Source organism: Epinephelus moara, chromosome 6 (assembly GCF_006386435.1).
Source record: "Epinephelus moara isolate mb chromosome 6, YSFRI_EMoa_1.0, whole genome shotgun sequence".
Classification (NCBI taxonomy): domain Eukaryota; kingdom Metazoa; phylum Chordata; class Actinopteri; order Perciformes; family Serranidae; genus Epinephelus; species Epinephelus moara.
In genome coordinates, this window is record NC_065511.1 from 39,269,793 (window position 1) to 39,341,881 (window position 72,089).

Below are 72,089 nucleotides of genomic sequence, written 5' to 3' on the forward strand. Positions count from 1 at the left end.
TTATAGTGTAACAGCGCCCAGTGGCGTCAGGGGGAAATGCGACGGGACGAGGACGAAAGTTAAGGCGGAGAAAGGGGAGCGGGAGTGGTGGTGTACGTGTCCTGAAAGACTGTAAAGCCAAACCCTGTTCCTATTTCCTAAACCTAACCATGTTTTCTTGGTTGGTTAAATGTAATCACGTGCATTTGTCAATTTGCAGTGTTATACGGACACTGACTACCGACACACTGGCACTGATTGGCTAATCTAGTCTCCCTGCAGTGCTCATTGGTTGTTTTTTATTTCAACCGAGAAACTGCTGTTTCATATTCATTTCAAGATGCCAGATAAATCAAACTCAATGGAGTAGGTGGATTCAAAGATGTTGACCCAGACAAATCTTTAATCTAGACATGAAAAACATATGTTAAAGATATCTGTATGTATATGTAAAAAATGCCTTAAATTTCATTCTAGTTTTAAGGTAAAATCTAAGTTAAACCCCAAATCAGCCCCTAACAGAAGTCAGCACAGGCGGAATATATTTCCTCTTTACCACGCCGCTCTTAACTCACATATGCTGTGGTTGTGACAGCCACTCTCTCCTGACTGATATGGTGTTGTGGCCCCGGGGCCCCTGGAGAGCGCTAATTGAATTGACTTCCAGAGAATACTAATGGGCCGTAATGTTGAGATAACTGATACTCAAACAACGAGTGATCATTGACAGCATGTGTTTCTGCTCCGTGATAAACATGTCACAGCAACACAGGGAGCCAGTCGGCCCATAAATTAACCCCTCCACCCCCACCCTGTCCCGTCCCGTCCCCTGGCTCACACACACACACACACACACTCACACACATGCACACACATATTACAGACAACTTCTATAGGTCAGGCTTTCACAATACCATTCCCTGTGCACAGACATCTTCTTCTTCTTCTTCTTCTTTTGGCTGCTCCCTCAGACGGATGCCACGGCTGATCATCTGTTTCCATCTCTTCCTGTCCTTTGCATCTTCCTCTGTCTATTTAACCACCTGTCCCCCCTCACCACATCTATAAACCTCCTCTTTGGCCTTCCTCTTTTCCGCTTGCCTGGCAGCTCCATCCTTCTCCTCATATACACCCAGCGTCTCTCCTTTGCCATTGTCCAGTTTTTATGTTTTTGGCGTTGTGTATGAGGCTGCATGATTTTAGTTTAGTAAATACCAGAGATCATGATTCAAACCAGACTGTCACATGTTTTAATGTGCTTTAAAAGATTAAGACAACAATTTTAAAAGTTTTGGAATATTGTAAGAAGAAATGATCTCTCCAAAGGGCTGGAGGGCCACAAACATTTGTTGACAAAGTGTTGAAAAATTGTTCCTGTGGTGGAAAAGGTATATTTGACACAATGCATTCCCTCTAACCCGAACCATCACATCTCGATCCCTGGACTCAGGTTGTCTCAGGGCAGGGGCAAAAAAAGGGGGCACCAGCTGCATGTGGTGGGGCACCAGCCCAGAGGAAGTTGTAGAGCATGTTTTTTCCACTGGACAGGCATCCTATAGAGGGCACTTCATCACATTTTCTTGCACACTGAGCCACTGTAGAGCCCTAATCTTTAATCTTTACTATAGTCTTGAATTATCCCAACTTTAATCCTAAAAGCAACTCCTCACACACTTCAGAGAGCTAAAGACTGGACAAAATGTCCTCACGTTACAAAAATGTCCTCAGTCTTGAGATCTAAAACTCAATATGGTCCTCACAAAGACAGCAGAAATACAAAAGTGCACAAGCGGTTGCAGTGAAGGGCATCTAAACTTATGCCCATGCTAGTGTGCACAAACAAATATTTGCAGCCCCAACCAGGTCTCATTTTGAAGTCGTTGAATACAGGCGCTTGGGCAGCGACTTCCAGAGTCAGACACCAACGAGAAAAGCCGTCCTTTCATGTCGGCATTATACACGGCCAGTAACGGCACCCAGCAGCATCAAGACCAACAAATCACAAAACTTTTTTAAGTAGCATTATTTTATAGCAGCATTTTGCGCCAAAACATGATCTTTTCCTAACCATAACCAAATGGTTTTTGTGCTCAAACCCCACCACGCACTTAACACGGCGTTGTTGAAACATAAAGTAAGCACATCCATAGTTTGCAAAAAAGTACAATGCCAACATTGATTCTGGCGATTGGGTTGGTGACTTTACACAGGAAGAATAGAGACAATACGGTGGAGGGGATGGTGGATAAAGTGATACCAAGATGCCAGTCAGCTGACTACTGCAGAATAAAGTTTGAGACCAACAAACAACAAATCTGTTTGTTTTTTAGTGACCTGTTGCTGCATTTCCTGCAGGTTTTTCAACAACATAAGCGTTTGTTTTTTTACCAAGACATCCAACAGTGATTGTGCCCCCAAAACCGGGTATTTTAAGCCAAAACATGATCTTGACCGACCATAACCAAGTGGTTTTTGTGCCTAAATATATCCACACTTTAACCACAGTGTTGTTCAAATGAAACATACAGTAATACCGTATCTGCCACATAATATCATACAAATGAAACGTATCCCTGGAGAAACCTACAACATTTATTCTGGCGACTGGGTCGGCACATGAAAACAAATATGAATCTTGACAAAATATCAGTGGTATCTTGCTGAAGACAAGCAATCCACACACACACACACACACACACACACACACACACACACACACACACACACAGACGACTGTGCCCACTGCTCCACTATTACACTGAGGAGGTTAGTTCAACAAATAGTGATTCATACTTTCGCAATTTTGTAATTACTATCCATTGTATTTCATGATTAAATAAAACATACACACAGACACACACACACACAGCCGTCTTCCCACTGTCCCTTGGTTACTTTGGCATCGATGGTCTCCTCTCTGTCCGAGCCAGAATCCTCCTCCTCCTCCTCCTCTTCCATAGTTCTTGCAGCCATCTGGGAGATGTTTGTGTGGCAGAGATGACCTCGCTGCTCTGAGAGCTGCAGCTTATAAACACTGCTAACTGTTTCACACCTCAGCCCGACAGGACACACACACACACACACACACACACACACACATATATATTCTGAAGATAAATATATTATATTACTGCACAAAGAGGAACAGAGTTGCTTCATTGTGTATTTTTTCACCCCCAAAGAGTTTAAATCCACAAAAATGAATCATGTGAACAGGCTACACAACCAAACAATGCCATTTATACTGTAACCTGACAGGTAAGTACAGATCTGAATGCAATCCTGTAGTATGAGCTTGTTTATGAGGGAAATCTAAACATATGTGACTGTATTCCCCCTAAATCCAGTCATTCAATGTGTCTTCTCTTTAAGGTAGACATGGTTTAATTCAGACACAGCTGTCTTTAATTAGCAGGAGGTCCCTTACACAACACGCCCCATGAAGCATCTTGGATAGAGGGTGTTGTCAAGCCGCAGCCACAACACTGGCTCAGCCAAAAACCCCTGACCGTACCCACCCACACCCTCACCCAGCCAGTGCCTCTGCCACACTGTGTTTGGTGTAAAAACAAATTCCCTCAGTGTAATCGCAAGCTGAGCTAACAGTTTTCAATAGCTTGTCTTTCAGCGTCGTCCCATCCAGCGACACCTCTGGGTTTCTGACAGCCCTGACGACAACTCAGCGTCAGTTATTGTATTTCGTCCGTGGATCAGCCGGGAGTTTGAGAAAATACCACCATGAGAGTGAAGCGGGAGCGGGGGGCTTTCTGGTGGGTTGGAAACTGGGGGTGATGATGAGAGATGTGGCACACAGGGAAAGGGTTTTATCCCATGCGATGTCCACATGTGCTGGTGGTTTACAGGCGTGGCTTTGGACAGACAAAATGGGGATGGTACAAACGCATGGCGCTCCAACAACAACTGCTGTAGGGAGGTATAACAATAAGCATCCTGTCAGATGAGCGTGAGCAGTGAGCAAGGCAGTTACATTACGCATTTGCATGTGACTATGATAAGGGATGAGGAGACAGTTTGGCTTAGACTGAGGATTTTTATTAAAGGTCTAGTGTGTAGGATTTTGGGGGGTTTTATTGGCAGAGCCATTTGGAGATTATGGAGCTTACGAAGATCGCCATGTTGCACTGTCATGTTTCTACAGTAGCCCACAGTGGACAAACCAAACACTGGCTCTAGATTGGGCCATTCATGTTTTTGTGTCTGCCACCATAGTAAGCAGTAAGGTTGACATGATGTTCCAGAACATCAGCAACCGATGCTCCCAAGGTAACTTGCAGGTCATATGTAGATGTGGAATGCCCATGACGAGGTCGGAGTGAGACTGTGTGGGCAGCCCGGCAACCAAAGCTTGGGGTGGAGAAGCCACATGCCCTGCCCGTGCCAGCATGGAGCTCCAGCACCCCTGTGACCCCTAACAAGATAAGCAGCTATGGAAAATGAATGACTAAATGAAATGCACTGGGTTGGTTTTTCAGTTGATTTTGGTTTACGCAACAAGAGCATGTGGTTGGGTTTGGAACAAATTATCATGATTTGTCTTGAAATTCACACAGAAGCCAAACAGCGGGCTCCCAGGTAAAAGTCCGGGGTTTGTTTGACCAATCCACCTCCCCTTGCCCACGCTATGGGGACTTTCTCACTTTTTATATTAAGGTAGTTCCTGCTGCCTCTAAAAATGATGTGCCTGGTGCGTAACAAACTGAAAAAGGTGTCTCTGTGTGTTGGTGTCTGATGACGAAATCACTGAGCAAAATAAATGATGGATTTTACCTTGAATTAGTATAACAATACAAAAACTCAAAGGCTAGATTAAGTGCAAACAGATATTCCCAGTATGACATGCTCAGACTCCTGTCCTCAGACTTACAGTCCTGATGAAGCTCTGACCTCTGCTCTGACTCACAGCTCTGACTCCATGTTCATCTCCCTCCTCTCACGCTCTGTGGTGATTCTCACAGATTCTCTCACACGCAGCTTTTGGCTTCCAGTACCGCGCTGGCGGAGAAAACAAACACACTGTCTCCCAAAAACCTCTCATCCCTGCCTGCTCTTCTCACTGTACACCTCCCAGTCCTGCCACCACATCACCCTGAGCGGGAATCAGCGTGAGGATTCACTGGCCGGTGTTTGTTTGTGGAGTCTGAGGGAAGCCGTCATGATGTTACCAGCAGAAGGCGGGTAGTTTTTCCCCTCTTGCTCTGTCCCTGTCTTTATCCAAGCTAAACAGATGAGATCAACTTATCTTTCCTGATGTTTTGGTCTCTGTCGCCAGATAGAAACAGCACCCATGTCTCAGCCTGAAGGAGCAGCACCGCAGAGTCTGCTGGTCTGAATCCAGAATCATCAGTTCATATATTTTTATAAAAATAAAGTTCTCCTTGTATCAGCCTGTGGGTCTGCAGGATCTCCTCCATCCACAGATGATAACAGCTGTGGTGTTGTCAATAAAATGTGAATTCGTTGAAACACAACAAAAATATGAAGAAAAAGAACTATTTTAAGAAAATATCATGAAAGTTTGGTTGAATGAGGACGTCTTTAAATAATGCTATAAACCAGCATCACACAAGCAGAGCTACTGTTGTATGGAACAGTTGAAAATGCTGAACTGTGATTTTTAAGTGCAGATATGTTTTGTAATGCTTTAGTGACATCTACTGGTGTTTGAATGCTGGTGAAACTTCTGTGATACCAACAGAGATTATAAGGATAAATTCAAGTATATGGTCAAATTGAATACCCATACATGTAAATACTCTAATAATAAATCGTATTTATTTTCCTTCTCTGGTTAATAAATTATGTTTTTACTTCATTTTTACCCCTTTGATAAAATCTGTTCAGCTCTCCCACTGGTTTCACTTTATCTTTGTTGTTTGTTTGTACGCAAGTTACTGTGTATCTTTTATATTTTTCTTTATTGTGATGTCGTTTGGCTGAAACTTTTTGTGTGCTGCTGTCTTGGCCAGGTCTTCCTTGTAAAAGAGATTGTTGGTCTCAACGGGACCTGGTTAAGTATGGGTTAGAAATTAAATAAAAAGTTTGCTGGTAATTGACTGTCTATTTTATCTTTATTTAACCCATATCTAACCAGGTAAGTCCTGTTGAGATCACGCTGTTGAGGTTTAGCAAAATTCAGAGGAAAGGGCGCCAGGCTGTGGACGAATGCAGCACATTTTATTTGACAAAATGTTAAAACTTTTTGTTTTTAAATTCAGTGCATAGACTACACATTTTTGTAATTTGATATAATAATATGAGAATTTATTAAGGCCTACAACAATAATAAATAAAAATAAAAATGTGTAGAATTTTTTTAAGTCATGTGATATCTGCTGTGTGTTTAAATTCTTTTGACCTATCTTTTCTATCCATATGTGTATTTCTGTCTCTGTATGTGTTGTGTTGTGTAAAAAGCTACCAGGGACCTTACTATCTATCTACAGTATCTCACATAAGTGAGTACACCCCTCCCATTTTTGCAAATATTTCATTTTATCTTTTCATGGGACAACACTATCACCTCACCAAGACAACTGGCCCTTGCTCACATTCAAGTATAGTGGTGGCAGCATCATGGTTTGGGGCTGCATGAGTGCTGCCAGCTCTGGGGAGCTCGGTTCATTTAGGGAAACATGAATTCCAAGCAGAGCATGATCGTCCCTCTTCAGAAACTGGGCTGCAAGTTTTCATTATCAAGTTTTCCAACATGATAATGACCCAAAACACACCTAGAAGATGACAACTGCCTTGCTGAGGAAGCTGAAGGTGAAGGTGATGGACTGGTCAAGTGTGTATCCACCCCTAAACTCACCTGTGCACCTGTGGGCCATCCTCAAGCTGAAGGTGGAGGAGCGCAAGGTGTCTTCACATCCATCTGCTCCATGATGTCATCATGGAGGAGTGGGAGAGGATTCCTGAAGCAACCTGTGAGCTCTGGTGAATTCCATGCCCAAAAGGGTTAAGGCAGTGCTAGATAATAATGGTTGGTACACAAAATATTGACACTTTAGGCACAATTTGGACATGTTCACTGTGGGGTGTACTCACTTATGTTGCCAGCTGTTTAGATGTTGATGGCTGTGTTTTGAGTAATTTTCAGAGGAAGGTAAATCTATACTACTACACAAGCTGTACACTGACTACTTCAAGTTATATCAAAGTGTCATTTCTATAGTGTTGTCCCATGAAAAGATAAAATGAAATATTTGCAAAAATGGGAAGGGTGTACTCACTTATGTGAGATACTGTATCTGGTAACACATATTTTTGAATGCCCATTTAGACCTATTTTTAATGTCAGTGGGCTAATTTGGACTTAAAACACAGTCTTACCATAAGGTTTAAATATGTTTTGTGGCTCCAGGCAGATTTTCTTGATTATTATTATTATCTCTTGATTATTTTTGGTCCAAAATGGCTCCTTCGACAGTCCAGGTTGCTGACCCCTGGTTTAATTAGCTTGAAAAGTTGATGTTAAACTGCACTGGTGGTGTAAATGTGTATGAACAGTTGAATGTGACGAATAATGTGGAATGTTTTAAAGGTTAAGGAAAAGATTCTTGTTTTTCTCATCAAAGATACATAGATAGATCGTTTACCCCTCTACTAGGCTGCATGGCGTTGTCATGGTTACCAGCAGAAGCTCCCTGTAGTGGCGCCACACGGCCAGCAGGGGGCGGGGCCTCATTACATTTCTCCGGAGTGTGAGTGAGGAGCCAGTGAAAGCATCACTCAGGTAGTAAAGGGGCAGATCCGAGGACCAGATACGAGCAACTGAGGGGCTGCTTAGCTCACACCCCTCGGGTTTTTCTCCAACGGCGCCTCGCTGCCACAGCTCGGCTCTTCCTGGGTGAAAATCATGGTGGCTAAAAACAGAAAGCAGACCGGGAAGAGTCCAGCGACCCAGACTGACCGCGACAAGAGCCCGCTTGTTTCACCCCCTGGCAAAAGTAACGTTAGGCGAGCAGGCAGGGAAGGCAAAGCTTTCATCAGCTCCCATTCAAACGGGCTCTCCGGCATCAGACACAAGCTGGGGCTAACTCCCTCTGCGCTGGTGAAGCTGGGAATCACTCTTCTCCTCGGTAAGTTAGGAGCGTTAGCCTGCTAGCTTCACCTGCTAACGGCTGCTAACGCTGTGTATACTAGTAGCATTAGCGGATCCGCTAAATTAAGTTATCTCCGCCGCTGATTACTTGGCTAACGTTAGCTCACCTTAACGCTAGCTCACCAGCGTTAGCTACCTATTGTTGCTGTTCATTAAAATCCCATTAAAGTAGTCTGGGTTCCTCTCTGCTTATGTGACATATTAGTCCCACACGTGTTGACAGGTTTTCTGACAAAGTTGAAGCTAATGCTGTCATGGTTTATCTTCAGCATGCACCACCATAGCCATTATAGTCTTCACCACTGTGGTTGAACTGGTGTGGTGTTTGTGGCTTGTCTCTGGACCATGAAGCAGCATTATTTTATAGCAGCAGCTGAAGTAAATCCTCTCTGTGTCCACAGCTGCTCTGACAGGGTATCTCCACTGGTGAGTTGCTCCATCAGCATGTTATTACTCATACATTATGGCTGTGTTTACTTGTGGATGCAGCTCGTGGCTCACATGTTTCTCTTCCTATGATCAGGCATCATCTCTCACAGCTGTTTGAGAATGACAGACACTTCTCACACTTGTCAAACCTGGAGAAGGAAATGGCTTTCCGGACAGAAATGGTAAATAAATCACTGTTATCTTTATAAATGATCTAATAATAGCAGTGAAGCTGATGCCACTATTTCCTCATGTCAGCCGGTACTGTTTGAGTTTTAGTGCAAATGCAGATGCAAGCTTAAAGGAAGATCATGGTGCTGCAGGGCTGCAATTGTTTTCATTATCAGTAAGTCTAACAGTTATTTTATATTCACTGACTAATTGCTTTGTCTATAAAATTTCAGCAAAATGTAGCAAATTATACTTCCCAGGAGCTCTAGTTGACATCTTCAGATGTCTTGTTTTGTCCAACCAACAATCCAAAACACAAAGAGATTCAATTTACAATTATATGAAACAAAGAGAAGCAGTAAATAATCCCATTTGAGAAGCTGGAATCAGGGCACAGCGGCATTCTTGCCCGACAAATGACTCAAATGATTAATGGATAAGCAGAATAGTTGCAGATTAGTTTTATTTTATGTGGATAGACCAAACCATCTATCAGCTTATCATTTCCATTTAAAGGTCCAGTGTGTAGGATTTAGGGGGATATGTTGGCAGAAGTATGTTTTCTTTAGCGTATAATCGCCAGAAAAAGAGAATTGTCATGTGTTTGTTACCTTGGAATGAGCAGTTCAGTTCAGTTCAGTTCAGTTCGGTACGCTTTTTTTTCCATTTCCACTGTGAAAAGTTGTGGATGGTACCAATGAAACTGTTCTGTTCCGTCCCCGTGTTTGGTCCCCCCTCTGTTGGGGTACCTAGCACACAGATCTGGTACTAAAAGGTGGAGCTGTGAACACTGCTGTCTGATTGGTCAGTAGAGGACGGTCACTCTGCTCAGGGCTGAGTTGTGTCTGGTTTTGAGGCTCATGTAACCACTGTTCATACTGTGGAGAGTTTTATTAGTAAACTGTAACTATAAAATGAAAGGATGTTTTGCTGCCTCTCACAGCAGCTGGAGTCTGAGAAAAAATAACTTCATTCACTGGGCCGACTGCCGGCGACTTTTAAGGTGGAACGTTAACTTGTAATGTTACTCAATGCATGAGTTGATGACGTGAATCCATCAGCACACCTTAAATTTCACTGTGACAACTTTGACCATCACTTTAGTTTTATATGACAGACACTTTTGGTAACGAGTAGATTTTCAAGCGTTTAAAAATATATATTAATTTCAACTGGATTATGTGAACTGCATATATTCTAATCCTCACTTGGAGGAAAAAAAAAGCATTGTGGAGCGTTGTTCCTGTGGGCTACAGCAATACTAAACGCCTGAGCTTGCCTGAGAAGAATCAAATGCACCAACCCGCTATTTTTAAATATCCCATGGAGAGAGACTCTCACTGCAGCCTGTTTTATTTTGTTCTGAAAATGTCGACATGCAGCCTCGTTCTGTGGATGATAAACAAGGTGCAGACTGATGAAGGAAGAAATACAGTGAGTGCTGGACGGAGCAGTGAGTGACAACAACCCCGCCCACATTTAAGAGAGCAGTGAGTGACAACAACCCCGCCCACATTTAAGAGTTCTGTTTTTGGTGGAAACACTAGGGTCTAGGTACCATGTTTGAAGGGTTACTGTTGGTTCCTAAGGTACCATATGGAAAGTGTCTGGCGGAAATGGAGCTTTATATCTACATATATGAAGAGGGTCCTCGTCCACCAGTTTACAATGTTTCTACAGTAGCCCGGATTGGACAAATTAAAGGCTCTCTAAGTCTTCCTAAGCCTGAGAAATTTTTGTCACATACAGCAAATTTGCGGAGCCTGAGCTGCCAACAGAGACTGGACTTTTTCACAGCATATTCAGAGGACATGTAGCTAGTGGATCGTGAGGAGATGTTTGCTGTATGTGACAAAAACTTTTCAAGCTTAGGAAGACTTAGAGAGTCTTTAAACACTGGCTCTAGTTAGGGCCATTTGAGTGTTTGTGTTGGCCACCGTAGTGAGCAGCCCCTCAGCAACGAGCCATTCAGCATCCTCCCTTGCATTTATATATATTTCATGCCATTTCAACAATTATAGTGTGTGAAGAGCTGTGATGTGAGGTACATTATTCTAAAGGAACAGGATATGTACAGTAGATCACTGTGACAGAAAATTAATCTGCAAGAACTCTGATGATCATTTATTTGTTTATGTAATTTGCTTTCCTGTGCATAATGTGCTTGAAGATTTTATATTTGGGGCTTTTCGACTATTACAAAAGAAGCAATTTGGAGACAGCTCTTCAGGCTTAAGGAAATGATGACAGACATTTTTCACTATTTTTTGGCATCTTGTAGACCAAAGGATTAAGTGATCAATTAAGAAAATAATGGGCAGAAATTAATGGGTAAATAAACATGAGTTGCAGCCCTAGTCATCATGAAAGCTCTGTCACATAAGCCTTCTGTTCATCAGAATTGCTTCGTGCTCAGCCTTGAAAATGATGAGATGTCACGGTTCCAATGTGGGTTATAAATAAATATCCAGCAGAGCGATTGCAGCCGCTGAAGAGCCTTTGTGAGCGATGCTTTAGTTTGTTATCTGTTATTGTGTTATTGTCAAAACAAGGTGATGACACAGCACCAGAATAATGGCACTGACATTTCCAAACAATGTGTTTCTATTTGGCAACTAGATGATTTCGCAAGGCAGAGTTGGACAGAGGTGAACTCTGACCTGTGAGTCTGTCAGAGTGAGCCAGATGATAATAACAGGAAGCATGGGCTTGAATTTGTCAGCTGCTCAGGCTTCAGTTAAAATGGATGAGAGATGCAGTAGTGGATATTATTTGGAAGACAGTAGTGTAATGTGACTGCACCTTAACTCCCCCGACTCCATATCATCTCCACATTCAAAACTGACATTTGTGATTCTGACAATATACCAAATGTCAGTGCATCTCGGTGGTGTCGATTTTCTGGCACTATTTGTCCCCCTTCTGCAGCTCTTCCCTCTCTGTCCTAAGCCCCTCCCACCAGATGACCATGGGAATATGCTTGCACTTGCTAATCAGTTATGTTTACTATAACTGATTAGCAGGTGGCCTTGCCGGAGAGTGGGCACTAGCTTGGGAGATAGACCTTCAGTTGACAGCAGTAGTGGCTCGAATTCAGCCAGCGTAAACCCCTCAGTGCCAGGTGTCACAGTGGGCGAGTGGCCAGCAGCAGCAGTGGGTCTAACCTGTGTAACAGCAGCAACAGAAAGTTTGCTGATGCGGTGGGGAGTCGCTGGAGTTTGAGCTGGCTGGATTTGGGTTGCTGTGACTGCTAACTAGGGGTCCGTCTCCGTAGCTGCTGCCCAATCTGCTTCCTGCAAGGTGGTCTGCAGCGGCTGGGATTGAGGCAGAGGACGCACTGTGATTCAAGGCTCTTACTAACGTTAGTTACATAAACATGAGCCTGAAACCACACCTGTGAGCTTTTTGCTTTGGTTCGCAGAAGGCTAAACCGTGGCTGTGGCTCAGGAGGTAGAGTGGGCCCTCCACTAAACGCAGCACCTCCAGTCTGCGTGTTGAAGTATCCTTGGGCAAGATACTGAACCCCAAATTGCTGTTGGTGTGTGACTGTGAATAGATATGAATGTTCACTGTAACTGAGTAGCAGGGGGCCTCGCATGGTAGCCTCGGCCACCACTGTATGAGTGTATGTGTGAATGGGTAAATGTGGCATGAAGTGTTAAAGCGCTTTGAGTTGCCGGAAAGACTGCAGAGGTGCTATACAAGGGCAAGTCCGCATACCATCTACAGTTCTCTTTTTGTTAAGTCCTTCCTTTTTTGGGTTGCTTTGCAGTGTAGGCAGTTGATGCCAATATTAGAATTTATTTGCATGATTCTCTGCCATTAAATCAGGCTTTCGCCAAACAGACGTGCACATGCATCTGCATTTGTAGAAAGACCAATGAGAATGTCCTCTTTCTGAAATGACCTCTGATGGGCCAAAGTTTCCCATCACTAGATTTTCTAAAGCCCAAAAACGGAGCCAAGAGGAGGTGCAGAAGTCTAGTTTTCTCTCAGTCCACTTGAATTACAATATGCTTAAATTTTATTATGGGATTTTTGCCCATTGACACCAACATAAAACTACCTACCCCAGCTTTAATGTTGCCCATGTTTATGCATCACCATCACTATAACTGTGTAAAAGTCTTAGATATTTAACATGCAGCAGAGGCTCCATGCCCTTTTCAGAGATGACATTGAAGGTGACGTTTATCATATGCAAACAGAATATTTTTCTTCTCTCACCCCTGCTGTGTGCCGCCACATGGGCTGTGAACTGTTGCCATCTGCTGAGCCTGACCAACTTGCTCTTGTTTCTTCAGTCTGGGGGTTGTATGTTGTGGAGTTATATTTAGTGTCTGTCTGCCGTCTCTTTCTCTCTGTATCACTGTGTTCTCGCCCTCTCCAAGTGTCTAGGTTTTTCCTTTGTTTGTCTTTTTGTTCTTCCTCTCTCTGCCCGTCTGCCTTGATATTTCTCTTTCTAACTTGTCTCTCATTTTGAGTCTCCCTGTGCGAGTTTAATCAAGTGTTTGTATCTTCTTCCAGGGTCTGTATTATTCCTACTACAAGACCATTATCGAGGCTCCCTCTTTTCTGGACGGCCTCCACATGGTCATGAACGATCGGCTGACAGAGTACCCCCTGGTTATTAACACGCTGAAGAGATTTAATCTCTATCCAGAGGTATTGTTGATTTCGTCACACTATTCATATAATTTGTATTATGTCGTAAACACATTTTATTTCCTCTTATCAGACTTTAAAATGGACAAAAACTTGACAGTATTCTGCTATGAAAGTTCAAATCTCACAGCACTCCAAATCTCTAGGAATGACTCTTTGTTCCTGTGTTAGATACGAGAGTTCTTAAAGAAAAGCTGGATGTAGAATGAATCCTTTGCTCCAGACAAAACTCAGTTATCTCCTGCAGAAATGAAAGAGAGATCTCTTGTGTGCTGACATTTTATCAGGAAGAATGTCTTCAGCTTTGCATGCATAAAACTGAATTTATTGAAGGGATGGCCCTTTGGGATGTCGCATCTCATTTTGGAGGGGCTCCTATAGACACAAGTACAAAATTATACCAACAAAAATAGCATTACATAACAAACATACAAACTACAGATACAGACAGCCTGCTCACCCGCTCTCATCCACACCCCCAGCCCTCAGCTGTTCAAGACAAATCAGATACAGTAATAAAATAATAAATCAATGACATCAGCTTGAAAAGCAACTGAAGCACTTTGTATTTTATTTGTGCTACAAATAAACAGAAGATTGTAATTACACCCAAATAAAAAGCATAAACAAGTAAAGATGAAACAATATCAGTTTTCCCTAACCGGTCACTGGAGACTTGTGTCTGCCTGAGTTTAATGGCATCTGAAGTCGACACAGATGCGTAGCCATGGCAACATACTGGTTTTGGCAGTGTTTTAAGAGCAGAGCAGAGCAAAGTGAAAACAAACTATGATGTTGGGCGATACAAGATTCAGAACAGCCTCGACAGCTGTGTCTGTCTTGTCTACAATGGCCACCATTGTTGTTGTTACTCCTCATGGATTTGGTGTGCAGCTTGTCAGTGGCATTATAACCTCCGTGGCATTCATCAGATCGTTTTTTTTTAACCTGAGAATTTGCTGTTTTGTGTCACAGTGCCAGATGAATCAGTGAACTCAGTGGGCAGATTCAAAGGTCTGGATGCAGGCAAGTTTCAGAAAGGACGGACAGTTAAAATAAAAACATTTGAAGAAGAACTGAACCCAGTGAAATCGCCTTCTAGATTTAGGCTGCAAACAATTTAATAAATTCTTTACTGCATTTTTATAATACTTCTGCTCAAAGAATGTGACTGGTGGAGAGGTTTGCTTTAGATGTTTTCATTATCCATCATTTTGACAGACAGGGTCGTGAAAATTGAGTCATAATCTTTGATTATCATTTGTAAATGATTGTAAGGCATATTTAATTTTCTAATAATTAATATTCAGAACAACTTTAAAGATTATGCATTTATAAGGATGTAGTGCCATTTGCTTAAGTACCGGAGTGCACCTGTGACGCACAAGGACAAATTGTGGCCTGTTGTGAAGGTATTGTAACCATTGGTGGGAAGTTACCAGTGGTGGATGAAGTACCTGAAAGCCACACCTAAGTAAAAGTACAGTTCTCTTACCAGAAAAAGACTTTGGTAGAACTTTAAAGGACAACTTCGATATTTTTCAACCTGGGCTCTATTTCCCCATGTGTATGTGTGCGTATGATTCATGGGTACCACTCGTTCTAAAATTGGTTCAGTATTGAGCCGCGAAACGAGCTCAAACGGTAATGGGGGCAAATGCGTCCCGTATAAAAGTGCTTTTTTTTCGCCACTGACCAGTTCAGATCGCCAGTGTTATCTCTGTAGATAGCATATTGTAGCGGCCCTGGGGCAGTGGTGAGTGTGAATGAGTGGAGTCAGCTGTCAGTCAGTGGTGGAGCAGAGAGGCGGAGGGCATCCCCGCTCGGTATTGTAAATGAGTATGTGTGTGTGAAGTGTGTGTGTTACGCTAGAAGAGTCAGAGGACTTAAGTCCTTTAAGTTAGGATATAACATGAGTAGAAGTCTATAAGTGTCTGATATTTAATTTACCAAGGCATTAAAAGTAACTTTATGATATTAAAAGTAAAAATGAAGCCTACATTACACTTTAAAAAAAGGTCTTTTCACACCTTAAAGGATACAAAGAACAAAATCCAGTGTTTCTATCTATCCTTTCCTCCCTGCTTCCTTCCTCCCTCCCTTCCCTAGTTTGTAGTAAGTAACTGAGATGCTTAAGGGAAATGTATTGGAGTTAAAGAATACACTTTATTCAGGAAATGTAGTGGAACAAAAATGAAAGTAACCAGAAATATAAAACCTCAGGTAAAGTACAGACACTCCCAAAAAATACTTAAATACTATAACAAAGTACTATGATGATTGGATCTTTAAGGGCTTAAATTAAAGTCATATGAATTTCAAACGAATTATATGAACTGCGAATATTCTGTTTCCTCACTTGGACAAAATGAAAGTGGCAGAGCGTCACTCCTGTGTGCACCGGCAGCACTACACCCCTGTGTCTGAGGGCATGGAAAGAAAAGATGAACAGAGACACTGGCTGTCCAAAAACACTTCAGACACTCAGCTGCTGTGACAGTTTGTAATAGTATGTAAGGATATAGTGTACTAATGCGATGGTTAAAGCCAGCTAGACAACAAGGTCATGCACTTGAAATCAAAGACAAGTCTAGACAATAACTAATTAATATGCACACGCCACAAACTGAACAGGGGTGTGAATTACTCCAAGTTACGGTAGATTGGACGGCCCTCAGATTCTTCTGTCACTGTTAAAACATTTTGTCAATGAAGGAAGATATTTGGTTAAAGTGATTTCTGACTGGTGGCAGTACAAGCATCTGAATATGTTGTAGTTTGGGCTTTCCTCTGCCAAGGGTGTAGTTTGTGGAATATTGTGACATTTTGAGAGGTGTAACGTTGGCAGGGAACACCGTGGAATCGACACACTTGGACTACTTTATAGGATGACACCAGAATTTAGTTTAAAATTTCACACACTCATCTGCTGCTTTTATTTCCTGCTTTCTCTACAGCTATTCCAGTTGAATTAGGGACCACAGTGTTTACTTGTTTACATTCTGTGCCCGGGGCAACAATCTGACTCTTACTGGAGCAGTGATGGGATTCTGCAGGACTGCAGTGAGAATCCTGTGTGTGTGTTCTCCTCAGGGACAACAGGACACATGGTCTTTCAGGCTTGTTGTTTAAAGAGGCTTTTCACTGATTCTCATCCGTCTCTGCCCCCCAGGTGGTCCTGGCCAGCTGGTACCGGGTGTACACAGGTGTAATGGGATACTTAGGCATTCCCACAAAGATGTGCTGGTCCATCAACAGAGGAGAGGGACTCACTCCTGTGGACAGCTGTGAAGGTACAGACACTGTCGGCCTGGTACTGCAGCCTGATCTGCAAATGCGGTCATACACACACACACACACACACACACACACAGAGCAGGGTGAATGATAGCTGCATTGCACAGGCAGATAGTTTCACTGTAACGACCGTGGAGCTACACTAACATTTAACACACTCACACAGTCTCATGCTGGATTGACTTGATGACTAATTTATTCACAGACTTTGATGATTTTCATCAGCCGTGGACAGACGGAGTCAAAGCAGCTTCATGGGGAGTTGACAGTCAAGAGAAAATATATGACAGACAGGAGTTGAATAAAGGCATTTGATACGACTTGTTAGGAGCAAACACTGAACAGCATACAGCAGTCAGTACATTTACATGCACAGATAAGTCAAGCTGCGGTTACAGCTCAACAAGACCATTTACTGCTGTCCTTGTCCCAGTATATAAGCACTGGAGGGAAATCAATTTATTGGCTGAAGGATGTCTGACTCAGCTACAAGAGGTGGCCACATGCCTCCTTTCAGCTTGTTAGTACTTGACCTTTTTCCCGTTGACCTATTACGTCACAGACCAAACAATCAACAAACAAGATACCTACAGTTAGCTCGTGGCAAACTTTATTTTAAAACATTTATCTCTTTCAGCTGGTGCAGCATATACTGTGTCTCCTTCTCCGTCCAAAAATGCACCACTCTGAATGTAGATTTCGCCGTGTTGTTACCAGCTTCTCCTTCTGTGACACATTTAATGCTATTCGACTGCTGGGTCAAAGCCCGGGGTGGAAACTGTGGAGCATGCTCAGAGCGCCTCAGCCAATTTGAGTCTGGTTAACTGTATATAAGCAGGAGGAATTCAGCTCTCAACTGCAATATCTGGGTGTGTTAGTCCAACTTTGAGAAATTCAATTTAGTGTGATTTCAGTCGGACTAACATGTCCACATGTATTTTCAAAGTCCGGTTTTAAACGGACTAACACAATAAATCGATTTTCTCTGATGTCATGTAAATGTCCTGAGTGAGTCACAGCGTCACTATAAAGCACAGGTCTCCTCTCCGTCACTCACCAGAGTCCTCTTCTCTGTCAGATGGGCATATTAACATAAAAAATGGCGCTGTCCAGGATTAAGCCAAGCCTTGGTAAATCAAAGGTTATTACAGTTCCTGATATCCTTTTGGAAACTGATGCAGCACGGTGGTTGACTAGTTTATTTTTCAATGCCTGTACAATGGCTGGCAGGATGCCAGTTCAGTTGAGGTCCATTTCTTCTCCATCTTTTCCTCGATGTTTACGGATGTTTACATTTGAAAACCTCGACCTGGCTAGCTGGCAGAAGTCAGCAGAAGCAGAGTTTACAGACTGGTGAGTTGATTTCCTCATCCCGATGAGTGATTTGCAGTCACGTGCCACCACTGTCCAAAGCGAACTGTAAAAAGCACCACCAATACTTTCAAAAGGCACACAAGAGTCTAAGATTAACACAGATCTAATGAAGCTGACGAAGCTGGAGACAGCCACTGCCTGTGTCATTCATATCGGTAGTTAGCCAGCAGCGAGTACTGTGCGTTGTTTTTGTAAAATGTTGGACTTAAAGGAGCAAATAAATCGGGATGTTGTTGGATCTGTCACATTGGTCGAAGCTCGCTGTATGGGGATTTTTTAAAACTAAACTTCATTAGACAAGTACTCTGTAGATACGCTGTCTCATTGTTAAGAAAGACCTGATAAAATTTAGTGGCCATGGAGTAACTTTTTGTGGGCTTTAGTTAAGTTTGAACTCTGTTTTTAAATTGCTTCTGCGGGTACTCCAGCTTCCTCCCACAGTCCAAAGACATGCAGGTTAGTTGGTGACTCTAAATTGTCCGTAGGTGTGAATGTGAGTGTGAATGGTTGTCTGTCTCTATGTGTCAGCCCTGTGATAGTCAGGGTGAACCCTGCCTCTCACCCAGTGTCAGCTGGGATAGGCTCCAGCCCCCCCGCGACCCCTAAGAGGATAAGCGGTTACAGAAAATGAATGAATGTTTAATCTGCACAAAAACCAAAGTGTTAAAATGACATTGTGTTTTTGAGGAGGACTATGTACTAGACTGTTTCCTGGCAGGCTGCAGTGGCATCTTGGAGTCTTGTCGTCGCTGTGATGTTGCCAGACAACCAGTGCAGACTCAAGGAAGGCACTCGTCCAGCTAAGAATAAGCGTGTTTCCAAAATGTTGAACAATTTCTTTACCAAATAAATAACCTTCCTGTCAGAAGACTAAGAAAAGTAACAAATCCACCCATTTGAGAAGCTGAAACAAATATGTAATAAGTGCATTTTTGCTTGAAGAACATCTAAAAATGTTAATTATAAAAAAAATGTTGCCCATAGATCTCCTGTGATTTCACTCTTCAGTTAATTGACTAATTGTTTCAACAGTATTATCATTAAAAATAACAAAAACGAGGTGAGGGAGTATGAAGAGTAGTAAATCATGCCAGACACCTCAAGCAAAAGTCTTACATTAAGGATCTAAATTGCAGCCAAACAAATTTGTAGAACAACAACAACAGGTACAACATTAACATTGTTATTATAGTGTCCCTGAGGGAAATAAAAAGGCTTTTAACCTATTACACACAGTTTTCTGATGTTTGTTCACAGCATTATTTCCTAGCAGGGTAAACCTGCTGACAGACAACAAGCTGTTGTCAGCTTTCCTTTGTGGAGCTGCAATCCCTGTGTTTCTGTCAGTCTCATTAGCGGAGCTGGCACCCCCGGGTCCATGTACACAGGCTGTGTTCACAGTGTTTACACAAACCTGACGCAAGCTGCCTTGCATAAGAGCGAACAGTTAGAAAGCGGGGACATTTCTTGTAACTGTCAGCGGGTACATTATGTTTGTGGGACGCACAATGACACATATTACTACACGTTCTCATACTGAGCCGCTGTTGGAACACGCTCCATCCTCTGTCTGTTCTGTGATTTACCATCACGGCGTGGTGATGAAAAGGCTCTTAGTGATGTCAACACACTTTCAAGTCCCTTGTTAGTCATTAAAGCCTTGTCAGTGTGTCCTGTGTACCTGCTAATGCAGTGAGGTGAAGTCTATTTGTGTCCACACGTTAGATCTCTGGGTACAAATTGAGGAACCAAAGTTTCTGTTTATAAAATGGGAAATATTATTCAGTGATACATGTTCTTTCGTCAAGGGGAAGTGTTCTGTAAGTTCTCTACATCTCAAATATGCCACATATTCTCATATTAATTTCAGTTCAGCTGTGATGCAATTCTGATTTGAGATCTGTTTGGTTTTTATAGACTCCACCTGCAAACAAAATCTTCGTTTTTCTTTTCTGTCCTGTAAAAACAACCTCTAACCTCAGAATCTCCTCAGTCTTTTTTTTTTTGGAGGACAATATGGAAATGCGTTTTGGAGCAAACATTTCTGGGGACTCTCTGAGAGGAACTGCCCAACTGGGAGCTCCTGAAGGTCTACATACCTTCAGGGGCTTTTTTTTTATGTTTGCATTTGCACCACTCATAGGAATGTGGAAGTGACAGTTGGTACAGCAACGCCGCTTTTGCTTTGACGAGTCAAAATAGCATTGTATTTTCGCTTTTTTTGTCCGGGTTTTCTTCCTTTTTTTTGTTTCAAGCAGTTGTTTGTGTTTTCTGTCTTTGAAAGGGAAATTAGCCTCACAGTGTTGTCAATCCATGTTCAAGGGATAATTAGGGGCCGGGCAGGCAGTCCTGCCAGGACCCTCTTGTTTTCCTGCTCGTTCTTTCTTCTTCTTACGAGGAAATCCTACTTCCCATTTGCGAAAAATCACCAAACTTTGCACAAAGGTCCAGTCCTATGCCAGATTTTCCCAGCTGCAAACACAAGTCAATAGTCCTGATGGTGGCGCTACAGCAAGCGTCTAAAGTTCAAAACTTTGATAATTCACAACAAATCGACCGTATGTGCTACAGCTTCACCACTTTCACCAAAATGTAGCCCCAATAACGATGAAACTTTTGTACATTGAAACCTATTGCAAATTACCACCATACCTGCTACAGAGCATCTTCAGACTGTCCTCCACAAATTGTCCTCACAGATTTTTGATTTATCAAAAATTGAGCCTACAGTGCAGCAAGATGTTTGACTGTAAAAATGTACTTGCAAATTCTTGCTAAATAAGTTTTCAATGTTCATGAAAAAATAACAAAATGTTGGAGTCATGGTAGATGATGTGTGGCAAATATCAGAATTTTATATCAAAAACTGAATTTTTGACATGTGGCAAATATCAGAATTTTATATCAAAAACTGAATTTTTGACAGCATTTTGAATTTTTCTCTCATTTGAACAATTGGAGTCAATGTAAGAATTTTTATCTGTTTTCCACTTATGAAGTGAATCAATCATTGTTAAAAACAAATTAACAACATCTCCATGCTGTCTACATGCAATATGTGTATTTTCAGATTATTGTCTTGATAACTGAATTTATGACAGCAGTTTGAAATCTGCCTTGACAGCTGCTGTCATCCTGGTGGCTGGCTTAGTCAATTTGTGAAGCCACAGATGAGCTGTCACTAATCGCTAATTAGCTCAGTTCATGTTCCTTGGTGTCAGAGGTTGTGAGTTCAAGCCTCAACTGATGCAAAATGTACATTGTAATGGCAACTTTCTTGTTGTCTTCCTTTTCTGCCTCTTGTTGCTCAGAATTGCCTAAATTTGCCTAAAATTGCCCGGCCCCGACCATTGTCTCTGGGTACTGACACATCTTCATCTTCGTCTAAAAATCCTTCGAATGAAACAATCTGAGAAAGACAATCACTCTTTGGTTGAACTATCAGTCCCTCCCTTTTTGGTGTCCTTCATGGGACCTTATTTTGGAAAAAATATGTGCAGTAGTTAACAGAGACAAATAATTTTTTGTCTGTTGCTCACATAGCTGATGGCTTTTTAAAAATGGCGGCTGCTGCTGCTGCATTGGCTGTGCTTGACCAACCAACGTACACTCACATCACTTATGGTTCCTCTTGTGTTGGGAGAGTAAAAGTCCCTCAAAATGGTGTTTTAAAAATTACAGTTGTTGCTAGTTCTTGTGGTGTGGACACATCGAAAAGTGGGGTTAAGTTCCTCCGGTCTGGTCCCGATGTCTTTTCATTTACAGATCCTACAAAGGTGGAGCAACGCTGACACACTGACCTTGTCTTGTACACAACTCCCTTTCTGTTGCTGATGTAGCTGACCTAGAAACTGCAGCATGTTTTCCAGCACAGGCATTTAATTTGCGCTTGCCATAGTTTGCCTGACTCGCACGCCAATGTTTGTTGTGCTGACCTGTTGCTAAAGGTGCATGGCTGAAAGTTTCCAGGCAGAACTCACACAGGTGAACTTTGATTCCACATCACGTGCATCGGACTGTGGCAGAGGTCTCTGCCGGAGTCCACTAACTCTCCCATGAACCCTCACTGGCTTCCCACTCCCCAAAAGTGTTTGATGAAGCACACAGACTAGTTGCGTCACTTCAGTGGTGGGAGACCAAAGTTCATCTGTAACCATGAATAGAAAATTTGTGTGGATGTTGAATGCTGGATGTGAAACAAAAAACTTTTCCATATACTGAGCAAAAGTGTAACTAATGTTTGTAACATTTGCACAGAAGGAGCCTCAATAAATAACACAGAAACAAATTGGAAAGAAAAGCAGGCCACAGACAGCCTGCAGCAGGGGATTGGTTGGTGTGTGTGGCATCCTCACAGTGAGAGCAGAGCACCATGAATTTATCACCCTGGCCCAGAGCTCTGCAGAGACACTACCTGTTTCAGGGGCTATTTTTGCATCGACCTCACTCACAGTTTGAAGGAGACTTTCAGACTGTTACAGAAAACTGGAGAAAGGCACAGGTGTGTTCAGGAGAATCTTATGAACATAGGCCGACTGTTTTCGATGTCTGGGGTGCTTTTCTTGGCCTGCTGCACCTGCGACCCGGCCCCGGATAAGCGTATGAAGATGGACGGGGAGGGAATTATGATATATAATAGTAAAAAGGCTTTTGAAGCATTTTTTTATGTTCATATGAAAGAAGGTTATTTTAGAGGTTGTTTCATAAATGTGTATGACTGAATTTGTGCTCATTCAAAAGTGGTGTAATGGATTGAATGACTTTAAAACAGTTAAGTTATTTTGTTATAATGAAGATTTCTTTCTTTCCCCGGCACAAAAAGGAGAATAATTATCAGCAACAACATGAAAGTAAAAACAACATTAATGAAAACAATAAAAATTGGTATCGCTGTTAGCCTAATTGTTAAATTAAATGTTGGTATCAGCCCAGATTTTCACAATTTGTGCGCCCCTGGTCAATTATGAAAAATGTCACCAAGTCTTGTCGGTTCTTTTGTTCATCAGATTTTCAGCTGCATAGCTGCAGCAGTAGTTTGAGTCTCCTCAGCTCTTGTCTCCATTAGCAACCTTTAACTCTGGAAAAACATCTCCTCTGTCTGTCTGTCTGTCTGTCTGTCTGTGTGTGTGTGTGTGTGTGTGGGTGTGTGTTTTTGTGCACATTAGGGATGGGTGACCCGGCGTATTTCTACGTGACCTGTGTGTTCCTGCTGAACGGCGCGATGATGAGCCTGTTCTTCATATACGGCGCCTACCTCAGGTAACCCCGCTCTCTGTCCTGTCACACTGAGACGAGAGGATGAATTTTTATGGTCCATCGCTCAGCAGTCGGCTGTCAAACCGAGACAGAATACAGTTTTACGGTTTTGTTTCCTGTCAAATATGGATGTGATGCATCAGATGGAGGATGACCTTTCTGAAAATGTTGTTTGCTCTCTGCCTCTCCTAAATTACATCTCTGCTTTTCCTGTCTAGTGGGAGTCGACTGGGCGGCATAGTTACCTCGATGTGTTTTTTCTTCAACCACGGCGAGGTGAGTGCTCCGCTCTTACTATCAGCTTTGTTGCTCCGTACTATGATCCTGTGCTATAAGTCTCTCGGGAAGTACATTTGTGAAATGTGTAAAACTCCAAATGGAAAAGCACTCAGAAAAGCAGAGGGACTCATTTCATCCCTCAAAGGAGCTTAGAGTTGGTTTCAGCTGGCACTCAAGGCTGAGTCCCTCCTCCCACCTCCTTCTCTGCAGACTCCTCCAGAACAAATAGCAAGCCTCTATTTCTCCAGATCAATAAGGCAACATTTCAATCACACTCACTCACAGGTGTTTCTCAGTCCTTCCAAACACCACGCTCTTGTCTCTCCTGTCCCCCCCCCCCCGAATGCAGTGGTAGATTTCAGGAGCATCTGTGATTTAACCTTGTGTTTTTTTTTCCAGGAAGCAGTGGGTTGGTAATGTAGGTAATGTATAAATAGTGGCGTGGGATTTTTATCAAGCAATAGAGGCAGGTTCCCCTTTTTCAAACAAGAATATGTGGCAGACAGTGAACAGAAAAGCCCCAAACAAGTTTTCTTGGCACAGAATCGAGAGTTACAGAGTATCTGTCAATACAGACGTCTGACACTCAGGGTGCTTTCAGACCTAGAGTCGTCTCCTTTGGTCTGAATCAGGGGCTCATTTTGTTCCAAAGTTGTATAATTGCCTAGAGTTGGTTCGTGTTCTCACGGCAGCATTTACAAGTGGACCAGATCAAATGCCTTGTGTGAGAAAGCTGCTCTTGATTGGTCAGAATTTCCATGTGGGAAAAATCCAGGAAGTAAAGCAAACGTTGAAGAAGAGTACACTTGCAAGATAAATGTGACACTTTCTAATGTCACAATGGAGGGACAACTACGCAGGTTGATTTTAGCGCTGCTCATCGTGGACTATATTGCTGTCATTGTTCATTTTAGTCAAACCATACAGTTTGAAAACGAGGCGCGGCTCCAACTAGAAAACAATGTTTTGATGCATTGGATGTGCTGAATGTGCATATTAAGGCAGTACAGGAGGAGGTGCACATTAATAATCCTCCAGGACTGTAACATGCTCATGTTTAACCCAAACAATGTGTCATGTGACTGCAGTTGCTTCACATCCAGGTCGGAACACGTTCTCACCACAAACCAACCGCACCAGAGTTCATTTGTAACCAGACAGAGACCTTCTTGAAGAGATGGTCTCGGTCCGGTTGTTTTGGTGCGCACCTGAGTGTGATTGCTGTGTTCACACCTGCCCAAATGAACCGCACTGAGGGGGCAAACGGACTTGAGTTTGATTGAACTGAACCAAACAGGGCAGGTGTGAAAGCACCCTTAAATCCATCTAAATGACACAGCTGACCAGTGAACACAGTCTACGACTTGATAATGAGATCAGATAAAAGTTCATCCATTCTGAAAAAAAAGTTTGTACCAAGATGCCCAGCCTACATAGTTTAACTACTAACAAACAGTAGCAGCAGAAGATATGTAGTGTTGATTAAATATGCATTCAGCACATTGAAATAACAGCTGGGGACGAGTAAGTCTGGCACACGTTATTTTCACAAGCTACTTTATCCAAATACTAAAGGTCCTTGTGCAAATCTACTGAGTTTATAAGGTTAGATTATTGATATAAAAAGAAAAGTTAAAGTGGGAGAATGTTATACAATCTGCTGGATTGTTTAATTGAAAACATCAGTCTGTTGGAGGTGGTTGTACAGTGGTGTTACAGAGTGGAGGATCCTTCCTCACAGTGATCTTTGGTTGAAGACAGAGACCAGCATGCAGAGAGCCCACAAACCCAACAACAACAGAATGTACCTTTTGTTCTGTTGTCAAGTGATTCATGGACTTTAGTGAAAGCTGATATGATGGTCCATTTGTCCATGTTTTGTGCAATTCTTTTGTCACGAGTTGTTTGTGTTTTGTGTCGTCTGTTGTTTACACAGCTAACAGGTTTTTAGAAATTGGCAGTTGCTGGTGCTGCATTGGCTGTGTTCGACCAGTCAACATACACCCATGTCTCCTCTTGGGCTGGGAGAGTACTGACTCTGAAATGAGAGATAAAAATGTCCCTCAAAATGGTGTCTTAAGAAGTGCAGTCATTCCTGGTTCTTGCGATGCAGACACAACAAAAAGAGGGGATTTAGGGGCGTCGGTGGCTTAGTGGTAGAGCAGGCACCCCATGTACAAGGCTGTTGCCGCAGCGGCTCGGGTTCGAATCCAGCCTGTGGCCCTTTGCTGCATGTCATCCCCCCCCTCTCTCTCCCCCTTTCACACTTACCTGTCCTGTCCATTAAAGGCAAAATGGCCAAAAAAGAAAAAAAAAAAAAAAGGGGATTTAGGGGCCACACACATGCTGCATTTTTTGCATATTCATGTTTTTCGGTGTAGATGGACGGCGCTCAAACACCAGAGCAACACAGCGCGCACACGTTCATAAGCGCCTAATTTTCAGAAAAATTTGATACCACCCAAGCCTTTTGCCAGTTTGGTATTCACTCCCCAAATCTAACTGTCTTGGTGCCTGAAACTCTGAAACATGCGACTGTTGTGGGTGTAAATATTTAGTCGCTGATCTCTTTGTGAAAAGTAGATTTTGTGATTTAACCCAATTTACTTTAGTCAGGCGGGATGCTCCACTTAGCAAACACTACAACTAGGCTACGGTTTAGCTTAGAAACAGCTGGTGCAGCCGGCTCCTGCTCTGCAGTGTTCAGGCCATGAATGGTCCACATGGATCAGGAGCACAGAGGTCCCTCACCTGCAGCATTGAGAGTTTGATATATGGCAGATATTAAATGCCTGCAGTCGGGCACAAGAGCAGTGTTTCACTTGTATGTATGAAAACAAGGTTTAATAACTGCAGTTATTTATAAACTGCAGAGGACGAAAATGACATGACTCACTAACTGCCTCTTTGTTTTTTGAAGAATCGTTGCTAAGTGATTCCTTCCACTGATTTGCTTTTTGATGTGCATGTGTGTTTTTGTGTGTGTGTGCGTCTCCGTGGATGTTATCAGAGCACTCGTGTGATGTGGACTCCGCCGCTGAGGGAGAGCTTTGCCTACCCCTTCTTAGTCCTGCAGATGCTCCTCCTCACCTACATCCTACGGTAAACTGAACACCAGACTCTGTCGTACACTCACAGCAGTCCAGATCATCATAGTCTGTTTTACACTGATAGCAAATTCTTCATATTACAAGCTGGAACACCAAAATGATGTCAGAGTCAAGGTCAGTTACTTTACTTCAGTTTATACAAAAATCTCAGTTCTGTTGTGCAAGTGAGTGCACATACAGTACACACTGACTAAGTTTACATGCACGCTAATATTCTGTATTTAATACAGGTCACGTAAACAGTTTATTCCAGTTCGATATGCCGAATTAGGCTTTTTTCTGAATTTAGCATTTTCACATGTGGGATGTGCAGATATTATTCAGGTTTTAGGAGCATTCTTTGGATGTGTGTAGACCCTTTTCAGTGTGACTTCACAATCATGTCAGTTTGTTAGCTGGAGTCAAAACACACCTCTCCCCCACAGGGCTGTAGGCTACATAGGAGTCTTATAATGTCGTCTTGTTGTGTTATTGGGAGCCAGATTAGAAGGAGTCATGGCTCAGAACCAGCCGCCACTGCCCGTCAACAAAAACAAAGATGGTTAAATGTGATAAGGCCAAAGGACTGGACGGAGGCCATCATCAAAAATGCTCACATGTGCAGCGCACACTTCATATCAGGTTAGGGAAAAGTATTTCCTGTTGTAGGGATGAATAAGGTTATGTGTATTAAGGGTTATCATGTCCACCTCATCAGAAACTGGGGAGGGATTAAGAGGAATATTGGATTTCTCTGTGACACTAACTTTTTAGCACATTAGCTAACGTTAGCTTCCATAGCAAAACAAACAAGTGTCGTCCTCCTGGTAAGATTGGCTTCCTGTGACATCATCCATCCACTGAGTGAGAGCATACGGGTCAGCCAGTCTGGTTCCGTTGGTCAGTCTTTACGTTGTACTGTGCATTTGTTTCTTCTTCCCGCCCAAATCTAATTGTATCTTGGTGCTTTAAATTGTTGTTAGAAGAAAAACAAAAATCATCAAACCCATGCACAAAGCATCTGGTTTTCTTTTCGCTGAAACACCCTGTTGAATATGTGAAATAACAGAAGTAAAACAAGATCAAACAGCTGCTTCCTCATCTCATTAAAGGAAGACAGGCTACAATTTGTCCTGTGTGTTGTAATTACTGGGGTGAAGCAAAGCTAGCTTGTGTTGTCTGCTAAATGGTGCACTGAAGCGGGCAGCGTGGTGAGCTAATGTGCTTGTCACACAGACTGGTAATCTTCTCATTGCACAACAACCAGCAGACGCCACCTTGTGTTGTGTGAGTGCAGTCAGTACACTGTGACTTCTTCTGCTGCCGGCTTTAAAGGGAGAATGAACTGCGTGTCATATTTCTGAGGCCGGCTCGGTACATAGCCGGGGCTTTGTAGTACACTCACAGTCAAATTGAATGTGTGTGCTTGTGTGCGTGTGTGTGTGTGTTTTCTCAGCCGTCTTAATGCATCGTCTCTTATCTCCTCTACACCCACACTCCCTCTCTAACTCTAGTTATTTATTTCTCCCCTCCTCTGTCTCTCGTCTCTCTCCAGGACACGGAACCCGAGCAGGACAGCCATGGTCGCCCTGGGCATCTCCAATTTGTGCTTTATGCTACCTTGGCAGTTCGCCCAGTTTGTGCTGCTCACTCAGGTAAACACAGAGCAAGAGAGACATTGAGAGAGACTGTGGGAAGAAAGCAGAAGGGGCAGAGAGATTAGAGACAAAATAGAGACTTGGAGAGAACAGAGGAGTTTGGCAAGGAAGGTGCACGACGAGGAAGTTGGCCAGGATGGGAAAGAAACAAAGACGATCCAAAGACTGAAAGAAAAGAGACAGAGATAGAGAAAATACACCATTTAAATCCTTATTTCATAAACCTTTCATAACACACAGTTGAATAGTTAAAACTGTGCAAAGGACAGATTATTTCAGAGACGCACAGTAAAAATGGTTAGTTGAAGAGTGTAGGCTGGCAGACAGGAGAGCCAGAGTCTGAACCACGACTCAAGAACAAACAGGTCACAGCTGCGAGCATCTGTGCTCTGCAACAGTTGAGCCCACGCTGCCGGCGGCCCCCTCAGGGCACTGCGGCTTTCTGTACACGAGACCAGTTATTTAACAGCTATTATTTCTTTGTTTTATACTTGTAAGCTGCTAATTGAGCCTGTTCCCCTCTTCCACAGTGCGCGTAACAAATACCGTATATCCACCCGCGCTGCTCACGCCTCTGTCTGCACAGAGTGAGAATAAATATACAAAATACACTCTGGCTCTTTTTAGAATCACACAGTACTGGACATAATTAAAATATCTGCTGGTGTTAATCTCTGCGCAATTGTGACGCCTCATGTTCCTTTATAATTACATACATTTACATAGCTGTGAAAACTGGAGTCTGCCACTGGAATGATTTTTCATTTTTATTATGCCAGGTTCACACTACACAACATTTTTCTCTGTTCCCACAGTCACTGTCAGATTAGGTGATTGTGGAGTCATAAAACTGTGGCGTGACTTGGCCGACAGACTACATGTTGGTCCGCACCATTCTTGTCATCTGGTTATTCTTGTCCTATTTTTATTACTATTACTATTGTTTCAGTCACTGTGTCTGTTCATGTGCCAGCTGAAATGTTATTTGTAGTAACGTAGAAAGCACCACAAGATGGGCGGAGCTACATTTGAAGTACTGCATGCAAACATGCAAGTCACTGAATCCTCCGCAACAAGTTCCTACAAATGTTTCAAAATAAAAGCCTTTTTAGAAAATGAAGGGATTCTCTCAACTGAAGTTATAAGGGGCTTTTGATTTTAAACAGCTACAGGAAGTGTTGAGTTTGAAATGACGGTGCAATGCATTAACTTTATCAAGGCAAACGGGGAGGATCAAAAGTAAAAATATAAGAATACTGAGAGAACGAGAAATAACGGCCGTCTATAATGTAGTCTGTTTCAAATGAAGCTGGTAGTCTCTGTAGCTGTGGTGAGTAACAGTCACTATTTTTAAATTTTATTCCTTTATATCCTTCATTATGAAGAAATAACGTTCTTTGCTAGCTTGATGCTAATGGCAGTACGCACTGGGTTGATAGAGTGCCTCTGCTGTTTCACGCCAACATTTTTTACTCTGTGTGATTACGTCCCTAAAGGAAATATCAAAAAGGTTGGAAGTTGTTGTCATACAGTTTCCACGGCAGCAGATCGTTCTGTGTTTCTATTGGTCAAAGTGACGGCTGTGACGGGGGGAAGTCGTGAACGACAAAAACAAAATCAAACATGCTAGACTTTCTGTTGGACCGTCATGAGGTGTCCCAGACGTGGCTTTGAACGTTGTTAACTATGACGCACTACACGAGATGAAATGATGGATTTTCACGTACGACACTCGTTGATGTTCATGATCCAAGCCGTCACCGTGCAGCGCTGCGTCTGGCAAAAATCAGGCTGATATCATGTACGAACCAGGCATTAGGGACAAAACAATACTCTATATTGAAGTGTCAGGAGCTAACATTAGCCGATAGCAGCTGGTGGCCAGAACTAACAGCTGACGGAGGTTACAGTGAGTTACGTTATGATGCGTTCAAGCTCTGTTCAGTAAAAAGGAACATTGGAAGAAGGTAAATTACAAGGTTATCATGACATGTTCAATGTAATCTTGAAGAAATGATTGTAAATATTAGAGGGATAATTATGATATATTATATATGGTAAAAAGACTTTTGAAGCTGTTTTTTTTTTTGTAAAACTTGTATTTAAATCATACTTTTAAAACTGAAATAAAATGCGAACAAAAACTCAAAATTAGCTAATTAATATTTTTCCACACTCTGTCTCGTGTGATGACACACTGCTCACAAACCCATTAGTTAAAGCAAATAAATAAATAAGCAGAAACTTTAAATGGAATAACAGAAAGAAACATTTCGAGGCCTTTTTAAAACTTATTTTGTGGTTCCTTTTTAAAAATTAAGTTATTCATTATTCAGAGACAGAATAAAGACACAGAATGATTAAGTGGAAATTTAATGGTGTTTTTGTTTATTTTAACTTTGAGTTGTATAACCCAACATTTAAATGCAAATTTGATTTATCAAGGCATTCTGTAGCAGCTTTTTTAATGTTTTTCTGGGGGGCGATTTATGCTGTTGATTAGACAGCAGAAGTGGAGCGATAACAGGAGAGAAATGCCACCAAGGTCCCATGATAGATTAGAACAGCTTTTTAAAAGAAATGTATTAATTTATTAATTGATTATAATCAAACACAGTTTATAATTGTTCCAGTGTCACACTCCAGGCTCCATTTATAGATCAGAGTTACTGTCATTCCATTTTAATCTGTGCAGTGCCCGATACATGACATTAACTACTGGACATGTACTTCAGATGTACTGTGAATATTTAGAATATATTTAGAGTTAAAGGTAACTCAAGACAAGATACAGAAGAAACAGGTGACATTATAAAAAGACTCGTATAAAGTAAGGTCCGACTTCTTAGATAAGTTTTACTTCACAAACTTTACATTACTTTTTAGCGTTCCTAGTTTTTCCTTTCTCGATTTACAGATAACAGCACAGTTTTCTTTGGGGATTAATAAAACACTCCGTGTGTCTTCATCTGTTTTTGTATGGATCCATATTTTAAGCAGTGTGTGGTAGTTGAAAGCCCACACTATTTTAAATGTGCCTAAAGTGTAGGATGATAAGAAACAGTTGGACAAAATCCAGCTTCTGTCAGAAATGCATCCCACAGTATTTATATGCAACAAGTTTAAAGGTCCCTTTGGTAAATTAAAGGTCCAGTGTGTGGGATTTAGGGGCATCTGTTGGCAGGAATGGGATAAAATATTCAGAACTATTTTTTAATTAGGTTATAATGACCTGAAAAGAAGAAATATTGTGTTTTTTGTCATGTGAATAAGCTGTTTGTATCTACACATGGAGCAGGTCCTCTGTCAGGGAGTCTGCCATGTCGTTCTACAGTAGCCCAGAACCAGAAAACCAAATACTGGCTCTAGACAGGGCCATTGGCTTTAGTTCTCCTACACGCTTGGCACAGGGGAGATGTTTCAGTTCTGCAACCTCACTGCAAGCTGCCACTTAATCCTACACACTGGACCTTTAATGTGTGGTAACATGTGGCATTTCAAACCTAAAAATATGCAGGAGCGGTTGTGTTAGTGTAGATGTGAGAAACTGGGCACCAGCTGTGTCACCAGCACACACACTGAATCAGAGCCTGACATCTCCAGATATGAAACTTCACAGCAGTTGTTTGTATGTTATTTATGTTGTGGTTGTCTATTTTTTTCTAGGTGGCTTCTCTGTTTGCGTCTTACATCCTGGGTTACCTCGGCGCCGCTAAGATGCAATCCATCCTGGTCACTCACATGGTACAGTAGATCATGACCTTTATAAAACCCTACATCAGTCAATCAAGCAATCATTCTGTCGGTGTTTTCAGCCGTGTTTCCATCAAAGTGTTCTTCAGATATGAAGAAAAGTTTTGCAACAAAAGAAATGTGAACTAGGCAAGTTTCCATCAACTGGTTTAAAGCTAATAAACTTGGCTCTGCAAAATGTAGTTTGATCAGAAGTTTGCGGTAAAGGCGACACCTCTTCTTCATCACACACCTTAGCTGCTCCAGTCTGCTGCTGAACACCTCGTCACATTCGCGCTCAGGGGCATGTAGCTACTTCCATGTTTCAGATGATGTCATGTTTGTAGTCGACCAATGAAGATGAGTTTACATATCACCTTCTCAAAATGATCCCCCTTCTCAAAATGATCCCACACTTTGGATTTCCTGCTTCACCTTCTCAAAATGATCCCACACTTTGGATTTCCTGCCTGACATGTTGTTAACTAGTCTGTGGAATAACCGCAGGTACCAGCCTTGGAAATTAACCTGACTCCTGTCTGACTGCTGAGCGTGGACACTTCCTGTGTCTGTCCTTTCAAATTAAAGTCACACATGGTTTGGGTTTTTGTCTCTCCGACTTAGTGACCAATGAAATCTTGCCAACTAATGACCTTTCTGGTCGATTAACGTTTGGTCAACTAATAGGGGGCAACCCTAGTGACGATATCCTTCCTCGATGCTGTAATCTCCCAATAAACAGTCGGAGAAGTTGAGGTTGCCTTGGTCATCCATCCATCGAAGAGAGAAAACTTCAATTTGGCAACCTTTAATTGTTCTTCCGTGTTAGCTCATACTGCTTCTTTGCATTTGATGTCATACATCAGTGCACTGTCTTGATGGAGGGCAGGCAACTGGAGGCAAAGTCTACCAACACAACTCTGCACAAACGCCCATAACTGCTGTTACAATCGATAAAATTGGGGAAAACAAATGTAACTTTAAGTCCCGTAAAACACAGGACGTAAAGGGGAGAAATTAAAAAAAAAAAAGTCACTGAGAAACAGCTGCAGCTTCAGTTTAGAGGAGAGGAGTGAACTTCAGCTGTGACCACTTCACTGTTTTTAGCCACGACCCAGATTTTCAATGACGTTTCACCAGTTGTCTGAGAACGGTGGTTGACCTTGTGGGTAGAAAATAGTAGCTAAAGTTAGCCTATGTTAGCTGTTAATATTAACCTGGCAGCGGTGCATCTATGTACAGAGTTGAACTATAAAAGACAGAGCAGATTTACTCAACAGGCTGAAAACAAGACGGCAGGAAATTAAATCGTGGATTCAACTGCACACAAAACAGTTACAGACTTCTGGACGTAGAGGTAACTTTAGTAACGTAAGGAGGTCTGAAGCAGGAGGTATTTATATAAATATAAGATAAAATTTGTTACATCAGAACTTAAGGCTTTTGCAGAGTCTGTTTATTTCCTCTGAAATTCCCGCACGTCTTAATATAAATATGACCTCATGTTGTGTCAAACATGTGTCCAAAACTTATGTCATTAAAACTCAAATCACCTGAGTTACAGAGACAGATACAACAGGAGGATTAAAATATGCAGAAAGGAAAGAATCAAATTACCAAGTTGTGCAGGTGAGACAAGAAAAACAAATGCAGAGAGAGAGGATCTCAAAAGGAACAAAATGATTACCTGAGAAGAGGTTTCAGGTGTTTGACTAAGATGTAGCTCAGTAGTTCGATGTATCACAAACGTACATTAGCTTTCAGTGTGTGTGTGAGGATTATCTGACAGACACATAAGTGAAAGTCTCTCCAGCTGCTGTCCTCTGAGCTGTAATGTGCTCTGCCTCGGTCCCTCTTATCTCACTCAGCGCCTCGGCCGGAAGAATTTCATGAGCCGCGAGGACAACAGCAGCCCAGACAAGGATGACTTTCTTTTGCATTAACGCCGCCGCCGCGCGTGCACGAGTCCCTTTTCAGCATGAAAGAGGGAGGATAAGTGGGCAACGTGGTTCTTCACCCTGCCAAGGACAAAAAGTATATTTGTGTTGCTGTGTAAAGATGTTTGTGTTCGGGTGTGTGTGTGTGTGTGTGTGTGTGTGTGTGTGTGTGTGTGTGTGTGTGTGTTATTCTGGCCGGTCATCCCTCTCCTCCTCTCCTCCACATTCTTCTCCCCTAATCCCCTCAGCATGCCCGGCTGTTAGCCAGGGCCTGTGTGCTGCTCAGATAAGGAGAAGGCTCTCTGTGGTAAGATGGTGGAGATTTGTGTCAGAGGAAGGAATATGTCTCTGCATAATTTAGAGAGCTTGGCAACGATGACTTTGTCTGTGTGTGTGTGTGTGTGTGTGTGTGTAAGAAATACAGACACAAAACCAAGCATGTGTGTCCTCGATGACCTACAGCATCGATAATAAGCCTGAGCTGTATCACTTGTTACAGGGCATACAAATGTGGACAGATATCTTCATTATTAACTAATTTGTCCGTTACTTTATGATTATTCAAGTTTGTAGTCATTTAAATGTCAAAAAACACAAATGTAGTGCAAATTGTGAATCGCATTTTTTCAGATTCCAAGGTGACGCCTTTTTAAATTGACCCAAAACCCCCAAATAATTCAATATACAGTGTTTCAGAAGATAGAAAAGGAGCCTCCTCTCACATTTCAGAAGCTGGAATTAGTGAATATTTAATATTTTAGCTTGAAAAGTAAATGATCATTTGTTTTTTTTTTATGCTGGGACAATACTCAAAATCCAGGATTTCCCACACACTTATTTAATTGTGGCAGCCGGCCACAATTTCAGCATTCGCTGCCACATATTGATTTTCTTTTTTTGGAGCTGTCTCTCTTTTTAAGCTCACTTCAGACAAGTTCAAACAAGCAGCTACTTGCAGTGTGCCTTTCTGCAGCATTCTTAAAACCTGCCAGTTCACACCAATGCAACTAGATGAAACTGTGTATCATCGCTATGCAACAACTCTCTGTACTCCTGTTCTGATTTCAGGCTTATTTCGTGGCTGAATATAATTTGTAGCTTCTTAAAACATCAATGAGGATAGTGATAGTGAGATACTGGCTACAGCTGTGTTTGTAGTGATGAAACAGTGAAAAACAGAAACAAAACCAGCATCAGATGGACTGTATTCATAATAGATACGCCACAATGATATGAATAACCAGCGCCAATCTAGGCCTCTGTGTGTGAGGAGGTATAAGCACATACAGAGAGCAGCAGCAGTGAGTCACCGTCAGACAGAAACAGAGGGCTTGGCGGGGACGGCGCACCTGCCGCAGCAAGCAAACACGCTGTCTGTGGTCATTTTGACTTGACCAGCGGACTTCACTACAAGCTGATTGGCTGCTTTATGTTCTAAAATGAGCCGCCAGCAATTTGATCAGCTGAGTAGCAGGTGACACCATCAGCCGGCTCGAGTCGAGCTCAGTTCGACCAGTTCATGTCGCCGCAGCTTTTCTCTGCAACGTTTTAAAATAGTTTCGTCTCGTCGCAAATCTTTGATCTGAACAGGAGGCGCCCAGGAGGATCCTGATCAGATGCCCGAACCACCTCAACTGACTCCTTTCGACGTGAAAGAGCAGCGGCTCTACTCCGAGCTCCCTCCGGATGTTTGTGTTCCTCACCCTGTTTCTAAGGCTGAGCCCAGCCACCCCAAAGAGGAAACCCATTTCGGGCGCTTGTATCCGCGATCTCATTCTTGTGGTCACTGCACAAATCTCATGACCAAAGGTGAGGGTTGGGACGTAGATGGACCAGTTAATTGAAAGCTTCGCCTTCCAGCTCAGCTCTCTCTTCACCACGACACTCCAAACCACTGATGCATCTCACGCTCCATTCTACCCTCATTCACAAGATACTTCAGCTCCCTCGCTTGAGGCAGTAACTCTTTCCTAACCCAGAGGGGGCAATCCACCGCTCTCCTGCAGAGAACCATGACCTCAGACAGCCTGAATCGATCATCAAAATGCAGCTGCCTCATTATTTAATTACAACTTTTACAAACTAGTTGAGCTCCTCTAAAATCATCTCATGTTCCTCCTCACAGCTGCTGAAGACCCTCTGGGTTATAAGTGCCGCTGGTTGGGAATCACTGCTGTTTACATAATACAATGAGTGGTGCATTATTTCACTCGTCAGTGTGGATTAAGCATCAAGAGTTCATTCAAGAGGATTATATTGTGTGAGCTGCTGTGTATTCAGAGTTTAATGCATTGGTTTAAATCTCTGGAGAGTTTTTAACAACACTGTCACACATACAGACGTATTATTGACGCCGAATACGATCTGTCCCAGACCACCCTGCTGCTACAGAGAGGCAGAGACGTTATGTGAATATAGAGCCGAGTGTTTTTCTGAGACCACTGGAAACCTGCAGAGACGTCTTGTTCTGTACCTCTGAGCTCACTGGTTAACTCCTGTGTGTCTTTGCTTTAATAACACGGACAGATTGTTCACATCAGGCTGATGAATGACGCCTCCTCTCCTACCTGCTCTCATCCTGCAGATCACTCTCGGCGTCTGCTTCGTCCTGATGTTTGGCAACTCCATGCTGCTCACGTCCTTCTACGCCTCCTCACTCGTCTCCATCTGGGTGAGTTGGATCTGTAGAGTCTGAAGTGCTGCACGCACAATCAATGAACGCTCTGAGATTTATTGGGTCAGTCAAGACAAGTTCAGTTTGGTTAGTGTATCCAACGAAAATCACAAAGGCATTTGTTAGTTTAAAAGGTATTGCAGAGGAAAATGGACCGAAAACACAAATTCATAGCTGAGAACATTTCTGTGTTTTATCATTTTTGTTTTTTATTGATTATTTTGTTTTTTGTGTAGTTTATAATTCTGTTGTGATTTTTTTTTCCAGGCAATCATTGCAGTGAGGGATCGATTTGCTCAAGTCTTCAAACCTGGCATCATCATCTGGGTATGTAAAAGTTACATCTCCTTCTTTCATTCAGAGGGATACACAGCGCTGTTCCACTTTATTTAGACAAGAATAACCAAATATGACTAAAAGATAAGATAAAGAAGGCACAATTAATCAAATATTAATCACGATCATGATTTTGGTTTCTCACAATTAAATGAGAATGATCAGCTGTGATAGTGATGTTTAACATGCACGCTCCGCTCGCTGCATATCAGATCAGGTACAGCCAACAGCCAACAGCCAGCTTCCACTTTCAAAGAGCTATTCTGCTGCTACACATGCACCCTGCAGCGGCAGAAAACAAATCATATGCAAAAAGTGCATGAGAGTTGTGTCTGTGTCGCAAAGCAACACAACTAACTTGTTAAACCAGCAGGAAAAAAGTCCACAATCTGCAGTCTGATGAATGCATGAAGGCCAGGAGGAATAATGTCTCTAACATGTGGGTGAAGATTCTCAGTCATCCAGGTCATGGTCATTCTGAGTGCTGTATTGTAGGCAAGTGGACTTCTTTTCTTGAAGACGTTTCACCTCTCATCCAAGAGGCTTCCTCAGATCAGACTGACTGATGGGGAGTCCCATCCTCTCAAATAAGAGGTGAAATGTCTTCAAGAAACTCAACCAAGTCAAGCCGTCTATGATCTCTGGATTATCAGTTAGTTTGTTCCTCACTTAGATGAAAAAATGAAGCTAAAAGATGTGAAATTTTGGACTGAATTTTTTTTGGCCCACTATGTCCAGTCAACAACAGCCTACCTGGCTTCCTCCCAACTCCACAGCACCTGAAGGCTTTGATTACAGGTTCCTGTCTGAGTTGTGTGTGTGTCAGCCTGTCAGTGTGTATTTCTTCTCCCTCTGCAGGTCATGCAGGGTTTGGCTTGGGTCGGCTCCACGGTGTTGCTGAAGTTCTTGCTGTCCACAGTGCTCTGTGCCTCAGATGATGTAAGATACAGTAACTTTACTCTGAGGAAGTCATGTATGTGGAAACACTGCTGATATTCATTCAATATGTTCACAGCAGATTATGTTTTTTTTTAAACATGGTATTTTTTATTGGTAATTCAATAAGGATATGCAGATTAGTGATAAACAAACACAGAACCAGTAAGAACAAAAAGACAACCCCTCCCACCATTAACCCAGGAACAATCAGAGAAAGCCGGACCAGTCAAAGGGAATCTAATAGAGAAGAAAGAATAAAACTTGTGTGACATAAGTAGGGCAGTATAGCATGTTTGACAACAGTTTTTCAGCTTTCATATTTGCCACAAAATTAAAAAATGGTTGCTTTTAATAAAACAACAGATTTTCTCCAATATAAATGATGCAAAACATCCTGTATCCAGTGTCCATATGTTGGAGGTGAAGAGTCCGTCTTCTGGCCAGAAATGAGCAGAAGGAGACAATGTCCGTTTGGGCAGTTACTCCAAATATTGCCATGGACATAGACGAAGCAACCAGCCTCCAAACATTGTTGAAAAAGTTTTAAATATTAAATCCCAGAAATGAAATAGTTTCACACATGACCAGAACATGTGACATAAAGTGGCTGAAGACTGTTTACACCTGTCGCATGTGGGATCAATATCACTGCTAATCTTAGCCAATCGAGCTCTGGACCAGAGTCGGTGTATAATCTTAAGTTGAACAACAATGTGTCTCAGACAAATAGAGGCTATTTTTTAAATAGCTTAATGCCACACCTCATCCGATATCTGCTCTCCAATATCCTCCTCCCATCTCTGCTTTAAAGAGTCCAAAGCTGCAAGATTACGAGCATCGAGTAATTTGTAGATTCGACTTATGGACTGGTTTTTGTCAGTTACATTCAAGAACAGAATCTAAGAGGGATGGGTAAAGGCAGAAAGGGAAACACCCAAAATAAGAAGCCACAAAGCAAGTATCTATAAAAGCTTACTTGGGGGATGTTGGATGTTTTGGTCCTATAAAGAGAAGGAACATTAGAAATTGATTTTTATGTGTACATATAGAAATGTTCAATAGTCGTACAAAAAACTTGTAGTGTGGAAAAATGTGTTCATATAAGTGTTTCACAATACACACAACTCCACAGCGTTTAAGTTATTATTACATATATGATTCTAAAAAGTCACATGGGGCTGTCGACCCACAAGTGATAACTTATCTTCCGAGGTGTAGAGCAGCCTGCCATTATTTGAAGAGGCAGTTCACCCTAAAATCAAAAACACATATTTTTCCTCTCGACTGTAGTGTATTCATCACTCTAGATTGTTTTGGTGTGAGTTGCAGAGTGTTGGAGATATCGGCCATAGAGATGTCTGCCTTCTCTCCAGTGTAATGGAACTAGATGCCACTCAACTTGTGGTGCTCAAAGCGCCAAAAAAATACATTTAAAAAAACTCAACATCAATGTCTCTTTCCAGAAATCATGACCTGGTTACTCAAGATCCACACACCTTGTTGTGAGCAGTTTCATGTAGGAACTATTTTCTTCCTACCAAACTACACCCCCGTGTTACGTACCACGCAGAAGGAAACGTGCATCTACTCATGGGCGAGAGGTTTGTGCTCATGACAGCGTAAGATGTAAACATTAACGGCGTCCTCCTCAGCTGAACTGTTACATTAGCTAGCTCAGCGGTGCTAGGTGAGCTAGCAGCAGATGCCCGCTTCCTTCTGTGTGGTGATACGATTTGCTGGTGTAGTTCAGCCGATAGAAAATAGTTCCTACATGAAACTGCTCACAGCAAGGTGTGTGGATTATCTTGAGTAAGCGGGTCATGATTTCTGAAAAGAGACACTACTGTTGAGTTTTTTTTTGTTTGTTTGTTTTTGGCACTCTGAACACCACAAGCTGAGTACCATGAAGTTCTATTATAGACATGTGTACAGCCGATATCTCCAACACTCAACTCACACCAAAGCAGTCTATATTAATAAACAGCACTGCAGATGAGAGGAAAAATATGTATTTCTGATTTTGGGTTAAACTGTGTAATGCCGCCGTCAGAAGAGGTTACAGTGAACAATTTTAAATGCACTGAAGTCTTTGACAGTCAGACAGTAGAGGACATTTCTAGATTTAAGATGTTTAAAACACACATCTGTAATATGTTTTTTTGTCTGCTCCAGGCTCACATCAGTGGACTGATCAAGTCTAAGTTCACGAGCTACAAGGACTTCCACACTCTGATGTACACGTGTGCTGCAGAGTTTGACTTCATGGAGTTGGAGGTAAAGTCCGTTTGTACCAAAATCTGGCCCTCAATCAGAGTTGGCATTTTTAATCCTGTGACTTTGTGTGCTGAAGCATTGACTGATAACAAGAAAACTGTCAGTCTCAGGTGGTTTGGTGTGGAAGCTGTTTTCCTTTTGTCAGTAAAAGCCTGGTGTTTTGTATCAAAGTGGTTGGTGTTCTCTCAGTGCAGAGGGAGACAGATCTGTGCTCTGACTTTAACAGGAAATAGAAACCTGACAGCAGAACCTGGCAGCTCACTTTGAATTAACTCTGTGCTAGACAGTGGCTGGGTTTCATGTTTCTGTTCCCATGTTGTTCCTGTGCATACAGGGGGTTAGAATGTACGTTATTAGATTTCTCACTGTCTCTGTCCCTCAGACGCCTATACGTTACCTCAAAACGTTGCTGCTGCCCATCAACATGCTGGTGGTCGCTCTCATCGCTGGCAGGGTAAGTCTTCCTCAGATACTGACAATGTTTTTGAAGCAGCAGAAAGAAAAAAAAACATTACAACACAATATTAAAAATTACTGTTTAAAAATCAGAAAACGGATTAAGAGTAGAAAGAATCCTGTTTTTTCACTGCAGAATCCATAAAAGGAGTCGAACGACAGGAACGCTGCACTCAATAACACGTTCAGTAATCAATCTGCATGCATACATACATCAACATACATTAAGGACAAACAAGACGTTTTTTGGTAAATAAAATGCATGAAGAAAGTGCAGCACAAAATAACATTAATAACACCTGTCTTCCTCAGTCATAGTCTGAGAAATGAAGAGTTTTCTGTTGAGTGTGTAGTAAGAGAAATTGTACAGATATGAGAAAGCGTCAGACTCCCATCTCACCTGTCAGAACAATACAGCAGGCAGACAACAAAGAGAGACGCCGGCTGACGGCAGCAGGAAGACAAAGCTGCGAGTCGATCTGCTCTGAATACTGCGCATACATTTCTCCCCCTGAGGAGAACGAGTGTTTTTTAAATTCAGGTTATACTCTTTGAGAAAACTGCAGTGGTCTTATTTGCTCTGCATGCGACGACATTTACATGAGTATATTTAAGCTTTGAGAAAGGAAGCAACAGCGAGATTTATTCCTGATTCCTGAAACATGAAAGAGTTTTTTGGGGGGAAGCATCAGGGAAAAAAAAAAGATATTTAAGGAACTGCTCTTTATGTCGCCTAATCTCATTACACCTCGCCCACGCTAAGCTAAGAAAACATAAGTCGATTTGACAAAGCATGGTGTGCAGTACATGAGCAAGCTGTTAGGAAGATATTCTCCTGTGGTGCACTGTTTGTTAGAAGAATGACATGTGAAGGAATCTCCTTTTGCTTTCACTTTTCAGACAGTCCAGGATATAGTCCGGTTCCTGAGGGACGGAGGGAAGACGTCTGTGAAGCCTGACGATGCTGATGAAGCTGCAGGGTGAGCGTCCTGAGGCCTCCTCGCTGGCCTGATGTCACTATATCTACTGGCCCACTCTATTGATTACTGATGGTTTTAAATAGGAAAATAGTGTTTTTGTAATAGTTTGTTATCAAAGCTCTTGATCCTTAAAAAACAGACAGGAGACCATTGAGCAGAAAGCAAAGGCTTCTGTCTTTCACATTATCATGTTGTTACTTCCCTTACATGTGTGCAGATTTATCTTAATACCAAGATATCAGATGGCAAAATGGTGCCTCATTCCAATGGAGTTGTTAGCCTGGCTCTGGGTTTAGTTCTGTGGTGTGGCCCACTGAATATGTGCTGTAGTGTTTCTCCCTGTTCCCACTCACGTCATGAGTTTTCGAAACAGTTTTTCGGCTTGAGGGAAAAGCTTCACTAATACAAAACCGCCATGGCTCAAATATTCATAATAGAAAAAGTCGTAACTGACCTTGTTTGCAGTAAGGCTGCCCCCTAATGGTCGACCAAACAATAGTCGACCAGAAAGGTCATCAGTTGGCAAGATTTCATTGGTCGCTTAGTCCCAGAAAAAAAAGTGAAACTCTATTAGGAGCTGCTCTTTGTCAAAATAAATCAAAACCTATATGACTGGACCATGTGGGAATTTAATTTGAAAGGACAGACACAGGAAGTGTCCACGCTCAGCAGTCAGACAGGAGTCAGGTTAATTTCCAGGGCTGGTACCTGCGGTTATTCCACAGGCTAGTTAATAACATGTCGGGCAGGAAATCCAAAGTGTGGGATCATTTTGAGAAGGTGAAGGACGAACCCAAGGTGATATGTAAACTCATCTTCATTGGTCGACTACAAACATGACGTATCATCTGAAACATGGAAGTAGCTACATGCCCATTAGCCCACAGCGTCATTAACAGGCGGCTCGCTCAGTGTGTGACGTGCACTTGGAGATAAAATATAGGCCTATATTAATGAAGGTTCATTAGTACGGTTTTCTATTTCTCTGTAATGTAGCACAGTGTTAACTAACACCACCAATATATATCATTTAATAATTACATTTAACTAACACCACCAATATATATCATTTAATAATTACATTCATATCAGAAACATTGATTCCTCTGAGGAGGAGGTTGGCACACGTATGTGTTTCATTACTGCCACCTATTGGATTTTATCCGTTTCACAGTGCAAAGTATTTACAGCGCAGTGTTTCCCACAAAATTATGTCTGTTCTTGCCTGTGTGTCTGTCTGTGTCCGCTCTCTAAATTCAGAGGTTTTTGTGGGACAGTGAATGCAACGCAGGAGGAACTCTTAATGAGTCCTTTGTCTCGTCAGCAGCAGTTTGTGGAGTTCTGAGTAGCGAGGTCGATAAATGATCAGTAGATCCAATCACAGCTGTTCAGATTGACGGATGAGAGGAGCAGCTGTTTGTGAGTGAAAGCAAATTTTTAGACCCAGCGAAATGAACAGTTAAATTTCACTTCACTGCGCCTGGCGTTCTGCTGCGTCTTCTGTCTGTGTCTAGAGTCGCTCTGTGCTGCGAGACTGTGAAACAAAGAATAAGCAAACAGTATATATTCCAACAGCACACCGAAATATGGCTGTAGATGTTTTAATCGTGGCGGGCTGTGTGGGAAACACACCCAAATTGATCCCATCTGCATCACTTTCCACTCTATAACCCAGACTCCATTGTCTGAGCTGGCGCAGTGTACTGTCTTTATCTGCTCCATAAAAGTCCATGATCTTCCAGAATCTCCTGGCAGCATCCAGCACCATCTTTATCCCTTCTGATTTTCCCTGTTTTGACTGCACAGTTCACAGCCATGGCAGTGAATGCTGAACTCCCCCTCTTCTTTTCCATGCAGATATTCTGATCTGCTCCACTTCTTCTCTGCCCCAGCTCCTTTTGTACTCCAACCATTTCATCGTTTCTTATCCTCTTGGTAGCTTCTGCATATGATAATCCCTTTTCCACTCTGATTTCATTCATTTGTACTTCTTTCATTCTCCATGGACATTGTGCTGACCCAGCATGATGATTTCCCTCACAGTGTGGACCCTTTGCTTTCTCTTGTCTTCACACAAAACATAACAATTTTCCTTCCCGCATCTTCCACTTCTTCTTACTCCTCCATACACTGCAGCAACATGACAGCTGAAACATTGAAGAGGGGCTTTCTCACATGGCCTCACTCTGTAACTCAGTTATTCATGGTACATTCTCTCTGGTAATTCCCCTTTAAACATCAAACACACAGATTTACAGTCCTCCTTCTCTTCTGTCAAAGTTGTGAGTCTCCGTGCTTCACCAACACCTGCAGTATCCAAAAACAACTCGGCCTCCAGTGACAGTGGGACTCCAATCACCACCTCCTACTTCCTCACCTCTGATGTGAGAGTGAAGCAGTTCACACAGTAATATTCTCCAAACAGATGAATTTTCGGGGCTGTATCTCTCTGACGCTTTGACACACACTCAGTAATAACCATTTTACTTCTTGTAATCGCCACCAATCTTACTTCCTCAAGTTTTCCTTCCACAAAATGTCCGACCACGTGGATCCTTGTAAATCCCGTCTTTTTGTGTCACGGCTATCGTTCTAACCAGATACGTGTCATCCTTCCATGCTGATGAACTAGAATTACTTGACTTTCTCTTTCTTTTATTTTCAAACCTTCTCGTGCTCTTATTGTGAATTTCGCTTCTGAACATTTTTTTTGCAGCAGCAGCAGAAAGTTAAAGCTTCTGTTTTCCGTGTCATCATGTTGTACACTCATGACGATGTCATTACGTAGCGTTTCCTGCGGTTCAAAAATGCGCAAATGTTGAAACTATCAAACACCTGTGCACTCTGCTAAAAATAAAACGAGCATACGTCACAGGCTAAATGATGTGCATAGTTCAAATAACTTATGGAGTGTCTAGAAATATTTTCTTTGAATCAATGTGTTTTCTGTGTTTATTTTGTAAATTTGATTTTTAAAAAAAGCATGTCCGATTTTTTTACTCAGCGTCAGCGATAGCCGCGGCTGGATTCTTTGCGTTCTTGGGTCGTCTGTCCGTTTGTACGTCCCATTCTCATGACCTCGATATCTCAAGGTCGCCTTGAAGGAATTTCTTCAAATAACACACAAACGTCCACTTGGACTCACCGATGATCCGATTTGATTTTAGTGGTCAAAGGTCAAGGTCACTGTGACCTTGTGTCCATCTCATTCTCGAGAACTCAGTATCTCAAGAACACCTTGAGGGAATTTCTTAGAATTTGGCACAAACATCGACTTGGATGTAGCGATGAACTGATTAGAATTTGGTTTCCAAAGGTCACTTTTGATAATGAGAGACTGGAAGGCTGTAGAGAGCCCATTATTTCAAGAATGGATCTCAGAGATGGGTACACACTTGCCTGAGCATGGGGGGGGTGATTTTGATTTTGCTAACATACCATACATGGTGTGCGTATATTAATGTGTTTGTGACAAAATGTTGCGTGTAGTTGTAAACATATAGAGACATGTTGTCGGTATTGCGTACAGCTCTTGTTGGGTTTGTAATGAGTGCAGGAGGGTGGATGTGGCGATGGTGTAGCCAGAGGAAATATCTATATGGACACTACTACATGGACACTTGTGGACTGTGAGTGGACATTTAACAGTGGTATGGTTGGACTCTGGCGAATCGGTGGTGCAGTGGTTAGCACTGTCGCCTCACAGCAAGTGGGTGAATGGTTGTCTGTCTCTATGTGTCAGCCCCATGATAGTCTGGCGACCTGTCCAGGGTTAATCCTGCCTCTCGCCCAATGTCAGCTGGACTCCAAAGACTCCAGCCCCACCACAGTCCCCAACAGGATAAGTGGTTACGGAATGAATGAATGAATGGTTGGACTCTGACATGTTCACTTACGTGTCATGTTAATACTGTTATTTTGATTTACCTCAGTTTATTGTTTTTATCATAACGGTTTATTAGCTTCTACTTTATCTATCAGCATAATATAAGTGAATCCTTGCCTATTTTATTTCTTTTTTTCTGCCTGGTGTTCGGGGAGCTTTTTGTGAGGTCAGAGGTCACTTTGTCAACTGTCATGGATACATATGAGTCTGCACAGACATGGATGTAAAGTGTAACTGCAACTTGACTGGTTCATGGAGTTATTTATGCCACAGTTCCCCCCAAAAATTGTCAATTATTATTGTTTATTATTTACATATCTTTTTAGCTCAGGTTGTACAGATTTTAGCAATATAAAGCATTTGAAGAAACCACATAGACACATAGAAATGACATCACAATAAGAAAAAATACCAATGTAGGCCTTGGTGGACCATTTTTATTGCAGAGTTTCAAAGGGTTAATAAGCAATATCTTGATGTATAATATTTTGCACGTTATTTTGTCTCAGTTTTACAGCTGAGTTGATTTACTTCTGTCTGTTCTGTGTTTCAGGTCTGAAATAGCAGCAAAAGGAGAGGTGAGAACAAACACTTTTCACATCCTTTATGTTAAATTAAATATATACACAAGCGTTTTCTTGGTAACACCTCAGTGTGAACTCGAGGCTTTTTGTGCAGCGTCGCTCCATTTTTCTAAATCTGTTTTATTTGATTAGATTCCTCCTGTGCAGTAATGTCTGCTCAGTGACTATGTCCCCAAGTGATTTTCATCCCTTTTCTCATTACTAAGAAATGAAAGGCAGCTTCCCCTTCTGCTCTAAAATCACACTGTGCTGCCTTTTGTCAGCTCTCTCTCAGCTGTGCCGTGTCGTTTTCTGTAATATCCCTCCCAGGGCAGGGAGACGTTCAGATGTTCGTCCATCAGCCACAGTGTGTGTGGAAGTTTCCACAGTTTCCCAGATAATTGCTTTAATGTTTCTGTGTGGCTCAATGAGCAACACTGCAGAGCCCCAAATGGTGTTCACACTCGTCACAGGGACAACCGTGTTCGGAGAGATCAAAGCATCGTGCAAATATCATTATACAGTCTGTCCGGTAAATGAAGCATTTCTTGAGAGGTCTTCAGAGTGAGCTGCCTCTAAAGAGATCATAGCTCCACTGACAGCAGGGCTGCTCCTGATTTTATACACACTCACTGCTGTCATTTTAGTGTGATAAAGTTTGAACACAAAATGTACTTGTATTAGAATTAGAGTAGTAGATGTTACAGTAGATGTCAGTCGACACGCCTCAGTTTGATGAAGCAGGAGTACCACCACAAAAGCTAAGCAATGCACTGCTGTAGACGAATCACCAGCAAAACGTATTTTAGCCACGTAAAAAAAGGCCTGGCTAAAATACTCAGTATAATAATAAAAATAATAATAATACATTTTATTTAAAAGGCACCTGTCAAAACACCCAAGGTCACCTTACAGAGTGTAAAATAAAACACTGCAATAAAATCAGTAAGAGGCCTGCGTCCTCAAACTGGGAGCATGCTCACTGGTAATACACTGACTGTGGATAAGTGACTCATAAAGCCCTGCTTCAAAAGATCCTAACTGTCCCTTTAATAAATAGTTTCTTATCTATGATGCAGAATCTTAGATGCCTCCCCACATTACACCTCAGTTAGTTTGATGTCATGATTATCCACTTAGAGAGAAAAACAATCACCAGTTTGTCAAATGGAAAGTTAATTTTAGCAATTTAAACAGGACCTGTAATGACAGCCATATTTTCTATTATGTGTACTTTTTTAGATTATTTTGTTAGTCTACAAAATGTCATACATAAATGTAATTCCCATCACAGGTTCTTAAAGCCCAGGGTGACGTCTTTAGACCGCTTGGGTGTCAGAGGGTTAATCTGATAAAACTATATATTGAATTTAAAAGGGTATAACATTAGAAGATCAGCAAATGTTTTGTGAAGCAACACACACACACACACACACACACACACACACACACACACACACACACACACACATACACATACCTGCCAAAGGTTTCATGCTTTACCACGAACCGACAGCAAGAGGCGGCAAAGCTCCAAGAAACATAATGAAGAAGACTGCAAGCTGGCAGACATGACTGTTAACCATAGATAGATAGATAGATAGATAGATAGATAGATAGATAGATAGAAAGAATCTGGACAGACAGACAGACAGACAGAATCTGGATAGACAGACAGACAGACAGACAGACAGACAGAATCTCGATGATAGACAGACAGACAGAAAGAAAGATAGATAGATAGACGGATAGACAGACGGAGAGATGCATAGGTAGATAGATAGACAGAATCTGGATGGATAGACAGACAGATAGAAAGACAGACAGATAGATAGATAGATAGATAGATAGATAGATAGATAGATAGATAGATAGATAGATAGAAAGAATCTGGATGGACAGACAGACAGACAGACAGACAGAGACAGATAGATAGATAGATAGATGGTGGATAGATGGGCAGACGGAATCTGGATGGATAGACAGACAGAAAGATAGATAGATAGACAGACAGACAGACAGACAGACAGACAGACAGACAGACAGACAGACAGACTCTGGGTGGATAGATAGATAGATAGATAGATAGATAGACAGACAAACAGACTCTGGGTGGACAGATGGATGGATGGATGGATGGATGGATGGATGGATGGATGGATGGATGGATGGAAAGACTGAATGTCTAATTTATAATTATAAAAAAAATAAACTAATAATTATTTCAGCAGTCCCTGACAGTGACACAAGTGTTAATTTGGGGAGTTAAAACTGAACTAAACTAAAGGTTCATTCTCTTAGTTGATTTAAAGTGTCCTGTGAGTTATTACACTGCAGCAGTGTTAAACAGTATGAACTAAGGAAAAGCACTTTGTTAGGATGACTTCAGTGAAGTGATGAATCCAGTTGTGGTTCAAACATGTTTGGATCAAACAGCCTGCTCTGAGCTTTGTGTTTGTCAGTGCTTGTCTGTGTTTGTCTGCCTCGGCTGCTGATGACATTGGTCCCAGTTCCTGGTCCATTATCTTGCTTGTTTAATTTCCTCCGCACCTTCGTGTCATTTTGATCCGACTGTGTGTGATCTTGTCTCTCTGCAGCTGGTGTACCACAGTTTGCAGCTGGTGGCGTTTACTGTCCTGGCCGTCCTCATCATGCGTCTGAAGCTCTTCTTGACGCCCCACATGTGCATCATGGCCTCGCTCATCTGCTCCAAACAGGTCTGTCTGTGATTAAATATATCAATAAATTCTACATTTAAAAGCAGGTGTCTGTTCTCTTACTGTCACAGTGTTTATACCTTTATCTAGTTTGTTGAGCACACATTCTGTAAGGCTCTCTGTCTCCCTGTGGTGGCTCTGTCAGCTGTTCGGCTGGATCGGGGAGAGGTTTAAACACCAGGTCGCGGTGTTTGCAGTCATGGCCATCATGGCCATACAGGGAGTGGCCAACCTGCAGGCCCAGTGGGGGATCATCGGAGAGTTCAGCAACCTGCCGCAGGAGGAGCTGCTGGACTGGATCCATGAAAACACCCGCCCCGGTGAGTGAAGTCGCCAGCTACAGTGGCTACGGTGAAAATGATGATCCTGATTATTCTGCCTGGTAGAAAGAGTTGGTTGATGAGAGATTTATTCAAGACTACATTACAAGTTCATGATGAACTGCAGCAATACACAGCATCTGGTTTCACTTTGCTCAGACGGGTCCATGCAATATCTGAAATACTGTCCTGCCCAGGCCACACTGACAACCTGTCCCTGTGTATGATGGCTACCTAGCTGACCTGTTGCAGCTTGTGTGTGTGTGTGTGTGTGTGTGTGTGTGTGCAAAATATAATAAAAGTAATAACAAAAATAATAATGTAAAATAAAAATTGAAAAACATGTCTGAATGTATGATGCCCATCCCCACCCTGGACAAGTTTGCTACTTCATGCAAGCTCTCTTAGCTTTTTCAGACTGATAAATACACAATAAAAACTAACAAATGTTAACAATATTAATATTCTCACACCTGTTATCCTCATTAAACAGAGAAATACAGCTGTACACCTTTTGAATTCTCGTTTTTCTCGTTCACAGAACAAAGACTTGCTTGATTGTCTTGTTAAATCATTGTAAAACACGTCATTCAAACTCGACAGAAACAAAATAAAACTCACATCTTTGTTACTCTTGTTATGCATTCAGTTAAATATTCCAGTGTTCCAACAACTTTTACTAACTCTGGTTTAGATAAAATAAACCCTTAATTCACTGAGTTAGATGTGAAAAACATGTTTCTCCCCAAGGTCTCTCTCTGCTGTTGCTGGCAGGCTGTTTACAGTCAGCCAGAGTGATGGTGTCTTGTAGCTCAGCTGCCTTTTCGATCAGTAGAGACTAGAGGCTGACCTCTGGTGGTGCATGATGTGCACTACATACAATAAGATAAAAAGACAGAGGAGCACCGGTACTCAAGGGTGGCATTGAAAATCAAACCGTCAGGATTTCTAAATGTGTGTGTCAGTGATATACTCTACAGATACAGACACTGAAACTGTTGTGAAAGATGTTCTGTTACTTGTATGATGTCAAAGTGACCACCAACAGATCAGTATCAGTCTATCTTTGCTGCAAACTGCATGCATCACACAGAAAAAAGTGAGACTCTGAATATCTACCTGAGCTGTGCCTGAGTCGTGCTGCTCATGCAGGCAGTGTGGCTGCTCTAACATGTCAACATGAGCACCATAATTAAAAGCAAGAGGCTCCACAGAGGTCTCTTCCTCTCCAAAGCAAACAGACCAGGTGATTACAACTGGCTCTTTAGTGTCTTATCTGGTTTTATGTGTGCAGATGCTGTGTTTGCCGGGGCCATGCCCACCATGGCCAGCGTGAAGCTTTCCACAGGTCGGCCCATCGTCAACCACCCCCACTATGAAGATGCTGGTTTGAGGTCAGTGCCGTTCAACAGCAGCACAACTGCTCATACGTTCAGAGGAGGGACACAGAGAGAAAGAGTTTGTCCAACAAAGCATTCATATTTGTTTAGAGGCAATTCAAAACTTGATGTAAATCTTGTGTGTTTCTCCAGCATGCATCAGTTACACTTTTCTCAGCTAAAGATAGATACATAGATATTTAGTAGTAGTAGTTTATTACACAACACATACAAAAACACAGATGTACAGAGGGATAGAGCACATAAGCATAAGAATGAAAACATAAGAATAAAAACACACAGGGATGAAATGATGGTCTGGCCCCAGGACTACAGAGAGCTGTTACTACAAAGACATGCTAATGATAATGATGGAGGTGCAAATATAGTGGTTGACAGTGCAGGTATTGCAGTGTAAGGTGATGTGTCGTAGTGTAAGTACAGTGCAGGAATATTGAATACCATGCCATGGAAAATTTGTATATAAATTTAAATGTATAGATCCATCCATCCATTTTCATCTGCTTACCCGGGGCTGGGATGCAGAGGCAGCAGGCCAAGCAAAGCACCCCAAACGTCCCTCTCCAGCTTCTCCTGGGGGACCCCAAGGTGTTCCCAGGCCAGATGAGATATGTAATCCCTCCAGCGTGTTCTGGGTCTGCCCCGGGGCCCTGCCCTGAACACCTTTAACGGGAGGCGCCCAGGAGGAGCCTGATCAGATGCCCGAACCACCTCAACTGACCCCTTTCGACGTGAAGGAGCAGCAGCTCTACTCCGAGCTCCCTCCAGGTGTCCGAGCTCCTCCCCCTATCTCTAAGGTTGGGCCCAGACACCCCACAGAGGAAACTCATTTCGGCCGCTTATATCCGGGATCTTATTCTTTCGGTCACTACCAGAGCTCATGACCATAGGTGAGGGTTGGGACATAGATGGACCAGTTAATCGAAAGCTTCGCCTTCCAGCTCAGCTCCCTCTTCACCACGACGGTCTAGCATAACACCTGCATCACTGCAGACGCTGCACCAAACTGCCGATCCATCTCACGCTTCATTCTACCCTCACTCGTGAACCAGACCCTGAGATACTTGAACTCCCTCACCTGAGGCAGTAACTCTCTCCCAACCTGGAGAGGGCAATCCACCGGTTTCCTTAATGTTTAGATACCAGTGCAAATACAGGTTGTTCCTGGGGGTAACTTAGCCGGTAACTTGCAGTCCAACTGTTTATGCCTCCACACCAGCAATAGCCGTTGCTGGAGACATGCTTTCGGGTTGTCTGTCCCATCCTTGTGAACACAATATCTCAAGAACTCCTCAAGGCAATTTCTTCAAATTTGGCACAAATGTCCACTTGGACTCAGCGATTAACTGATTAGAGTTCGGTAGTCAAGGGTCATCTTCACTGTGACATCATAATGTTCTGCAAAAACACTTTTCTGGACATTATTCAAGGTTATATCTCAGGAACAGAAGGGGAGACATTTGGTCAGATACTGAACTGCCAACACTAATCTTGGGTCTTTAAAATGTGCTGATTGTATAGATTTTCTGTGCTGCCGGGGGGAAGATGCATGTGAAGAACAATAATAATAATAATTATTATAATAGTAATTCTAGTTGTTTTTTGTTTTTGTTTTTTTTGTGCGTTTCAATAAAGTGTGATTTACGGGAACATGATAAAACTTCCTTGATGACTCATTTTCCGGAACAGCAGACAGGGCAACATCCAAATATTTGCAGCGTCAATGTCTGAATGTAGAAACTTTGTGTTTGATTTAGTCCTTATTTCCTGTAACTTTGTGGGTTTTATTAGTCAATCGTCTAATCTTATTTACATTTAAGTTGCGTGTCATAATCATTGTGTCAATATTGTTGTCCAAGTGGAAATCTGCTTCTGTCCTCCATCAGTCATCTGACTGTGGCTCACCTGCTCACCTTTACTCACCCTTAGCTAGCCTTGCCCAGCATGTCCATGGGGAAAACAGTTGTGTCAGTTCAGTTTGGATGACTTCCTCCCTTTCCACCAAGCAGTATGGTTCGGTTCAGTTCAGTTCAGTTCAGTTCGGTACGCTTTTTTTCCGTTTCCACTATGAAAAGTTGTGGATGGTACCAATGGAACCGTTCTGTTCCGTCCCCATGTTTGGTCCCCCCTCTGTTGGGGTACCTAGCACACAGATCTGGTACTAAAAGGTGGAGCTGTGAACACTGCAGTCTGATTGGTCAGTAGAGGACGGTCACTCTGCTCAGGGCTGAGTTGTGTCTGGTTTTGAGGCTCATGTAACCACTGTTCATACTGTGGAGAGTTTTATTAGTAAACTGTAACTATAAAATGAAAGGATGTTTTGCTGCCTCTCACAGCAGCTGGAGTCTGAGAAAAAATAACTTCATTCACTGGGCCGACTGCCGGCAACTTTTAAGGTGGAACGTTAACTTGTAATGTTACTCAATGCATGAGTTGATGACGTGAATCCATCAGCAATGAGGGCTAGTAGTAGTGAGGGCTTAACGCCCTCAGAGGAACAAGCTGCTCATGTTTCTTCATGGACACATGGTGTATAACATACATTGTCATGTTGTATTTCCTGGCAGGGAGAGAACTAAGCTGGTCTACTCCATGTACAGCCGCATGTCTGGAGAAACAGTAAAGGGGAACCTGATGAAGCTGGGGGTAGACTTCTTCATCCTGGAAGACTCTTGGTGCACCAGGCGAACCAGGTACCTCAACACTTTGAGTGCCCTCTCACAGGGGGGGGTTGTTTTCTTTCACGTTTTGATTTTGGGTGTATAACAGTTGCTTTATCCTGAGTTTGCTACAAAAAGCAAACTAGAGGATGTTGATTAAATTGAGATGCAAATAGTTTCTGATTATTCCTGGTTTCCTCTCTGTCTTCGCTCAGGCCTGGGTGCAGCATGCCAGAGATCTGGGATATTGAGGATCCCCATAATGTTGGTAAAGTCCCCTTCTGCACCCACATGTCCAGGAGCTCACGACCCCACTTCACCACAGTCTTTTCCAATGACATTTACAAAGTTCTCAAAGTCCCCAAAGCCACTAAAAATCTCAGATAACACAGCGGGACGGACTGGTTCAGCAACAACCTTGTTGTTCTTTCCACTATTTTTTTTTTGTTTTGTTTTTTACAGGTTTTGATCAGTCACTGCCATTGCTGCTTTTTACTCAAACCCCCACAGCTCCCCTTATTTGCAGTGCTCTGATTCGTTGAGCAGTGGACATACCAAAACAGTTTGTGATGAGTCTCCACTCTTGGTGCGCTCATGGTTCTCAGTATTAAAGGAACTCCCTGTTCCCCACATTTTGCCAATCATCCTTACTGCTGCATCTTTGTTATCCAGCAACGTTCCCATCACGTTCCTGTTGGTGCCCAAGTGAAAGCCAAAAGGTTTCGTAGCTCTTCATTTAGTTTGTTGCTTTGGTTCTGTTATATAGAATCTTTAGTTTAAGAAACATCGTCCTCAAACAGATGCTGTTCATACATCAGTATTGTTTCTAACTGTGTCGAATTCATTTTCTTTGACTTTGGCTTAAGAAGTACATTTTGTCTGGCAGGACCAATCAGTGATGTCCACATACTGTGAAGCAATACCCTTTGCAAACTTGACAAAAGCTGACTTCTTCTATTGTTATGCACAGTGTTGATCTCTGAAAAGATTTTTCACTAGTACACTATTTTTATAATTTATTTGCGTGGGTATTTTTTATGCAAACTTCAAGGTGTGGAGATGTTTTCTTTAGAAGCCAGCGGTGTTTTAAGAGTTTTTGGAATCACAGGGGGAAATTCTGTTCTTGTGTTTGGAAGCTTTTAAAAATCTTTTTAATACATATCATTCAGCCTCAGCGTCCAGATGGAATCCACTCAAGAATTTTAACAAAATTTCACATTGTAGAAAAGCTTTTTCTTCTTTATTCAGTTATAAAGTGGCAGAAAAAAGGCTTTTTAGACCTTCTCTAACTGTGCTCTGTAACTTTCTTTTTGTAAATACCCAAACAGTTGTTTTGTAAAATACCAATGTACAGCCTTTAAAAGGTTCTTTTTGTTCCTTCAATTATTGTTTATTGCCAAAGGAAGTCTTGTTATTAAAGCTGCATATTCGGGGTACTGTAGCACATGACAGATATGTTTTTAGTGATGGAGAACCGTCAGTTTGTGACTTCTGTAACAGTCAATCCAAACTATTTGTAGCAGTGGATTTTATGTAAATGGTAGCAGTCGTAGGTTTCTTCAGGTTTCTGGTTTCTGGATGCATCAATGACCATTCAGTATTTTAGGAAATACACTTACATGCGTTCTTGCTGCGTGTTAGACGAGAAGATTGATAAAACTGTCCGGTCTTTATGGTAAATATGAATGTTAGCATAGCTTAGATAGTGAGTGACCTCACATGGTGCTTTCGTAAATTCAGTGTAATGCTCTACACTAAAATGAGAGCCCTGTTGGGTGAAGAAAAGGAGCGTTATATTTCTACATGAATTAACAAACAGTTAAGCAATAGCTAATGTCTTTGGAGAATTGTTTTGCCTCCAGCTAAGCCCCGCCCACCAAACAACATCATCCTGTTTACTAACAATAAAAGGGTCTATAAGAAATAGTTCAGCTCAGTAAAACCACAATTTCTATTTTTACTTTGATTTTTGGACCAATTAAACAAATGAGAAATAAATATGTTAATTAATGATCTTGTAGGCAGATTTTGTTACTGTTGTGGTGAGTCAGGCTAGCTGTTTCCCCTTGATTCCAGTCTTTATGCTAAGCTAAGCTAGGGGCCTGCTGCCCATAGCTTCACATTTAATGGACAGATATGAGAGTGGTATCGATCTTCCCATCTAACGTTTGTCAAGAAAGGAAATAAGTGTATTTGTATTGGAACGATTCCTATAAGAGGGAGGAGTCGTCATGTTGGAGGAGTAGCAATGGTGAGAATTTAAGGAGTGACCACACAGACATTGAGCAGTTTCTGTTACATGTTTACTCCTCCGACATGATGGCATGTCCTTCACAATTATTGGTAACTACTTCTCAAATATTCTGTGATGGGTTTTTCATTTCTTAAAAAGGCTGCAAGTGTCTCTCAGCTTTAATGTTTTTTTGTGTATGAACTTGTAACAGGTTGAAATCATTTTGGTACAACACACCTCAGTGCAGGTGATTTCAAGGAGCAGGCACCAGAATGAGATCAAAGTCCTGCTGTGGTTAGATTAAAAGTGCCGGAGCGAGCGTTGAACAAATCATACGGTGCACATTTAACCTGTGACATTTTGTCCATCTGATTTCAGAGCTGTTTGTTTGTGTGCTACTCGTACGAAGACTGGGGTTTCACGGTGTAGAAGTTATCTTGTTGAGTCAAGTGCCCGTTTTTAAGGAGTGGGGCTGTCGTCACATTTCTCAAAACACTTGGACGTAAATAGTTTATTCCTGTCGCAGGCCTAAGTGTGTATCAGATGTCTTTTATAATATTTGTCTATTTTGTCTGTATTTTAAAAAATAAAATATTTGCCATCAGAACCACTGCTTTTTTTGTCTTCATTGTACGTTTGAAAAATAGAAATCAGACCATTATTTTCCTTCTTAAAGGGGAACTGCTGGATTTTTCAACCTTGTCGACAAAAATGTGGAACATTGTCTCAGATTTCAGCATTTACTGCAGAAATCTTGTATTTGGGTGTTATGATGACTAAAGATATTAGTGCTTTTTCCTTCTAATTTTACTAATCGACAAATTTCACATTCACAAATGCACATTTACAAACCAAAAACCTATTTTTTAAATTTATTTATGAAGGAAATGGGTCAGTAGTTGTCAACGATCTCTTCCTCACAAATCAAAAAAGGTATGGAGATAATAAATGTATGCACTATCTACAAAAACCTCAAGTGAATCTTTTACAAGTCACACACGGCTTTATTTAACTTTATTGATAATAACAATAATAATAATGTCTTTATTAAAGGACACAGAAAAATGTCCATAGCGTAATAATAATTTGTTACATTTGTTTTGCTGTTGTCCTTTAATGTTTTCAATGCTTATGTTCACTGTGTGTTTCTGCTCACAGGAAGAGTTTACAATAAAGATCATTCAAAAAAAGAAAAGGAGCAGGTCTGAGCATGCGTGAGCGAATCCACGGATTATCAAGGAGTGCGCGAGGGTTTACAAAAACCCCACAAACTGAGGACTGCTCCTGTCTTTGCTTTTTTTGTGCTTTAACCAAATAAAAATACATATGTATAATTGTGTGCGTCTGCTTAACCAATTGAGAGTTACTTTATTTGTAATTAAGCAAAAAAATTTGATTTGGTGACGATGAGTCAGGTGAGTGTGGGACTTTGAAGAGCGGAAACGGTGGGAAGGCGAGCACGAAATGGCTAGCAGAAAAAAAAAGGAAACATGGATAAACTATGATAAATATACTNAGTCAGGTGAGTGTGGGACTTTGAAGAGCGGAAACGGTGGGAAGGCGAGCACGAAATGGCTAGCAGAAAAAAAAAAAGGAAACATGGATAAACTATGATAAATATACTTTTTTTCATCAGTCTCCTCACGGGCGAAGAACATGGCGAGGATGATGCTAACACTGCTAGCAAGAAGGAGGTCAGTAACCGTTAAACGTTAACCGTTACTCAGCAGCAGCCATTAACGTCACCGCTCCAGCTGCCCCGCCTCGACTTGAACCAGACCAGCAGCATCAAAGAGGACCTGGGTATCAACCTGACACTGAGGCCGAGAGCCACAGCCCGGCTCGGACAGCCACATGTTCAGCTGCCGCACCCCCGGGATCTGTGCCCCGGAGCCCAACACGGACGCGGAGGTGGCCGCCCAACGGCCCGAGAGTAACACCGACACAGAGGACAGAGACCCGGAGGTGCATGCGGGTAGGCTACCAGTTTATCAGCCCCACAATTTACCTCATAATGTTACTCTTTATTCAGTTATGATAACACGATATATGATTTTTAAACTAGCAGTCTGATTTGGAAACGTTCGGTTAGCTTTTAGGCTAATAGCAGTTGCTAAGTTAACGTTAGCTTACAAGTCGCCCTGATAGGGATTGAGTGGTTAGCTAGCTTAACTATAGCATAGCATACTAGCTGAGGACTTCACGGACTGCAACTTTTATTATTTTCACTTTTGTCATTTTGAAGCTAACAGTCTTGCAAGTCCCTTGAAAAATCCTCAGTCTTTGCAAACTCCTATTCCATGACTATAAACTTTCTGACTTGTGACACATCCCTAGATGTAAGTGTCAGACTTTTTACAAGTATTTTACTTTTTTTTTAACCTGTATTTTTATTTTAGAAATGCAGTGTTAACATATCCTGTATAGTGCTGTGTTTAGATCATTTTTTAAACTTATATAATGATAATAAAGGCATAATGATGCAAGTACACCCTTTTAAAGAGAAATAAACATTAATTTAACAAGAATATTTGGGACTGCAAAAAAGAAAAATTAACAAAAATAACACATTGCTGCTGTCCTTGGCTTTGTATGTGTAGAGGAAAAGTCTGCGAGCCCCTCGGCTAATTTATACAATGTAAAACACCATAGGCTTTTGCTAAAAACATTAGCATGTTGTATTTGTGGGGAATTGTGTCCAGATAAAGACAAGTGTTTGTCTGTGAATGCTATGAGTTATAGTGAAGCTGATTTGTGTACCTGTGTTTGAAATTGTTGCTATTAAGCCATGTTTAATGTGGGTTTAATGTGTATTTTGAATCAACTAAACTTTACAGCACTTCACTGAAACCCTGCTGTCAACTAGTGTTTCGGGGGTGTAACTGTTGTGCAGCTGCATATTTTCAAACGGGAATAAAATCCCTGTCTTTGCATTTTATTTTGATCACGATCTGTTTCTATAAAAGTGCTTGTGACATCTCAAATGTGGCTTTGACTTGCAACATGTTTCCCATGTTGTAGAAAACATGGAGGTATAAATCGTGTATCGCCAGTCAGCCTGTAAATACCTGAGATATGAATATGGAACACACTGAAATCATACATTATCATCCTTTTAGAGTTAAATGTAAACATTATTGAAAGTGTGAACGTGTGAAACCAAAGGCCTCGTCTGTTGTATCAGAACACTCGTCTCTCTGTGAGGAACGCAATGAGCATGTATTACATAAACTCTGGGGAATAGTTCATGGTGTTTCCTTAGATGACTACTGGAACATTGACCACGGAGGAGTACACTCCATGTGGTGTGATTGGATAGTGTCTGGGATGAAGTGGATCTTTGTCAATGATTGACTATGAGGTGAAGATGTTAAATACAAACACTGGCTCCCCATTTCATTTTCGTATTGATTATAAAATTCTGATGTTTAATGTGTCTTGGGGCATGCCTTTATTTGATAATGAAAGCTGAAGAGAGACAGAGAGGAGATGACATGCATGAACCCTGTAGGGGAAAATTTTGTATTTGATTTAAAGGCATCAATCTGGTGAATTTTGAGAGCCAAGTTATGATGGTAGAATATGCCTAGATTTAAACATCTTTGTGCTTTTTATGTGTGAATGAATCTGTTGTTACTGATAAAAACACTAGTGGTATGATATGGTGAAGGGTTACACTTTAAGGATTAGTGGTTAAACATTTCAGTAATCAAAAGAAAAATGACTAACGTACTGATCTGCCTCTGGAGGGCTTTTTTATTATTTTAAATCGTGCAGACAAAATATTCTTTTAAAACTCTCTCTCTCACACACACACTCTCAAACACAGTTAAAGATTAGCACAACAATACAAAATACACAATACAAAAGGAAAACAAAAGGTAAGACTCAAATTAATTACGCACAAACAGACACAAATTACTGCTTTCCTCCTTCCCTCCCTCCCTCACAATTTGCAAGTACAGCACCCTGAATCAGAGCATTTAATTTTACGCGACTTCGAAGAGAAGATTTCAAAAGCCCTCTGGTAGTTGAACGCCTCTGGGACAGGCCCATTTATGGCAACCATCAGGCAGGCAGTGAGGTGCTCTCCCTGCAGCCTGTTGCGGAGATCAGTTTTGATCTGGAATGAAAAGTAGTGCTGCACGATTAATCTAATCACTGTTGCAATCGCGATGTCAGGCTGTGCGATTACATAACAGCATAAAAGGCTGCGATTTGCGATTTAACGTAAATAAATCATCATCATCATCATCATCATCACTTTATTAGCCAGACACAGGGTCCAAATCATGACATACACACACAAGACACATAGTGGGGTAAAAGACAAACAAAAAACATCAGTGTGGACTATCCCCTAGGAGACACTTGTACCAATGCTTTCACAGGGGTGACTGATACCTAACATCACTACATCTGGGACTCACCAGCGCATTAACAATATAATTCTGGGACTCATCTAGATGGCAGATAAACTTATACATTAAAGTCCTTAGCAGTGCCTTCAGGGTGCTGACTCCTGCATTACAGAACAGGTGACTAGCGCTGGATGACCTGGGTCTCTTAAGCAGAATTCTAAAACAGTCATTGTATGCGACCTTTTTATACACTGTCCATAAAGGAGCAGTGTACAGAGGGGTACAACATGTTTTGAAAAGTCTTATTTTAACATTGTGTGTGCACATATGAAATTTCCTGGTCAACATGTTTGCTTGGGCATATAATACTCTGCACTGTCAGTAGATATCATCATCATCATCATGCATGCTGTTAGTAATGTAGTGTCCCAAATATTTAGTTTTCTTTGAGACATTCAATACTTGACCAGACAGATAGAAGTTCGGGGAACACAGATCTTTGTCCCCTTTTGATCTACAGATCAAGACAACACTGTTTCTAGCGTTGTACTGAACATCATATTCTACCCCATATTCAGAACAAATATTCAATAAATGCTGAAAGCCAGCAGTGCTTGGTGATAGAATGGCCAAGTCATCAGCATACATAAAATGATTTACCAAGGTATTACTAATCATACAGCCTGTTCATAAAATGATTTACCAAGGTATTACTAATCATACAGCCTGTTTTACACCCACTCAATTTCTTGGATAGTTCATCCATGTACAGGTTGAAAAGGGAAGGTGAAAGTAACCCCCCCTGGTGTACTCCATTGGCCACCCCAAATGAGGAAGAGAGACATTTACCCCATTTTACCTGCATTCTCTGTTTGGCATACCACAAAGCTAAAATCCTTATAATGCTACCAGGAGCACCCCTTTGACATAATTTCTGAAATAGTTTAAAATGTTTTAATTGGTTTTATTGATGCCTCTACGGCATTTGATCGTGTTAACCAGAGGAGTTCTGCCTCAGGTACACATGGGTAGCTTCCTTCAAGGCGTCTTTTCAGCTTGAGGCCCTGACGTCTTCCGGGGTGCTCCTCAGTGTGCGACTCGCTGCAGTCTACCTTCTGTTTTTAACGTCTTTTTATGTTTTTAACGTCTTTCTGTAGAGTGTGTGCCAGAGACTCAGTATGTGGACTATGGGATGGTTTGCACAGTTTTTCAATATTCCTTCTCTTTGGAAAAGAGGGAGAAGAGGTGGAGTACGTCGGAGACTCAAAAGCCTGAGTCTTGACAACCGCTGCCGGCTCCCTCCGCTGCCGACAGTTCTGCTGTCAAACGTTCAACCCATCCGGAACAAGGTGGATGAACTTGAAGTGTGGGCCAAAGTTAAACTGGAGTTTAAAGAAACTTGCCTCCTGGCCTTCACTGAAACTTGGCTCTCTGAGATGGACCGGGACGAGGACCTGTTTCTAAGCGGGTTTGGCAGCCCACTTCGGCTTGACAGGTCATCGGAGATCACCGGGAAGAGACAAGGAGGAGGAGTGTGCTTTTACATTAACCAGAGGTATTGTAAAACTGTTGTGGTTCGGGAGAAGATATGCACTCCTGATATCGAACTTCTGTCTGTCTCTCTCCGTCCTCACTACCTGCCTCGAGAGTTTCAACAGCTGTTTTTTACAGTTGTTTACATCCATCCACGAGCTGACGTGCGCGCTGTTGCTCAGCTGATTGCTGCCATCACACATAGGCTAGACACTATCTGCTCTGACGCCCCCAAATTTGTCCTCGGGGATTTTAATCGGTGCACCTTGGATAAGACTCTGAGGACTTATGAACAATATGTGTCTTGCGCCACCACACAAAAAAATACAAAGATAGACTTGTGTTATGGATCTGTGAGTGGTGCGTACAAGTCCCTGCTGATGCCTTCTCTTGGATCCTCATATCATAACAGTGTCTATCTTATGCCTGTGTACACGCCCTCCTTTCGGCGCCTAGAGCGCGTGGAGGAAACTGTGAAGACTTGGTCAGACGAAAATTTATCTTCTCTGCAGGCGTGCTTTGATTGTCCCGACTGGCAGTGCTTTTATGATGCTTGTCAGGATATTGATGAATTGTGTGACACTGTCTCTTCTTACATCTCATTCTGTGCGGACACAATTATCACAACTAAAAAGGTCGGTTCATATCCAAATAACAAACCATGGATAACTAAAGAGCTCAAATCGGTCATCAATAAAAAGAAAAGGACTTTTTATGCCGGTGATCCTCTGGAGATGAAGGCCGTCTCCAGAGAAGTAAAGGCTGATATAGCCAAGGCCAAAATGAACTATAGGAAAAAAATTTAAATGAAATATAGCAGTGGTGACCTGAGAGCAGCCTGGCAAGGCATTAAAACTATGGCCTCCATCAACCACTGTACTTATGAGACCAAGCAGTCTATTAGAGTTAACGGCGTGGATGATGTTGACCTACCAGATACTTTTAATTCTTTTTTCTCTGGTTTTGAGAGGCCTGATTTTATTCCTAAATTTACCAGGTTGAGAGACTCCCTTGTACCCCTAAATGCCATTACCATATCCCAAGAACTTGTCACAGCCTGATTTAAGAAAACAAATATGAGGAAAGCTGCTGGCCCTGATAGCATCTGTGGGCGCACTCTGCATTACTGCTGGCCCTGATAGCATCTGTGGGCGCACTCTGCATTATTGTGCTCAACAGCTCGGTGGGGTGTTTTCCTATTTATTTCAGTTGTGTGCTGACAGTTGTCAGCTACCGTACATCTGGATAATACCAATCCCAAAACTAAAAAATCCCAAAGAGCTTAGTGAGTTCAGACCTGTCTGTCTTACTTCACTAGTGATGAAAAACTTTGAACGGATTTTAAAGGATGAGGTTACCTCCCTTATAAATGACAAAGGTCGACACTTTAAAGTTCCCCCCAGGAAAATGAACAGATATTCAAAGTCCTTCATTCCTTCTGCTATCAGGCTGCTGAATGCAGACAGAAGTTTGTTTTAAATGAAAATGTGTGTGTGGTTTATGATAACTTGGTTTGTTAAGGTGTCTTTTCTTGTGACAAAGCTTCTGTGAGAGCAGTTGTCTTTTTTTATTTTTTTTTATTTATTGTACTTAATTTATGAATCAGCACTGAACTTGAATTGCACTTGGTCCTTGTGTGCACCTCTTGCCCATATACTGGCCGATTGTCTTTGACATACTGTTGTTTGCTGCTGTTGTAAGATGGTTGTTTGTGTTTGGGTCTGTGCTCCGGGTAGACTGGAGAAACTGAATTGCCTTTTTAGGACAAATAAAGTCGTCTGAATCTGAATCCGAATCTAAATGCACAAGTCTGTGCCAAGCTTATCCTTGAAGCCAAACTGATTGTGTGTGGTGTCAATATAGTGAGTTAAGCGGTCAAGCAAAATCCTTTCAAGGACCTTGGATACCACGCTGGCTAAAGCAATTGGCCTATAGTTGTCTATACTACCAACTTTGGCAGCTTTGTCCTTAATAACTGGCACAAGAGTGACGGACGGTATACAGTCAGGCCTCAGCCCATGTGTCATGAACCCAGTAAAACACATGGCAAGTAATGCTGCAGCGTTAGGACTTGCAATTTTAAGGTGTTCAGCTGTGATATGATCAGAACCACTGGCTTTCTTCTCAGAGAGCTGTTTTATGGCCTGATAGACTTCATTGAAAGTGATGACTGTCTCCTTGTCCACTACACTTTCCACTATGTATGGGGCAGTCTTAATGCTATTAAAAAGAGCAGAATAGAGATACCCTCTATGACACAGGGGGTTGAAATATTGGTCTTATTTAAGGCTCTCACCTCCTTCCAAAACCCAGTGATATTATTACATAAAAGCTTATCAGCCATTGCATTCGCTCTCATGGCCTGTTCATGTTTGGCAATGTAACGGATGGCATATTTGTATCTAGCATTGGTAAGCTTTTTATTTTCCAGTAGGGGCCCATTCCTGGGTCTGCCAGCTAATGTTAACGTGTGTGCCTGTGAACGTGACTGCCTCTCCTATAGTGTGTGGAGTTTGTTGACATTGCTCCCACAAGATATCCTGGGCCCTACAGTATTTCAGAAAGCAGGATTAGTGAACACTGAGTATGTTGAGCCTGAGATGAGGAAAACTCCGTTTCACAAAGCCAGCTCAGCGAAACCCTGAGTCAGTTACTATGGCAACTGCTGGCTCGCAGGTTTGCTTCATCTAAGCCTGAGGCTGAGAGTGTTGCAGGAAGGAGAAACATGGCGTGTCCTTTTTGAATGAAGTCATGGACATTTGAACACGATTTATTCAGAGGCTGCTGTGTAAGGAGAAGGTGATTAGACCCCGTTTGGATTTCTCCCCGGAGGAGTGTCTGTATGACAGATACAATTTCACCTCACACTCTGTCATTTATCTAACAGTCTGTTCCACCACATTATACCAAATATTACACATTGTGGATTTACATTATCATCAAAGCAAATGCTATGCATTGCCCTTTCATTATTCTGCAGCAGCAGTTTTTAGGGATGTCCCGATCACATTTTTTTTTTGCATCCGATCCGATACTAGTCCTTTATTTTGAAACCAAGTCCGATCCGATACTTTGCAAAGCATTAAGAAAGAAAAAAAAAGAATGCATCCAAGTTGTCCCATAAGGTTTGTTTTTTTATTTAAATAGTATCCAGAAAGCTTATCGGTGGTTCAGCAGCACAAAATGTAAACAAATTCAATATCTTCTTCTTGTCTTCAACAAACAAAATAGGCCTATATCTTTTGTAGCGGTTTGACACATGAAACAAATATTTTAGTTTTACTCAGTCAAACCCCACAAAGAAACCATAAAACCCATAAAAACACCAAAACACCAAAATTAAATTGTTTTTACCTGGTTTCTCTAGAACAAAATAATTATACTGTACTATACAAATATACAAATACAACAGTAATCAGTTTCAAGAAAGTATAATTTTCTTTTCACCAAAGAAAAGAAATGCTCCGTTCCATTCAGTCAGTTCAATCCAGTTCAAACAAAAAACTCCACTCCGGGATTTCCAAATAACACACAGTTCACAGTTCAATTCAGTTCAATCCACACAGTTCGCTAAACAAAAGAAAACTCCACCCCAGGTTTTCCTGCAAACAAGGAGGTAAAGAGAATCCACTGACTCAGTTCAGTTTCAAAACAATAAATCAACCCGGCCCGAAGGTTCCAAATAAGGAATAATGAAATGGAACGTAACCCCCGGCTTTTGCCAACTCTCGGGACCGTTGGTGAATGTCGTAACGCTCCGGCGTTGTTTCGGGCGTGGAGGCTCCGTAGGATCCCTTGATATCTGTGGCGGAATCTCTGAGGTGAGGCCAGTGGCAGGGAAGCGCACCTATTTCACGGACTTCGAGCGGTGTAAAATGCCGTGGTAGGCCGAATACGCAGAGGACTTCTGGCTCATTTCTCATGCCGTGGTAGGCCGAATACGCAGAGGACTTCTGGCTCATTTCTCACTGCCAGCGACTCTCGCCATACTGCCAGGAGCGGCATAATGTAGGGACCGGTCTACCTGGGCTCAGCTGATCGAGCCATCCCACTGGCCGATAGCACCTGTGGGTGTGACTGGAGGTACCTCAGTGTCTGAAGGTGAGCAAGCCATCAGCTGACTGTCTTATAAAAAAAATGTATTTATAAAATATACAGGATCGCCACACTGTATACATTGAAAAGCAGAGGCAACAGTGAACAACATAGATGAAAGACCTGGCCATTGTTGTTGTTTTGATTCCTCCGATCTTTTATTACCTTCCGATTTTGTAAAAATAATGTGATCGGCGCCGATACCCGATCCAAGGATCAGATCGGGACATCCTTATATATATTATTATTATCTTAGTTTCAAGGATTTTTATTACACATTTTTATCATGTTCCACTGTCTCATACTGAACAAGAACTACAGCAACAGCTGGATATAGTGGAAAAGTACTGTCTGAACTGGGCAGTAAATACGACGAAAACTAATGTCATGATTTTTCAAAAGTGCCCCCAGAGCAAATACTGACAGCCCAAGACCTGAGCCCAGAGAGGAGTCTCCTTCGTCAGTTGGTGTTGAGGCAAAATGCCCCCTCTCAGACACACTGATCAGTCTCACAACAGTAAAGCCCTCTGAACTGAGCTGATACTATTGGATCAGAACACTCGTCTCTCTGTGAGATGTGTGTGTATTAAATGACCTTTGGGGAATATTTCATGGTGTATCCTTGGGTGACCACTGGAACCCTGATGAACTGAGGAGGAGTACATGGGCGTACACTCCATAATGGGATGTGATTGGATCCCTGATGAATGTAATATTTATGAATGATTGACTGTGAGGGCGAGATTTTACAAAAACAGCTCGGTTTTTAAGGGATTTTATCACATGTCTGGAAGAGGCTACCAAGAGTGAAGGATCAGGAACCAGGGTAAGCATTTCACTCCACATTTCTCTTTATTTATTTAATCTATTCATTATCATTATGAATTTTTTTGTCTTCCGTTTCACTCATCAGGGCTTATATTCATCAAACCATCAAGAATTACATTTAAAATCTCAGAAGAGCCAACTTTGAGGTAAATGAAAAAACTACTGCTAACACTTTTTAAAAAAGTCCAACAGCTCCCTTGTTGGTTTTCTTTCACTGTACTTACAGTAAGAAGTATTTTATTTGTAAAAAATGACACTAATCATTGACTCTATTATTAAATGTTACCAAAATGTTGTCGCACAGCATTTCACTCACACTTAGAACAAAGTACAGAGGTAAATATTAAGAGCAGGGGTATGTTCAATTCTAAAACAGTGAACACCGTCTTGCTTCATTTTCCGTGTTGAATGACATGTTTTCTTTAAACTAGGGCTGGGTATTGGTACTTGACACTTAAAGGTATTGACCGAAATTACCTAGTTCTTAGTAATATCGATACATCTCCAGTCAAATTATATCTGCATTCTGCACACCTAACATCAACACTGAGCTGTTAAGATAAAAGAAGGTCACCTGTTGGAGGTGAGCTGTTTGCAGAGGTGCAGTAAGAGTCTGTTGTCTTCAGCTCTTCATCAACATCTCACTGTGGCTCTTTCTGCTCTCACTTTCCTCCCTGCTGTATTATTCGACTATTAGACTTTGTCTTTATTGAAGAAAAGCTGCTAACAAAGTTCCACCAATTCAGTGATAAACACATTTCATTTCCTATAGATTCTTAACAATAAAAGTCCCCCGTTATTTTGTGAAAAATAAGAATAATAATATATAGAAAATAAGGAAATGTTGAGATTTCAAGCAGCGACTTCAGACAACTTCTAATCTGGAACAATGACAATGGAGAAACAAATCAGTGTTGCATGGCTTTACTCTGCGCGGCCAAGAGTGACAATGCAAAAAAGGTTTTAAACAACAACAAAAAGTGCAATTCTTCATTCAAGTGCATTTGAGCAAAGATCTGTCATCTTTCTTTCATCATGTGTTGTTCTTCAGGGTCTTCATCAAATAGTGCCATTTCATTCTATTAACAGTTCTCTCTCTCCTCTATCTCATGAAGCACAGAGTGATTTCTCTTTTGCTGCTTCTCTTGGGGACGTGCTCAGCTGCTGCTTATAGTAAGTATAATGTAGGAATATAAAACAGCACCAGAGGTAGTTGCATACCTTTCTCAAAGCACACATCTGGTGCTGTCATTTATGTATGTAGATTATGGCTAACATACAATATTACTGTACAAATTTTTTTCTATGAGCATCTTAAGTTTTATGTAAACACTGCAGTTATTATAAAGGGAGAGCGACAGAGCATTCACCTTCTCTGTAAATTAAATTCCTTTTCCGTCAGTCCTGTCACCCTCTGCCATTTTTATCAGTCTTTGATTGAGAGCCTACTGTGTTTTTCATTTGAATCATCATCTGCTGGTTGTACAGCCTCACACTGACAGACATAAACAGTCGAAATAGCACTCTTGAAATGAATGCAAAGGTACTGCCGGCTGTTTTTTTTATAGTTCTAATTTATTTCAGCAATGTGATATAATATTCATCTGCAGGTTGTGACAGTACAAAAAACGTTTATTAGAAATCAAATCTTCACTAAAGTAAAAAAAAAAAGAATGAAAAAAACTTAGCAACAAAGAAATACAAAAGTACAAAGACAAAATGTCACACAAATCACAACAACCTCCTGCGACCCTTTGTCCTCACATGAGGACATTACATTTTGGGTTTGTTAAACCTTTTGTCCTCGTCTGTGGACACTTTTCTGTGCCTTGTAGTGGTAGCAAGAGCACAACACACCAATCCACATAAAAACAAGATGGCAGCCATCTCTGCCAAGTCAGTCTGCAGCCGATCCCAAAACTAATGTGGGCAAGGTCCAAAACTTGTTTAGATTTTATGGTTAAAATATATTTATTTATGCTTCATAACATTTATAGTTTAATATGACAACAATTATTGTATTATCATAGTATTTCACACAGACCAGTTAGATGTGTTAGACTGTTCCTACAGATAAGAGAACGCCACTAGCTTGGAGTATGGAGCAGGAAAAATGTACAGTTACAAAAGAAAACACAAGTTGTATTTTTTTTTACTTGAAAACCCATAGAGTTACAAGACATTGCATTGTTGGTAATTATGTTTTTGCACAACAATGTTCAGGCATTGAAATAATCACGTTTGTAGCTTCTTTTTTGTAGCATGTGACTATCAAAAATAAACCCGTTGTCCAAACATGAGGATACCCTTTTTTAGTTTACCACCTTGCCAAGAGTCAGATGAGACTGAAGACTACAAGTTTGAAAATTCAAGAAATTTGTGGTTGTGAAAATAGTAAACTAACAAACCTCTGTAACCCTGTCCTCACTTTGAGGTTGAGGGTAGAGGCTCAAGGCTATATTAGCATGCATTAGCCAATGTTAAGCTGAGAGCTAAATAAAAATGTGTGTATTTCTTTAACAGGAAATGTGGCCTTGCATGGAAAAGCAACTCAGTCATCCCGCTACGACAATTTTTTATCGGCTGCCTCCAATGCCATTGATGGAAACCGTGATTCTAATCATGCATTAAGTTCATGCAGCCACACTGCACAACAGACCAACCCCTGGTGGAGAGTAGACCTGCTGGAGTCCTACACCGTCACCTCCGTCGTCATCACCAACAGAGGAGACTGCTGTGCAGAAAGGATCGACGGGGCACAGATTCACATCGGCAACTCTTTAGAAGGCAATGGTGCAGCAAACCCAGTGTGAGTGCATGTTGATATGTATTAACATATTTATATCACATATATATATGAAAGAAATGGTAAGTAGAGCTACTATTTCGTACCTTTGTTTCTTCCAGAGAAATTAAAATTATTTTCATATCTGCTCCGTTCATTATGTATCACCACGTTTTACCTTCAACCTCAGTCCAGTCAGCCCAGTCACAACAGACCTGTTTCTTTAAGTAGGACACTTCTGTCTGCATCACTGGGAAACTCCAAAATAGATACTGAACATCATTATTAAGCTGCTTTCTCCATTTTTGCTGCTTATTCAGGGTTGGTACCATTCCTGCAATCCCTGCAGGGGAGTCATACACTGTGACTGTCAGCGGTCGTGTGGACGGACGTTACGTGACTGTGTATCTACCTGGTTCAGAGAAGTATCTTACACTCTGTGAAGTGGAGGTTTATGGGTACCGTACCCCAACTGGTGAGAGTTTGAGCAATACCAGTGTTGTATCTCTGTGTTATATCGGCACTTATCAGTGGCTTTATAACAGAGATCAGAGGTCTTTCTGCCTGCAGGTCCCACAAGACCTGCAGCAGATTTTAGTGATGCAGAGAACTTTGTAACGTGTAATACTCACTTCAGTTTCAACCAGTGTATTTTTGATCATTTAATCAATATATAGATCCAGATCTATGGATCATTACACCCCCTAATGGCTGGCTAGCTTGCTAATTCCACCATGCTAACATGCCCCAGTACAGTCGTACAGTAACACAGGACCGCTAGTTAGGCTTGTGCAGGTTTGAACATTTTCCAACTGGTTTGATTTAAAGCCAAATATCTAACCAAACCGATATATCGAATTATATACCTAATTTTACCACTGGGGGTCGCATTTGAGCTATTTTTCCCAATAAAAGCCCATTATAGGTGTAATGCGCTTCTAATCCACTAGGTGGCAGTAATGCTGTATTAACCGCCAATACACACAAGGTTACCCAAGAAGAAGAAGACGCAGAAGAACATGAAGGAACCTTCCTCCAACTCCGCTCTCTCAGTGGAGACACGGCGGTTGAGAGGGCTGAGTGAGAGGACGTTCCTGTAGTAGTTCTAGCCCCCCAAATAGTACCAGGAACTTCTTCAGTGGAAACAGGTTACTAGGGCAACAAACTGAATGACTTGACACGCCGCAGATGTGAAAAGCTTTTTTTTTTTTTTTCTCCTCCGGTTTATCCGGTTGAAGTGAATTAAACCGGGTGGAGCTCTTAAACCGGACCGAACCGGTTAAACCGGAAATCTACCGCCAGTGTCCACTGCTCTGTCAGCCTGTCAGCACCTATTCATTTTAAAAGAGTAACAGCCAATGGGAAAACACCAACACTAACATCATCGCTCACTTCAAACCAATGGTGTAACTTCATCACTCACTCATGGACAGACTTTTGTGTTTAGAGGGCTGGCCTGCATGCTGCATGCAGCTAAAAAAATTAAGTAATACAAAAAGTACTCAAGTGGTGAAAGTAGAATTGGATCTCCCTAGAGTCAGGACCTACCAGAGTCAGATTACAAATGGTCTACATTTGTTTGAGATAATGCCCACTATAGGTCGATGCCAAAAACAATAGTGTCTCTGCTTTGACCCTCCCTGATTGGGGAAGCCCACATCTTTCAAACTCCACAAAACAAAACAAACAAAACAGAGAAAACAAACATTAAAAAGTTGTATCTGTGCTGATATTTTATTGTTTTTGCAGGAGAAAACCTGGCAATCCAAGGAAAAGCCTCACAGTCATCACTCTTTGAATTTGGCTCTCCATATAATGCCATTGATAGGTATCATGACGGTCACTGGATCAAGGCGTCCTGCAGTCACACAAAGAATGACGTGAATCCTTGGTGGCGACTGGTTCTGCCCAGACAGACAAAAGTGTTTTCTGTTAAAGTCACCAACCGAGTTGATTCCTGGGAACGACTGAATGGAGCTGAGATCCACATCGGAGATTCTCTCGACAACAACGGCAACAACAACCCCAGGTAGTGTACAGCCTGTTCATTACAATATTAAAAAGTCTTCAAACTGGAATTTAAATGGAAATCATTAATGAAGAATAATTTCAGTTTCTCTTTGGTGCCAAATACTTTAGTTATTTGGGATTAAAATGTTGAAGCTCTGATCATAACACCACATCTCCAATCTCTATGTTACAGCAGATTGTATGTTACAGTCCAACCTATACCGAAATTGATATTTGGGAGTCCTTTTTTGCTCTGTGGGATTTACACCGTGTTTTCTTCAACCTACATTTGTACACAATTCATCCATAAATATGGTCTGATCTTATCAAAGTCACTGTAATAGACAAATACACTCAATGTAAACTAATAACAATCAAAGTAATTGTTTTCTGGTTAATTGTGCCAAAAAAATATTGCTTACTGATATTCACCTTTACAAGCTGATGTGAAACATCCCGCATTCACATGTGCTCTCAAAAAATGGGATAAAAAGGTGGACGAGAACCCTTGGGTTACAGTTAAGTAGTGTTTCCCATACATTGACAAGACTATGGCAGCCCGCCACAGTCTAATTTGCCCCACCATAGTCTCCAAAAATCAGCCAGATATAAAATGCCTCCGGTAAGTGAACGTCACTCTGTACCGCACTGGCTGGAGCGCCTACTGAGAATTCTTTGGAATTTGTTCTTTACATGACAACACTTGGACGCAACACAGGCTCCGCTCCATTCGTGCCGTGCACGATACAGAGAGAATTGTAAACGTGCAACCATGTAGAGATAGAAATGACATGCCATCATGTAAATAAGATAAATAACATAAGGCTTTTTAGATTGTTTAATAAAAGGACCATATAGGCCTGGATATGAAGCGTCCGTAGCGCCAAATAATGTAACGGTAGTGTCTGAAGAGCTAAGACGAAGAAAATAAATCGCATATAGGGGAAACACTGGCCCTCCAGAGGCAGATCAGTACGTTAGTGAGGTTTTTTTTTGGATTACTGAAATGTTAAACCTCTAATCCTTAGCCGTATCTTAAGTGTAACCC

General features: G+C 41.8%; 2 protein-coding genes across 2 annotated transcripts in view; both read left to right on the forward strand.

Moving 5' to 3' along the window:
• The first annotated feature begins 7,731 nt into the window (after positions 1-7,731).
• On the forward strand, positions 7,732-56,036 carry dpy19l1l (dpy-19-like 1, like (H. sapiens)). The gene is made up of 22 exons (XM_050047929.1): positions 7,732-8,081; positions 8,506-8,530; positions 8,628-8,715; positions 13,232-13,369; positions 16,542-16,662; positions 23,206-23,299; positions 23,515-23,572; positions 26,586-26,677; positions 28,220-28,319; positions 31,989-32,066; positions 36,576-36,662; positions 36,933-36,992; positions 37,860-37,940; positions 40,113-40,214; positions 40,597-40,668; positions 41,571-41,650; positions 46,090-46,114; positions 48,697-48,816; positions 48,962-49,136; positions 50,431-50,530; positions 53,104-53,229; positions 53,412-56,036. The coding sequence occupies exons 1-22, from the start codon at positions 7,859-7,861 to the stop codon at positions 53,581-53,583; spliced, it is 2,217 nt and encodes a 738-aa protein (XP_049903886.1). The 5' UTR covers positions 7,732-7,858; the 3' UTR covers positions 53,584-56,036.
• Positions 56,037-67,355: 11,319 nt separating this feature from the next.
• The window catches only part of LOC126392514 (fucolectin-1-like), a 5,375-nt gene continuing 641 nt past the window's right edge, over positions 67,356-72,089 (forward strand). The window contains exons 1-4 of the mRNA XM_050047941.1: positions 67,356-67,419; positions 68,770-69,055; positions 69,352-69,506; positions 70,781-71,060. Of these exons, the coding sequence (XP_049903898.1) occupies positions 67,356-67,419; positions 68,770-69,055; positions 69,352-69,506; positions 70,781-71,060 (785 nt within the window). The remainder of the gene's footprint in view (positions 67,420-68,769; positions 69,056-69,351; positions 69,507-70,780; positions 71,061-72,089) is intronic.

What these genes read in the sequence shown, in the direction of transcription:
- dpy19l1l (XM_050047929.1), top strand. Translation starts at nt 7,859, where the DNA reads ATGGTGGCTAAAAACAGAAAGCAGACCGGGAAGAGTCCAGCGACCCAG. An exon ending in TCGCTCTCATCGCTGGCAGG is followed by an intron (nt 40,669 to 41,570) that starts GTAAGTCTTCCT and finishes TTCACTTTTCAG; the next exon opens with ACAGTCCAGGATATAGTCCG. An exon ending in TATGAAGATGCTGGTTTGAG is followed by an intron (nt 50,531 to 53,103) that starts GTCAGTGCCGTT and finishes ATTTCCTGGCAG; the next exon opens with GGAGAGAACTAAGCTGGTCT.